General features: G+C 40.2%; 1 non-coding gene across 1 annotated transcript; it reads right to left on the bottom strand.

The window, feature by feature from the left end:
* Positions 1–34,383: 34,383 nt before the first annotated feature.
* Positions 34,384–34,487, bottom strand: LOC112700513 (small nucleolar RNA R71). Its single transcript, XR_003153421.1, has one exon. It is a non-coding gene; the product is annotated as a small nucleolar RNA R71 (small nucleolar RNA).
* Positions 34,488–69,906: the final 35,419 nt, after the last annotated feature.

Genomic DNA, 69,906 nt, shown 5'->3' with positions numbered 1-69,906 from the left:
GCATACGAAGCTAGATTATGGCACGAAGCTTGCCAACCACTTTCATTGGCGTGTTCTAAGGCAACGCCAGGAATGGTTGCTGGTAGGCACCAGTCTTGGATGCAACCAAGTTGCCACGCCAGGAAGGGTGCCAACCACGTTGCCACGCCAGGAAGCATAGGCGTGTTCAAGGACAACGCAAGCAACAAGCATAGAGCCTTGAGGAAGGCTCGAGCACGTGCCAACGCCAGCTTCCAAAGGGTGTTGAGGGCAACGTGACAAGCAAAACTGAAGGCTAGAGATGAGCCTGGAGGGGCACGGGCAGTTGCCAACGTGCTAGCAAGGAGGCGTGTTTGGCAACAATGCCAGCCTCATGTCTTGCTTGGGAGCTAGGCACGGGCACGTTGAACTTGGGAGGAAAGGGGCGTTTCAGCAACAACTTGGCGCTTGACCTTACCTTCTTTGAGGAAGCATAATTGAGCTAGGAAGTCCAATGAGGTGATTCCAGTGGCATTGGAAAGAAGACATCAAGAGCTTTCCAATGATGTATAATAGTCCATATGAAGCAGAGGATTGACACTCAAATTCTGGCAACATTAGACATGAGAGAGAGTCAAGAAGAAGAAAAGCAAGTTGTTGGCAATAACTTGGGCCAGCAACGCCCAAGTTCAACCTCATTCCAGGAAAAACCATGCACGTCGAAGTGCATTAAGCCTAGAGTTGTTGCCAATAACACCCTCAATGGGCCAGAATTGTTGCAACTTGCTCTGCTTCCTCTATTCTCACAAAGGCCAGCACTTCTTGAATTGAACCAGAAATTCAACAAGAGAAAGCCCACATTGCTAGCCCAATTGAAGATCTTTGAAGGAGTTTTAGGACTAATATAAATAGAGATTGAGTTTGTACTTGGGAGGATTTTGACACTTAGACTTTTTAGACTCTTAGATTTTATTTTGAGAACTCTCTAGCACTTCCGGGAGGATACCGGAGAGCTATTTTGAGTTCTTCTTGGAACTTCTCTTCTTCACTTTTAAGCTTTAAGCATTTTCTTATTCTTTTCCTCTTTCTTTACACTTAGTTTAATTTTGGTTTATGGCAATTGTTGTTGAAATTGGAGCTATGATTCACTAAACCCACTTTCATTAGGGGAAGAGCTCTGCTTGTTTGAATGCATTGATGAACTCCTCTTTTCCTCCTCAATTCTAGTGGTTAATCTAAAGAGGAAACTCTTGTTCTTCAAAGATTCAACCACCATCGAGAGAGGGGTTAATCTATATGAATTATGTGGTGAATTTGAGGAATGAGCCATATAATTCAGTTTAGAGTTCATCCTTTCATGATTTCTTTAATCAATACACTTGGTTAGTATGTGAGATGTAACTTTCCTTGGTTGAGATTATGGGAGTTGTGTGGCTGGATTAGAATTGAGCTTCATCTCTTCTCATGAACAATTAGATCACGAGAGTGGCAATTGGTTATGTTGAGAGAAATTGGGTCACCAAGAGATTGGATTCAATTACCCACTTGCCATGGATCTATACCCATGATTGAGAAGGATTGACTAACATCAATTCATGAAAACTTGCATCTCTGATCCCTGATGATCCTCTCCACCATTAATTCTTATTTCTTTAGCTTCTAGTTGCTTGACTACCCATAACCCAATTCCCTTCTACATCCTGTCAATTTACTATTCTTGTTATCTACATTTTGTTCCTTTAGTTCTTGCTATTTACTCTTATGTTCTTTAAATTCTTTGCCATTTAAATTCTTGCAATTATGTTCAAAAATCACAAACCTCATGAAATTAAAACCATGTTTGCTTGACTAAATTTACCATTAACTAAAGTTGCTTAATCTACCAATCTCCGTGGGATCGACCTCACTCTTAGTGAGTTTTATTACTTGATGCGACCCAGTATACTTGCCGGTTGTACGTGAAATCTCATTTTTACGTATCAAGTTTTTGGCGCCGTTGCCGGGGATTGGAAAAGATTGACAATGATTAAGTGAAGGTGGTTTAGATTAAGCATTTTTTAATGTTTTTGTTAAGCCCACTAACTGTTTGATACTTTGTTTCACTAACCCCAATTCACTCTAGTTTTAGAGTGTCTCACTTGTGATTTTGGTTTTGTTTGTGTATGTCAGGAACTAATAGACGTGATTATTGAGGACGAGAGAACTCTCCGAAGGATAAGGAGAGCAGAAAGAGGAAAGGGAATAGTGGTGAAGAGGAGTCAGAGGGAGAAGATCAAGCCATGGAGGATGAGATGCAAATCCTCTGGAGGGTAACAACATGATGGACCACTAGAAGGTGTTATCTTCATATACTATCCTGATCCAAGACATTGTGGGAGCAGTATTGCTACACCAAATGTCCATGCCATAACTTTGAGTTGAAACCTCAGCTTATCACTTTGGTACAGAACAACTGCTCTTATGGGGGGGGGACCTCTTGAAGACCCAAATCAACATCTATCTATTTTTCTGAGGATATGCAATACAGTGAAGACAAATGGAGTGCATCCAGATGTCTACAAACTGCTACTATTTCCATTCTCTTTGAGGGACAAAGCCACTCAATGGCTAGAGTCATTCCCCAAGGAAAGCCTCAACAATTGGAATGATGTGATGGGCAGATTTCTAGCAAAGTTTTACCCACCTCAAAGAATCATCAAGTTAAAGACAGAGGTTCAAACTTTCAGGCAAATGGAGGGGGAATCATTGTATGAAGCATGGGAAAGATATAAGGCACTAATGAGAAGATGTCCACCTGACATGTTTAGTGATTGGGTTAAGCTCCAAAACTTCTATGAAGGCTTAAGCTTAGAAGCAAGGAAGGGACTAGACTACTCATCAGGAGGATCACTCAACATGATGAAAACTGCCGAGGAGGCTCAAGACCTCATTGAGATTGTGGCAAACAATCAATATTATTACTCATCAGAGAGGCAGCATAATCCGACCCCAAAGAAAGGTGTAATGGAGGTGTTGATGCTATCTTGGCACAAAATAAGTTAATGCACCAACAAATTCAGCAACAAATGGAGATGATAACAAAAAGAATGGATGGTTTGCAACTTGCAGCAGTGAACACAACAAATCAATCATTACTTGAATGGAACCAAGGTGAAGGGACCACTGTTGAACAACCACAAGAACAAGTTCAATACATGCAGAATACTTGAAATTCTCAGGATGAATTTCATGGTGATATATACAACCCATCTTGGAAAAATCATCCCAATCTAAAGTGGGGTGAAAACCATTGGCAAAAGAATAACAACCACAATCACACCCGTAACACAAATAACCAAAATCACCATGCCAACAACACTAACCAATATAGAAAAACACAAAACACATATCAACCACCCCATCATAATTCACAAACTCACCAAAATAACTTCTCTGCACCATCATCCAACTCACAAAATTTCCACACTAATCCGCCCAACAACTTCCAACAACAATCAACTCCCATCATACCCCAATTGACCATCATGAGACCAGAATCTCAAGTATTGAAGCAACCTTGCAAGCACTTGCTCAAACCACTCAAGCCTTAGCTAAGGGACACAAGGAACATGAGATCACCATGAAGAATATTGAGAGACAGGTGGGACAATTAGCCAAACAAGCCGAGCGACCAACCAATGTTCTCCCAAGTGACACAATACCCAACCCAAGAGAAGAATGTAAAGCTCTGCAGTTAAGGAGTGGCAAGGTAGTTGGTGAAAGTTCGAATAAAGAAGCAATAAAACCCAAAGAGCAAGACACAGTGGAAATACATGTGGAAAGGAAAGATGAAGAAAAGGCTTCAACATCTAACAAAGGCAAAGAAGCTGTCAAGCCACAGGCAACCCACCCAGACAAAGAAGCAACCATGATAGCAATGAGAGTGTGAATCCACAACAAGAAAACAAAAATGAAGGAGTAAAAGCTTATGTACCCAAGCTTCCGTACCCAACTAGGATACACAAAGGAGCAAAGGACCAACAATTCCCAAGGTTCTTAGAAATCTTCAAGAAACTTGAAATCAACATTCCATTGGCAGAAGCTCTGGAACAGATGCCATTATATGCAAAGTTTCTTAAGGAATTGATCACCAAGAAGAGAAGTTGGCAAGAAAAAGAAACGGTGATTCTCAATCAAGAGTGTAGTGCCATCATTCAAAAAGGGCTACCTCCAAAACTCAAAGACCCTGGCAGCTTCCTCATACCCTGCACGATTGGGAGCATGGCCGTTGACAAATCACTTTGTGACCTGGGAGCAAGCATTAACCTAATGCCCCTTACCATGATGAAGAAAATGATGATTGAAGAGCTTAAACCCACAAGGATGTCACTCCAACTTGCTGACAGATCCATCAAAATACCAAATGGAGTAGTTGAGAACCTCTTGGTGAAGGTGGGAAACTTCATATTCCTAGCTGATTTTGTGGTCCTAGACATGGATGAAGAGGGAAACAATTCAGTCATTCTTGGTAGACCCTTTTTGGCTACAGCTAGAACAATCATTGATGTGGAAAAGGGAGAGATGATTTTCAGAGTGCATGATGAGCAAATGACCATAAATGTCTTCAAAGCAATGCAACACCCTGTTGAGAAAGAAAATTGCATGAGGATTGATGTAGTAGATTCTTTGGTTGAAGAAGTGCTTGACACAAACCATCAAGTGAAACAAGCGGAAGTCCATAACATCAAGGGACAAGAAGAGAACAAATTGGAAGCATCAGAGGAACCAAGTGAAGCTACCAAAGAAGAGGCACCACAACAAGAGTTGAAACCACTACCCCCTCATCTTAAATATGCATTCCTTGGTGAGAAGGACAGCTTCCCAGTGATCATCAATTCCACATTGAATGCAGAGGAAGAAGAAAAGCTCCTTGTGGTTTTGAAAGCTCACAAAGAGGCGTTGGGATGGACCATTGATGACTTGAAAGGCATAAGCCCTGCCGTATGCATGCACAAGATACTTTTAGAGGAGAATTCCAAACCAGTGGTACAACCCCAAAGAAGATTGAATCCCACAATGAAGGAGGTTGTTCAAAAGGAAGTCCTGAAGTTGTGTAAAGCTGGGATTATCTACCCTATATCTGACAGCCCGTGGGTCAGTCCAGTACAAGTAGTACCTAAGAAAGGGGGGATGACTATCATTGTTAATGAGAAGAATGAGCTTATTCCAACACGAACAGTGACAGGGTGGAGGATGTGCATAGACTATAGGAGGCTGAATGATGCTACACGAAAAGATCACTTTCCTCTACCTTTCATTGACTAGATGCTTGAAAGGTTGGCTGGCCATGCCTATTACTATTTTCTTGATGGATATTCTGGGTATAACCAGATAGTGGTTGACCCCATGGATCAAGAGAAGACTTCCTTTACTTGTCCCTTTGGAGTCTTTGCATACAGGAGAATGCCATTTGGACTGTGTAATGCTCCAGCTACCTTTCAAAGATGCATGCTATCAATCTTCTCAGACATGGTAGAAAAATTTATTGAAGTATTCATGGATGATTTTTCTGTTTTTGGTGATTCTTTCAATACTTGCTTGCACCATCTTACCCTGGTCTTGAAAAGGTGCCAAGAAACAAATTTAGTTTTGAATTGGGAGAAATGCCATTTCATGGTACCCGAAGGCATTGTTCTTGGTCACAAAATCTCAAGAAAGGGTATAGAGGTTGACAAGGCAAAAGTAGAAATTATAGAAAAACTTCCTTTGCCAACTAGTGTGAAAGCCGTTAGAAGTTTCTTAGGGCATGCTGGATTCTATAGGAGATTCATCAAAGATTTTTCCAAAATAGCAAAGCCACTAAGCAATTTGCTGGTGGTAGACAATCCTTTTATCTTTGATGATGAATGCAAACATGCTTTTGAAACTCTAAAGGCTAAGCTCACCACAGCACCAATCATCACACCCCCAAGTTGGGGACTACCTTTTGAACTCATGTGTGATGCAAGTAACCTTGCAATCGGTGCTGTGTTGGGGCAGAGGAAGGAAAAGAAGCTTCATGTTATCTACTATGCAAGTAAGGTATTGAATGAAGCTCAAAAAAACTACACCACAACAGAGAAAGAGCTACTAGCTGTGGTATATGCTTTTGATAAGTTTAGACAATATTTGATTGGATCTAAAGTCTTAGTGTATACTGACCATGCTGCTCTTAAGTATCTTATGTCAAAACAGGATGCCAAACCAAGGCTAATCAGATGGGTGCTACTCCTACAAGAGTTTGATATTGAGATAAAAGATAGAAAGGGCAATGAAAATCAAGTTGCTGACCACTTATCAAGGCTACCACAAGATACATGCCAAGACAACCTTCCATCAATAAATGAAGAATTTCCAGATGAGCACCTCTTGCAAATTCAACATGTCCCTTGGTTTGCAGACATGGCCAACTACAAGGCGGGAAGAATCATTCCACAAGAGTACACAAAACAACAAGTTAAGAAGCTGTTGCATGAGGCTAGGTTCTTCTTCTGGGATGAACCATTCTTGTTCAAAAGATGCCCAGATGGAATGATAAGAAGATGTGTGTCAGAGGGTGAGATGAAGAACATACTATGGCATTGTCACAACTCTAGTTATGGTGGTCATTTTGGAGCTGAAAGAACGGCTGCAAAAGTCCTTCAAAGTGGTTTCTACTGGCCCTCAATCTTCAAGGATGCTAGAGAGTTCGTGAGCCATTGCAATGAATGTCAAAGAACAGGGGTTTGACAAAGAAAAATGAGATGCCTCAGAAGTTCATTTTAGAAGTGGAACTCTTTGATCTGTGGGGGATAGATTTCATGGGACCTTTTCCTCCATCCTACACATTCAAATACATCTTGGTAGCAGTAGAGTATGTCTCCAAATGGGTAGAAGCAATAGCCACCACCACATGTGATACCAACGTGGTCTTGCAATTCCTCAAGAAGAACATCTTCACTAGATTTGGAGTGCCCAAAGGACTTATAAGTGATGGGGGAAGCCACTTCTGCAACAAGCAACTAAATTCTTTACTCCACAAATATGGTGTTACTCACAAAGTGGCCACACCATATCACCCACAAACCAATGGGCAAGCTGAACTTGCCAACAGAGAGCTAAAAAGGATTTTGGAGAAAACTGTGGGAACAACAAGAAAGGATTGGGTTAGGAAGCTGGATGATGCACTTTGGGCATATAGGACAGCCTTCAAGACACCCATAGGAAAATCTCCATTTCAGCTGGTGTATGGAAAGGCATGCCACCTCCCTGTGGAGCTTGAACATAAGGCCTTTTGGGCCACCAAACTTCTGAATTTAGATGCTCAAGCAGCAGGAGAGAAGAGGTTGCTACAACTCAATGAATTAGAAGAGTTCAGATTGGAGGCATATGAAAATGCCAGAATATACAAAGAGAGAGCAAAGAGATGGCATGATAAGAGGATTTCTCAAAGAACATTCGAACCGGGCCAAAAGGTGTTGTTATTCAACTCAAGATTGAAGATTTTCCCTGGGAAGCTGAGGTCTAGATGGACTGGTCCATACACCATCATCAAAGTATCACCTTATGGCTATGTCGAATTACTTGATGAAGCCTCAAAACAAACCTTCACAGCTAATGGACATAGGGTGAAGCACTATTTTGGTGGCCCCTGGAGCAAGGAAGAAAGTGTGCAAATGCTAACATAAGCAAGGAAGTTGCATTGTCAAGCTAAGGACAATAAACAAGCGCTTCATGGGAGGCAACCCATGCAGAGGAGTTCTCTTTTATTTGCTTTAGTAGTCAATAAGAAAGTTTATTCAAAAAAAAAAAGTTGAAATAGCATATAATGTAGGTAAAATACTAAGTTTGGTGTGGCTATCTTTGGAATTAATTCCATAGAACACTTAGTCACAAACTAAGTTTGGTGTCTTTACTTACATTAATAATGCTAGAAAAAATAGAGTAGGGAATCAATTCATAAATTTTAATTTTAGTTTAGTAAACTTTACATAGGAATATCATCATGAGTTGTTAGCTAGTAATGTCACTTTAAGAATCTCAAGATTTTGGAATTTTGTTGCAGGAAAGAAAGAAAGAAGTGATGGGGAATCTTGGAGGGAGGTCACGGATACACAAGGAAGGGAAAGTCACATGAGTCTTGAACTTTGTGCATGGGAAAAACAACTCAACATGCATTGGGCACAAGGAAGCATGCTCCCCATGCTATGACCGAACCCTTAGAACCATGCATCTCACCACGGAAATTACTAGAACCATGCATCCCCACCAAAGTTCACTTTAAATACTTCAACCATATTCATCAAACCTCACTTTTCCTCACTCATCCTTCTACCCCTCATAACCCCATTTCATCACCCGAAGTCACACTCCACCTCCAACTCATTCCATGTTTCCCATATTCTCACCTTAGGCCTAATCTTTACCCAACAAAACTCTTGAAGCATTACATCTCTCCACATAACCGAAACACTCCACCCCCCCTTCACCATCATTTTCTATCTTCTCTAAGTCACCTTGCTCGTCATATACCTCTCCCTTTCACAATTATCTTCTTTATGCTTGAGGACAAGCATTCACCTAAGTTTGGTGTTGGGGAGATTCAACCCTTGCAAGTGAATCTCAATGGCCTCATCATCAAGGGATAGGAGAGAAGATGAAGGACAAGACACCTTTGATCAAAGAAGATTCAAATCCAAACACAACGAGCGTATCTTTAGCTGGATGTCAAGCAAAGATGTTGTTCCGGAGTTACCCTTCAAGCTAAGAAAAGATGAATACCCTGAAATACAAAAATAATCAGGAAAAGGGGATGGGAGCTTCTCTGTAACCAACCTCAAGAAGTGAGCATGCTTCTCATCCATGAGTTCTACACTAATGTGATAAGAGAATATGATGATGAAGAACCATACATGAGTTATGTAAGAGGTGTGACTGTTGATTTTAGCCCGGACACCATCAACAGGGTGCTAAAGGTCAAGCCAAAACAGTTCAAACGAGCTAGCTATGAAGAAAGGGTTGAAAATGACCCAAGATATATGGATGTGGTAAGTGACTTATGCAGAGTAGGCACGGATTGGGTGTTGGATTCACATGGACAACCACTCAAACTTCGGAGAGGTGATCTCATACCTCAAGCAAAAGGATGGCATGACATAGTGAGGAGATCATTGATCTCCACTTCAAATAATTCTGAGGTAACGGTGAATAGAGCAATAATGATCCATTGTATAATGAAAGGAGGGAAAATCAATGTTGGAGACATTATAGCCAAGAACATCATTGACATAGCTCAAAAGGTCAAACAGGACAGCTGGCTAGGATATCCTAGTACTATTCTGCGCCTATGTGAAGAAGCTGGAGTGCCTCTGGAAGAATTTGAAGAAACTGATGTGGTCTCTGTTGGAAAACCTCTTACCCGAGAAAGGTTGGAATTTATCACCACAACCCAATTGGAAAGGCAACCTTTAGCAAGAAGGAAGAAAAGGAAAGAAGCAAGACAAGAGGAGGAGCCTCAAGAAATGGAAGAACCTCATACCTTGAACATGAATCAACTCCAAGCCGCTTTGGAAGGAATCTCTGGGCAATATTCACAAATTCAAAGAAGCCAAGAGGAACAAGCTCAGCAACAAAGGGACCTTTGGCAGTTGATGGACCAACAAAGAGGGGTTCAAGTTCAATGGATGAACCAACAAAATGAATACCAAACACACATGATGGAACTACAACAAGAACAATATGCCAAGATGCATGAAGCCATCAACAATTCAACTGTTGAATATGGAAAAGCCATGGAGAAAGTAATACAAGAACAAGCTCAACTAAGGAAAGAGCAAGCTCAGCAAAGGGAGCTTCTCCATAGGTTGGATGCTAGACATGATACATTTCACAAAGAGTTCAATGAAAGCAGAATGTTCAGGGAAGCCAGGCATAAGGACAGACTTGACTATGATATATGCACCCAAGAAAAGCTCAGTTACCTTTGTGGAGCACCCCCATTACTCAACCCACAAATTAAAAGTTTTAATGAAGCTCGCAAAATATTTGAAGAGCAGGAACTTGCAAGGGTGAGATTTAATGCTCAGAGGCTAAAGGAGACAATGATAAGCTCAGGAGTATGGCAAAGAGAAGAGGGGGATGCAACAACAAAACAACAAGGAGAACTAAGAAAGAAAAAGAAAGAAGATCCAAAGGGGGATTCAACAACAAAACAACAAGGAGAGTTGAGAAAGAAAAAGAAAGAAGATCCAAAGGGCAAAGGAAAGCAAGGAGAATCAAGCAAGGAAAAAGGGACATGAAGACTAAAGGTGGTGAAGTTCCTTTGTTTTTCTTTATGCTTTATTAATAAAGAAGATGTATGTCTGAAATATGGTATACCTTCTAAGATGCATTTTTTTCTTTTTTTGAAGCATTTTCTTTTATGTTGCCCATTCCATGCATCAGTACTCACAGGTTTGGAATGGTTGCTTGTCTTAAGTACTTTTGCTTGTCAATGGAATAAAAGATGTAGTTTGAACAAGAACAGAGAGAAGTCTAGCTTAAAAAGAATCATGTTGTCCCATAAGAAAAGTGCTAGTATATATACATTTATTGTGAAAGAATCAAGGCTCAATAAGTTCAAAAGAATGCTTGCTTATACAAGACTAGTTTGGTTAAAGGTCACAAAGACTTTATCAGTAATAGCACAAATAACCTTGACAATAAAGAAAACAGAAGACGAAGAATGAAAGGCTAGGCATCAATGACAAAATTTGGATATGTGTCTGTGGTGATTGATGTTAGGAGACATACTTGGGCTAGTAAATCCGAGGGGTGCTTCATCACCCGATAACTTGAGTTAACTAACTCGGGATTATCGATTGAAAACTCACAATCAAGAGTAGCTCTATAACAGAACATTTAGCAACCCAAAGAGGTGCTGGACACCACTATCCAAATAAAATTTCAATGTTATATGCCTGTGATTGAATGTGTTAAGGAGAGAGGCTTGAGTTAGTAAATCTTTAAGAGTGTCTCAACACTTAACAACTTGAACCAACTGGTTTGGGATTGTTGATTGAAAGCTTATGCTAAAGAGCCGCCTTAAGACAAGATTTCGAGCTCAATTGAAATAAAAAAAAAGGGGAATATAAAAAAAAAGAAAGAAAAGCATCAAGTAAAGAATGGTTCAAGGGTCATGTGCTACGGTATAGAAAAAAGTCTAGTGAAGTTAACCAATGTAGTATTGAAGCAAGCATTTTAATTGAAAAAGTTGAATAGCCGTGATCAATTACAATAAATTAATGACCACACAAGTGAGGATGACATGCTCAATGAAAAATTACTCTCTGGTAGAACATTCAAGTCTTACATCTTAGATTCTTGTGACAAAGTTTTTATATTTTGCTTGAGGACAAGCAACACTTTAAGTTTGGTGTTGTGATGCAATTGCATATTTGTTATATTAGCTAGTTAGTTTAGTTGGTTTTAGCTTAATTTCACTCATTTTCTCTAAATAAACAAGTCCTTTTATGAGTTTTGTCTTCATGCATGAGAATACCAAGGAACATGTTGATTCTAGCCAAATTCATGCAAATGATTTAAGGAATACATACATGAATGAGTATGAATGAATCTCATGAAATTTATTGCATGAATTGGTAAGACTTTGAAGCTATTTCCCTTGTTGATGATAGGTGATGAAACAAGAAAGCATGGAAGCAAGAATGATGCAAGCTGGGCAAGAAGAAGAAAAGTTGTTGGCGTTGCCAACTTGGAGAAAGGGTGCGTGTTTGAAGGCAACGCCAGGCAGCCCTGGAGAAGCACATTTGGGCATTGCCAACTTGAAGAAAAGGGTGAGTTATTGAAGGCAACGCCAAGGCAGCCCTGGAGAGCAAATGTTGGCGTTGCCAACTTGGAGAAAGGAGTGAGTGTTTGATGGCAACGCAGGCAAGCAAAGAGCTGAGCCAAGGAGAGCTCGAGGGCGTTGCCAACGTGGGAATGAAGAAGCGTTATTCAAGGCAACGCACACAAGCAAGGCTTGGCCCAGGAGGAGATTAAGCTGGCGTTGCCAACGCCAGGAACAAGGGAAGTGTTCCTTGACAACGCCCACGAGCAAACGTGGCCCAAGAGGAGGAGAAGCTAGCGTTGCCAACGCCAGGAACCATAGGCGTTATTCAAGGCAACGCCAAGCAATCTTGGGGAGCTAGTTTTGAGCCTCGAGCACGTTGCCAGCCTAGAGATGAGGGGCGTGTTTGAGGACAACGCAGGCAAACAACGCTGAATGGAAAACTTGGCCCAGGAAAAGGAGATGCACGTTGCCAACGCCAAGTTATGAAGGCGTGTTCCTTGGCAACGTAGCAAGCAACTTTGGCACCAAAGGGGAGCTCGAGCACGTTGTTGAGCTAGGAACCATGGGCGTGTTCCTTGGCAACGCATACAAGCTAGGATTATGGGCACATGAGAGCGTTGCCAACGCCACTTTCATTGGCGTGTTCTAAGGCAACGCCAGGAATGGTTGCTTGGCTAGGCACCAAGTCTTGGATGCCAACCAAGTTGCCAACGCCAGGAAGGGTGCCAACCAAGTTGCCAACGCCAGGAAGGGTGCCAACCACGTTGCCAACGCCAGGAAGCATAGGCGTGTTCAAGGACAACGCCAAGCAACAAGCATAGAGCCTTGAGGAAGGCTCGAGCACGTTGCCAACGCCAGCTTCCAAAGGCGTGTTTGAGGGCAACGTGACAAGCAAAACTGAAGGCTAGAGATGAGCCCTGGAGGGGGCACGGGCACGTTGCCAACATGCTATCAAGGAGGCGTATTTGGCAACAACGCCAGCCTCATGTCTCTGCTTTGGGAGGCTAGGCACGGGCACGTTGCCAACTTGGGAGGAAAGGGGCGTTTTCAGCAACAACTTGGCAGCTTGACCTTACCTTCTTTGAGGAAGCATAACTTGAGCTAGGAAAGTCGAAATGAGGTGATTCCAGTGGCATTGGAAAGAAGAAATCAAGAGCTTTCCAATGATGTATAATAGTTCATATTGAAGCAGAGGATTGACACTCAAATTCTGGGCAACATTAGACATGAGAGAAGAGTCAAGAAGAAGAAAAGCAAGTTGTTGGCAATAACTTGGGCCAGCAACGCCCAAGTCTCAAACCTCACTTCCAGGAAAACACCATGCACGTTGCCAACGTGCATTAAGCCTAGAGTTGTTGCCAATAACGCCCCTCAATGGGCCAGAATTGTTGCCAACTTGCTCTGCTTCCTCTATTCCTCACAAAGGCCAGCAACTTCTTGAATTGAACCAGAAATTCAACAAAGAGAAAGCCCACATTGCTAGCCCAATTGAAGATCTTTGAAGGAGTTTTAGGACTAATATAAATAGAGATTGAGTTTGTACTTGGGGAGGACTTTTGACACTTAGACTTTTTAGACTCTTAGCACTTTTATTTTGAGAACTCTCTAGCACTTCCGGGAGGATACCCGGAGAGCTATTTTGAGTTCTTCTTGGAACTTCTCTTCTTCACTTTTAAGCTTTAAGCATTTCCTTATTCTTCTTCCTCTTTCTTTACACTTAGTTTAATTTTGGTTTATGGCAATTGTTGTTGAAATTGGAGCTATGATTCACTAAACCCCACTTTCATTAGGGGAAGAGCTCTGCTTGTTTGAATGCATTGATGAACTCCTCTTTTCCTCCTCAATTATAGTGGTTAATCTAAAGAGGAAACTCTTGTTATTCAAAGATTCAACCACCATCGAGAGAGGGGATAATCTATATGAATTATGTGGTGAATTTGAGGAATGAGCCATATAATTCAGTTTAGAGTTCATCCTTTCATGATTTCTTTAATCAATACACCTTGGTTAGTATGTGAGATGTAACTTTCCTTGGTTGAGATTATGGGAGTTGTGTGGCTGGATTAGAATTGAGCTTCATCTCTTCTCATGAACAATTAGATCACGAGAGTGGCAATTGGTTATGTTGAGAGAAATTGGGTCACCAAGAGATTGGGATTCAATTACCCACTTGCCATGGATCTATACCCATGATTGAGAAGGATTTGACTAACATCAATTCATGAAAACTTGCATCTCTGATCCCTGATGATCCTCTCCACCATTAATTCTTATTTCTTTAGCTTCTAGTTGCTTGACTACCCATAACCCAATTCCCTTCTACATCCTGTCAATTTACTATTCTTGTTATCTACATTTTGTTCCTTTAGTTCTTGCTATTTACTCTTATGTTCTTTAAATTCTTTGCCATTTAAATTCTTGCAATTATGTTCAAAAATCACAAACCTCATGAAATTAAAACAATGTTTGCTTGACTAAATTTACCATTAACTAAAGTTTCTTAATCTACCAATCTCCGTGGGATCGACCTCACTCTTAGTGAGTTTTATTACTTGATGCGACCCGGTATACTTGCCGGTTGTAAGTGAAATCTCATTTTTACGTATCAGGTTCCTTAATCAGAATCTTCGTGGTATAAGCTAGAATTGATGGCGGCATTCAAGAGAATTCGGAAGGTCTAAACCTTGTCTGTGGTATTCTGATTAGGATTCAAGGATTGAATGACTGTGACGAGCTTCAAACTCGCGATTGTGGGGCGTTAGTGACAGACGCAAAAGAATCACTGGATTCTATTCCGACATGATCGAGAACTGACAGCTGAATTGTTGTGCTGTGATAGAGCGCATTGAACATTTTCACTGAGAGGACGGGACTGTAGCCATTGACAACGGTGATGCCCAACATACAGCTTGCCATGGAAAGGAGTAAGAAGGATTGGATGAAGACAGTAGGAAAGTAGAGAGACAGAAGGGACAAAGCATCTCCATACGCTTATATGAAATTCTCACCAATGAATTACATAAGTATCTCTATCTTTATCTTCATGTTTTATTCATCATTCATAACCATTTGAGTCTGCCTGACTGAGATTTACAAGATGACCATAGCTTGCTTCATACCAACAATCTCCGTGGGATCGACGTAAAAAGGGTGTATGGCCGAAAGTTGAGCTAGAATTGGGCTGGACTCGTGCTAGAAGCACAAGCCCTGCCACGCGTACGTGTGCCCCACGCGTCCACGCCGTTTTCAAATTTAGGCCATCCATTCGATTGCGTCAACCACGCGACCGCGTCACCCCAGATTTTTGGCAAAAATGCATTTAAACAGAGAGTTGTGCGTACGCGAGGCTACACTCGCGCCACTAGCACATATCGAGTCACGCATCCGTGTGTCACACGCGTTAGCGTCACTTCATCAAAGCGCGACCCACGCGACCGCGTGCCCCATGCGCTCGCGTCGCCTGCGCCGCACAACTTATCCAAATCAGCCAAATGTCTTATCTTTTCTTCCCCAAATCTAAATCTTTTCTTTCCCTTCTTATTTCTTTCTTCCTTCCTTTCTTTTTCTTTCTTTTTTCCTTTCAATTGGTGTTAGAAATTTATTTGGGTCATTATTTTGCTTGTGGATTGTTAAGAAATTGCTTCACAATTATATATTATTTTTTAAGGGTGCTTGCATGTTCAATTTAATAATTTCCATACCTTATTTATTATGCATGCTTTGTGTTTGTGAAAAAGCCTGTATGGCATTGTGCATTCTTAATTATTCTATCCTTCTACTCTAATGCCTGTTTTTCACAAAACCCTTCTCAATATTTAATTAATTAAATATAATTGTCAATACAAACGTTATTGTTAGTTTCTCACGACTAATAATACATTATGGCTTTTAATGCTTGATTTACGCTACTCATGCCTTTGCCAGCATGCCAATAAACATCTTGCATTTAATTGCCTCAATTTATCATGCCCTGTTTCCATTGTTGTCCTAATTTCATGGAGTCGCGACCATGTGTTAACAACATTCTTCTTTATTTTGGCATGATTATTACTCGTAATGCCCTCTCCTTTGCTCTATACCTTTGACTTCATGTCCCTTTCTCTTCTCCCTTTTCAGGATGGCCACCATGAAGGGTAAAAAGAAAGACTCTACAACGAGCACCGGCTGAGGAACCACAAACCCCACCCACCTGCACATCGTTGCATGCACCGAGGACGGTGCAATCTTTAAGTGTAGGGTGGTTGATACCGATCTCCACGGGTTAGTTAGTCCATTCTCAACACCAATTTTTGTTTTTCATTGTTGCATTTGCATGTTTGATTGCATGTTTGTTTGATTTTGTGCATATTTTACCACTTGGTTGAAATAATATTTTCTTTTTCAAGAAACTTTTTATAGTATTTCACTAATTTAAATTAAAAACTTTTTGAAAAAAACTTGTATGAAGAAATATTATTTTGGAACATAGTTTAGAGCTCGAACACACAAAACCAGCGAGATTTTGAGCCTATTTGATTGGTTGCATTTTATCAACCAATATATTTTATTTTTGTGTGTTATTCTCTCTAAAATTGTAATCTTTATCTTGCTTAATTCTATATTTCCATTGTTTGATGTATTCAAGCACTTATATGATTGAGGCCTTGTTTCACTAAGCTTACATACCCATATGACCTTACCCTTTCGTTATCCTTTGCAAACCAATTTGAGCCTATTTTACCCATTTGTTCTTTACTTTAGCTCATTACTAACTCTAAACAGAAAACAATAATGTCCTTAATTTGAATCCTTGATAAGCTTAAACTAGTGAGAATGCTCATGAATTAAGTGTGGGGAAAAGTGGGTTTGGAAACGTTTGGTTTTGTGAATTGAGTATGTTAGACTTTGTGTGAAAATGCGAAAAATGTAAAGAACATGTTTATGCATTCAAAACCTTAATCATATGCATTAAAAAAATATATTAAGATAAGAAAAATAAAAAGAAAAAGAAAAGAAAAAAAGAGCAGTAAAATAAAAAGGGGACAAAATGCCCCAAAGTAAGTGTTGGTATCAATGCATATGTACTGAACTCAAATTTAGGATGCATGAATATGTGGAAAACACAGTGGTGCATGAAATTGTGATCAATACTTTTCACAACTCAAATAATCCCCGGTAATGAATCCAAAAACTTGGTGTTCAATACCATGGCATAAACACAACTTCGCACAACTAACCAGCAAGTGTACTGGGTCGTCCAAGTAATAAACCTTACGCGAGTAAGGGTCGATCCCACAGAGATTGTTGGTATGAAGCAAGCTATGGTCACCTTGTAAATCTTAGTCAGGCAAACTCAAATGGATATGGGTGATATACGAATAAAACATAAAGATAAAGATAGAGATACTTATGTAATTCATTGGTGGGAATTTCAGATAAGCGTATGAAGATGCTTGGTCCCTTCTGTCTCTCTGCTTTCCTACTGTCTTCATCCAATCCTTCTTACTCCTTTCCATGGCAAGCTTATGCAAGGGTTTCACCGTTGTCAGTGGCTACCTCCCATCCTCTCAGTGGAAATGTTCAACGCACCCTGTCACGGCACGGCTATCCATCTGTCGGTTCTCAATCAGGCCGGAATAGAATCCAGTGATTCTTTTGTGTCTGTCACTAACGCCCCGCCCTCAGGAGTTTGAAGCACGTCACAGTCATTCAATCATTGAATCCTACTCAGAATACCACAGACAAGGTTAGACCTTCCGGATTCTCTTGAATGCCGCCATCAGTTCTAGCCTATACCACGAAGACTCTGATCTCACGGAATGGCTGGCTCGGTTGTCAGGCGAGCACTCGGTTGTCAGGCGATCAACCATGCATCGTGTATCAGGAATCCAAGAGATATTCACCCAATCTAAGGTAGAACAGAGGTGGTTGTCAGGCACACGTTCATAGGTGAGAATGATGATGAGTGTCACGGATCATCACATTCATCAAGTTGAAGAACAAGTGATATCTTAGAACAAGAACAAGCGGAATTGGATAGAAGAACAATAGTAATTGCATTAATACTCGAGGTACAGCAGAGCTCCACACCTTAATCTATGGTGTGTAGAAACTCCACCGTTGAAAATACATAAGAACAAGGTCTAGGCATGGCCGAATGGCCAGCCTCCCAAAGAGGGTTCAATCATAAAAACATGATCAAAAGCTCTTAAGATTGAAAGATTTAAAATACAATAGTAAAAGGTCCTATATATAGAGAACTAGTAGCCTAGGGTTTACAGAGATGAGTAAATGACATAAAAATCCACTTCCGGGCCCACTTGGTGTGTGCTTGGGCTGAGCATTGAAGCATTTTCGTGTAGAGACTCTTCTTGGAGTTAAACGCCAGCTTTGGTGCCAGTTTGGGCGTTTAACTCCCATTCTTGTGCCAGCTCCGGCGTTTAACGCTGGGAATTCTAAAGGTGACTTTGAACGCCGGTTTGGGCCATCAAATCTTGGGCAAAGTATGGATTATCATATATTGCTGGAAAGCCCAGGATGTCTATTTTTCAACGCCGTTGAGAGCGCGCCAATTGGGCTTCTGTAGCTGCAGAAAATCCACTTCGAGTGCAGGGAGGTCAGAATCCAACAGCATCTGCAGTCCTTTTTAGTCTCTGAATCAGATTTTTGCTCAGGTCCCTCAATTTCAGCCAGAAAGTACCTGAAATCACAGAAAAACACACAAACTCATAGTAAAGTCCAGAAAAGTGAATTTTAACTAAAAACTAATAAAAATATACTAAAAACTAACTAGATCATACCAAAAACATACTAAAAACAATGCCAAAAAGTGTACAAATTATCCGCTCATCACAACACCAAACTTAAATTGTTGCTTGTCCTCAAGCAACTGAAAGTCAAATGAGATAAAAAGAAGAGAATATGCAATGAATTCCAAAAACATCTATAAAGATCAGTATTAATTAGATGAGCGGGGCTTTTAGCTTTTTGCCTCTGAATAGTTTTGGCATCTCACTCTATCCTTTGAAATTCAGAATGATTGGCTTCTTTAGGAACTCAGAATCCAGATAGTGTTATTGATTCTCCTAGTTAAGTATGATGATTCTTGAACACAGCTACTTATTGAGTCTTGGCTGTGGCCCAAAGCACTCTGTCTTCCAGTATTACCACCGGATACATACATGCCACAGACACATAATTGGGTGAACCTTTTCAGATTGTGACTCAGCTTTGCTAGAGTCCCCAATTAGAGGTGTCCAGGGTTCTTAAGCACACTCTTTTTGCCTTGGATCACAACTTTATTTCTTTCTTTTTCTCTCTCTTTTTTTTTCGTTTTTTTTGTTTTTTTTTTGTTTTTTTTGTTCTTTTTTTGAATCACTACATTTTCTTGCTTCAAGAATCAATCTGATGATTTTTCAGATCCTCAGTAACATGTCTCCTTTTTCATCATTCTTTCAAGAGCCAACATTCATGAACCACAAATTCAAAAGACATATGCACTGTTTAAGCATACATTCAGAAAATAAAAGCATTGCCACCACATCAAAATAATTAAACTGTTATAAAATTCAAAATTCATGCAATTCTTTTCTTTTTCAATTAAGCACATTTTTTCATTTAAGAGAGGTGATGGATTCATAGGACATTCATAACTTTTAGGCATAGACACTAAGACACTAATGATCACAAGACACAAACATAGATAAACATAAGCACTAAAATTCGAAAAACAGGAAATTAAAGAACAAGGAAATTAAAGAACGGGTCCACCTTAGTGATGGCGGCTTGTTCTTCCTCTTGAAGATCCTATGGAGTGCTTGAGCTCCTCAATGTCTCTTCCTTGTCTTTGTTGCTCCTCTCTCATGATTCTTTGATCTTCTCTAATTTCATGGAGGAGAATGGAATGTTCTTGGTGCTGCACCCTTAGTTGTCCCATGTTGGAACTCAATTCTCCTAGGGAGGTGTTTAGTTGCTCCCAATAGTTTTGTGGAGGAAAGTGCATCCCTTGAGGAATCTCAGGGATCTCATGATGAGTGGGATCTATTGTGTGCTCCATCCTCTTCTTAGTGATGGGCTTGTCCTCATCAATGGGGATGTCTCCCTCTATGTCAACTCCAACTGAATAACAGAGGTGACAAATGAGATGAGGAAAGGCTAACCTTGCCAAGGTAGAGGACTTGTCCGCCACCTTATAAAGTTCTTGGGATATCACCTCATGAACTTCTATTTCTTCTCCAATCATAATGCTATGAATCATGATAGCCCGGTCTATAGTAACTTCGGACCGGTTGCTAGTGGGAATGATTGAGCGTTGTATAAACTCTAACCATCCTCTAGCCACGGGTTTGAGGTCATGCCTTCTCAATTGAACCGGCTTTCCTCTTGAATCTCTCTTCCATTGGGCGCCCTCTTCACAATGTCTATGAGGACTTGGTCCAACCTTTGATCAAAGTTGACCCTTTTTGAGTTTGAAAGGGCCCTCGGGGGTCACCTTCTTCAAGGCCACAACTTCATAGAAGTGGTCTTGATGCACCCTTGAGATGAATCTCTCCATCTCCCATGACTCGGAGGTAGAAGCTTTTGCCTTCCCTTTCCTCTTTCTAGAGGTTTCTCCGGCCTTAGATGCCATAAATGGTTATGGAAAAACAAAAAGCAATGCTTTTACCACACCAAACTTAAAAGGTTTGCTCGTCCTCGAGCAAAAGAAGAAAGAAGAGAGTAGAAGAAGAAGAAATGAGAAAGAAGGGAATGGCTTTTGTGTTCGGCCAAAAAGGGGAAGAAGTGGTGTTTAGGTTGTGTGAAAATGAAGGAGTGAAGATGGGTTTATATAGGAGTGGGGGGGCTCATGGTTCGGTCATGTATGGGTGGGTTTGGGAGGGAAAGTGGTTTGAATTTGAAGGGTGAGGTAGGTGGGGTTTTATGAAGGATGGATGTGAGTGGGGAAGAGAAAGATGGGATTTGATAGGTGAAGGGTTTTTGGGGAAGAGGTGTTGAGGTGATTGGTGAATGGGTGAAGAAGAGAGAGAGTGGTGGGGTAGGTGGGGATCCTGTGGGGTCCACAGATCCTGAGGTGTCAAGGAAAAGTCATCCCTGCACCAAATGTCATGCAAAAATGCGTTTTGAGCCAATTCTGGCGTTAAACGCCGGGCTGGTGCCCATTTCTGGCGTTTAACGCCAAGTACTTGCCCTTTTCTGGCGTTTAACGCCAGTCTGGTGCCCCTTTCTGGCGTTAAACGCCCAGAATGGTGCCAGACTGGGCGTTAAACGCCCATCTGCTAGCCTCACTGGCATTTAAACGCCAGCAGGTTCTTCCTCCAGGGTGTGCTGTTTTTCTTTCTGTTTTTCATTCTGTTTTTGCTTTTTCCATTGATTTTGTGACTTCTCATGATCATCAACCTACAGAAAACATAAAATAACAAAGAAAAATATATAAAATATAACATTGGGTTGCCTCCCAACGAGCGCTTCTTTAATGTCAGTAGCTTGACAGAGGGCTCTCATGGAGCCTCAGAGATGCTCAGAGCAATGTTGGAACCTCCCAACACCAAACTTAGAGTTTGAATGTGGGGGTTCAACACCAAACTTAGAAGTTGGTTGTGGCCTCCCAACACCAAACTTAGAGTTTGACTGTGGGGGCTCTGTTTGACTCTGTTTTGAGAGAAGCTCTTCATGCTTCCTCTCCATGATGACAGGGGGATATCCTTGAGCCTTAAACACAAAGGATTCTTCATTCACTTGAATGATCAATTCTCCTCTGTCAACATCAATCACAGCCTTTGCTGTGGCTAGGAAGGGTCTGCCAAGGATGATGGATTCATCCATGCACTTCCCAGTCTTTAGGACTATGAAATCAGCAGGGATGTATTGGTCTTTAATTTTTACCAGAACATCCTCTACAAGTCCATAAGCTTGTTTTCTTGAGTTGTCTGCCATCTCTAGTGAGATTTTTGCAGCTTACACCTCAAAGATCCCTAGCTTCTCCATTACAGAGAGAGGCATGAGGTTTACACTTGACCCTAAGTCACACAGAGCCTTCTTGAAGGTCATGGTACCTATGGTACAAGGTATTGAAAACTTCCCAGGATCTTGCCTCTTTTGAGGTAATTTCTGCCTAGACAAGTCATCCAGTTCTTTGGTGAGCAAAGGGGGTTCATCCTCCCAAGTCTCATTTCCAAATAACTTGTCATTTAGCTTCATGATTGCTCCAAGGTATTTAGCAACTTGCTCTTCAGTGACATACTCATCCTCTTCAGAGGAAGAATACTCATCAGAGCTCATGAATGGCAGAAGTAAGTCCAATGGAATCTCTATGGTCTCATTTTGAGCCTCAAATTCCCATGGTTCCTCATTGGGGAACTCATTGGAGGCCAGTGGACGTCCATTGAGGTCTTCCTCAGTGGCGTTTACTGCCTCTTTCTTCTCTCCAAATTTGGCCATGTTGATGGCCTTGCACTCTCCTTTTGGATTTTCTTCTGTATTGCTTGGAAGAGTACTAGGAGGGAGTTCAGTAATTTTCTTGCTCAGCTGACCCACTTGTCCCTCCAAGTTTTTAATGGAGGACCTTGTTTCAGTCATGAAACTTTGAGTGGTTTTGATTAGATCAGAGACCATGGTTGCTAAGTCAGAGGTATTCTGCTTAGAACTCTCTGTCTGTTGCTGAGAAGATGATGGAAAAGGCTTGCCATTGCTAAACCTGTTTCTTCCACCATTATTGTTGTTGAAACCTTGTTGAGGTCTCTGTTGGTCCTTTCATGAGAGATTTGGATGATTTCTCCATGAAGGATTATAGGTGTTTCCATAGGGTTCTCCCATGTAATTCACCTCTTCCATTGAAGGGTTCTCAGGATCATAAGCTTCTTCTTCAGATGAAGCTTCCTTAGTACTGCTTGGTGCATTTTGCATTCCAGACAGACTTTGAGAAATCAAATTGACTTGCTGAGTCAATATCTTGTTCTGAGCCAATATGGCATTCAGAGTGTCAATCTCAAGAACTCCTTTCTTCTGATTAGTCCCATTGTTCACAGGATTCCTTTCAGAAGTGTACATGAATTGGTTATTTGCAACCATTTCAATCAGCTCTTGAGCTTCTGTAGGCGTCTTCTTCAGATGAAGAGATCCTCCAGCAGAGCTATCCAAAGACATCTTGGACAGTTCAGAAAGACTATCATAGAAAATTCCTATGATGCTCCATTCAGAAAGCATGTTAGAGGGACACTTTCTGATTAATTGTTTGTATCTTTCCCAAGCTTCATAGAGGGATTCTCCTTCCTTCTGTCTGAAGGTTTGGACTTCCACTCTAAGCTTACTCAATTTTTGAGGTGGAAAGAACTTTGCCAAGAAGGCATTGACTAGCTTTTCCCAAGAGTTCAGGCTTTCTTTAGGTTGAGAGTCCAACCATGTCCTAGCTCTGTCTCTTACAGCAAAAGGGAATAGCATAAGTCTGTAGACCTCAGGGTCAACCCCATTAGTCTTGACAGTATCACAGATTTGCAAGAATTCAGCTAAAAACTGATGAGGATCTTCCAATGGAAGTCCATGGAACTTGCAATTCTGTTGCATTAGAGAAACTAATTGAGGCTTAAGCTCAAAGTTGTTTGCTCTAATGGCAGGGATAGAGATGCTTCTCCCATAGAAGTCGGAGTAGGTGCAGTAAAGTCACCCAGCACCTTCCTTGCATTGTTGGCATTGTTGTTGTTTTCGGCTGCCATGTCTTCTTCTTCTTTGAAGATTTTTGTTAGGTCCTCTACAGAGAGTTGTGCCTTAGCTTCTCTTAGCTTTCGCTTCAAGGTCCTTTCAGGTTCAGGATCAGCCTCAACAAGAATGCTTTTGTCTTTGCTCCTGCTCATATGAAAGAGAAGAAAACAGGGAAATATGGAATTCTCTAAGCTACAGTATAGAGATTCCTTGAGGAGTCAGAGGAAAAGAAAAATGGAAGACAGAGGTAGAAAATTCGAACTTATCAAGAAAGATGGAGTTCGAATTGTGTATTAAGGAATAGTGTTAGTCAATAAATAGAAGGATGTGAGAAGAGGGGAAGAAATTTTCGAAAATTAAGTAAAAGATTTTGAAAACATTTTGAAAAACATTAATTGATTTTCGAAAACCATGATTGAGAAGGAAGTAAAGTGATTTTTGAAAAAGATTTTGAAATTGGAAATCAAAAAGATTTGATTGGAAACTATTTTGAAAAAGATGTGGTTAAGAAGATATGATTGATTTTAAGAAAATGTGATTGAGAAGATATGACTTGAAAAACATTTTAAAAAGATTTGATTTTGAAATTAATAACTTGGCTAACAAGAAAAGATATGATTCAAATATTAAACCTTTCTCAACAGAAAAGGCAACATACTTGAAATGTTGAATCAAATCATTAATTGATAGCAAGTATCTTTGAAAATAGAAAGAAATTGATTTTGAAAAAGATTTGATTGAAAAGATTTGATTTGAAAAAGATTTGATTTTGAAAAGATTTTGAAAACTTTGAAAAAAATTGATTTGAAAACAAAATCTTCCCTCTTGTGCCATCCTGGCGTTAAACGCCCAGAATGGTGCACATTCTGGCGTTTAACGCCCAAAATACTACCCTTTTGGGCGTTAAACGCCCAGCCAGGCACCCTGGCTGGCGTTTAAACGCCAGTCTGTCTTCTTCACTGGGCATTTTGATCGCCCAGCTTTTTCTGTGTGATTCCTCTGCAGTATGTTTTGAATCTTCAATTTTCTGTATTATTGACTTGAAAAGACACAAATTAAAAATATTTTTGGATTTTTGATAATAAGGAATAATCAAAATGCAACTAAAATCAAATAACAATGCATGCAAGACACCAAACTTAGCAGTTTGTATACTACTGACACTAACAAAATGAGAATGCATATGAGGCACATAAAAACACTCAAGTCAAGAGAATTTAAAGATTAGCGCAAGAAAATCATCAAGAACAACTTGAAGATTAATGAAGACACATGCATGAATGCAAAAACATGCAATTGACACCAAACTTAACATGAGACACTAGACTCAAACAAGAAATATGCAATATTTTTGGTTTTTATGATTTTGTAATTTTTTTTTGGATTTTTCGAAAATTAAGTGAGAAAAAGAAAACAAAGATATCAAAATTCTTAATGAGAATTCCAGGAATCAGTGCAATGCTAGTCTAAGACTCCGGTCCAGGAATTAGACATGGCTTCACAGCCAGCCAAGCTTGCAAAGAAAGCTTCGGTCCAAAACACTAGACATGGCCAATGGCCAGCCAAGCCTTAGCAGATCACTGCTCCAACAGCAAGATTGATAGAAATCAACAAGCTCTTGTGATGATAAGTTGAAACCTCGGTCCAATAGAATTAGACATGGCTTCACAGCCAGCCAGACTTCAACCGATCATCATGAAACACTAGAATTCATTCTTAAGAACTCTGAAAAAAAAATACCTAATCTAAGCAACAAGATGAACCGTCAGTTGTCCAAACTCAACAATCTCCGGCAACGGCGCCAAAAACTTGGTGCTGTTGACGGATCAGAATTTTGGCACTGATGTTACCGGACCAAAAGCTTGCCGAAAACTCGAACAGTCCCCAGCAATGGCGCCAAAAACTTGGTGCATGAAATTGTGATCAATACTTTTCACAACTCAAATAATCCCCGGTAATGAATCCAAAAACTTGGTGTTCAATACCATGGCATAAACACAACTTCGCACAACTAACCAGCAAGTGTACTGGGTCGTCCAAGTAATAAACCTTACGCGAGTAAGGGTCGATCCCACAGAGATTGTTGGTATGAAGCAAGCTATGGTCACCTTGTAAATCTTAGTCAGGCAAACTCAAATGGATATGGGTGATATACGAATAAAACATAAAGATAAAGATAGAGATACTTATGTAATTCATTGGTGGGAATTTCAGATAAGCGTATGAAGATGCTTGGTGCCTTCCGTCTCTCTGCTTTCCTACTGTCTTCATCCAATCCTTCTTCCTCCTATCCATGGCAAGCTTATGCAAGGGTTTCACCGTTGTCAGTGGCTACCTCCCATCCTCTCAGTGGAAATGTTCAACGCACCCTGTCATGGCACGGCTATCCATCTGTCGGTTCTCAATCAGGCCAGAATAGAATCCAGTGATTCTTTTGCGTCTGTCACTAACGCCCCGCCCTCAGGAGTTTGAAGCACGTCACAGTCATTCAATCATTGAATCCTACTCAGAATACCACAAACAAGGTTAGACCTTCCGGATTCTCTTGAATGTCGCCATCAGTTCTAGCCTATACCACGAAGACTCTGATCTCACGGAATGGCTGGCTCGGTTGTCAGGCGATCAACCATGCATCGTGTATCAGGAATCCAAGAGATATTCACCCAATCTAAGGTAGAACGGAGGTGGTTGTCAGGCACACGTTCATAGGTGAGAATGATGATGAGTGTCACGGATCATCACATTCATCAAGTTGAAGAACAAGTGATATCTTAGAACAAGAACAAGCGGAATTGAATAGAAGAACAATAGTAATTGCATTAATACTCGAGGTACAGCAGAGCTCCACACCTTAATCTATGGTGTGTAGAAACTCCACCGTTGAAAATACATAAGAACAAGGTCTAGGCATGGACGAATGGCCAGCCTCCCAAAGAGGGTTCAATCATAAAAACATGATCAAAAGCTCTTAAGATTGAAAGATTTAAAATACAATAGTAAAAGGTCCTATATATAGAGAACTAGTAGCCTAGGGTTTACAGAGATGAGTAAATGACATAAAAATCCACTTCCGGGCCCACTTGGTGTGTGCTTGGGCTGAGCATTGAAGCATTTTCGTGTAGAGACTCTTCTTGGAGTTAAACGCCAGCTTTGGTGCCAGTTTGGGCGTTTAACTCCCATTCTTGTGCCAGTTCCGGCGTTTAACGCTGGGAATTCTGAAGGTGACTTTGAACTCCGGTTTGGGCCATCAAATCTTGGGCAAAGTATGGATTATCATATATTGCTGGAAAGCCCAGGATGTCTATTTTCCAACGCCGTTGAGAGCGCGCCAATTGGGCTTCTGTAGCTCCAGAAAATCCACTTCGAGTGGAGGGAGGTCAGAATCCAACAGCATCTGCAGTCCTTTTTAGTCTCTGAATCAGATTTTTGCTCAGGTCCCTCAATTTCAGCCAAAAAGTACCTGAAATCACAGAAAAACACACAAAATCATAGTAAAGTCCAGAAAAGTGAATTTTAACTAAAAACTAATAAAAATATACTAAAAACTAACTAGATCATACCAAAAACATACTAAAAACAATGCCAAAAAGCGTACAAATTATCCGCTCATCACAACAGAGGGTAGTGTTGTGTGAAAATGAAGAAGGATGAAGGGGTTTATATAGTGGATGGAGAGGGGTTTGGGTTCGTTCATTTAGGGTGGGTCTGGGTGGGAAAGAGATTTTGAATTTGAAGGTAGGTGGGGTTTTTGGGGAAGAGTGGATGGATGTGATTGATGAAGGGGTAATGGGGAAGAGAGATTGAGGTGATTGGTGAAGGATATAGTGTTATTGGATTGTGTGAAGAAGAGAGAAGTGGGGTAGGTGGGGATCTTGTTGGGTCCACAGATTCTGAGGTGATCCTGTGGGGTCCACAGATTTTGAGGTGTCAAGGATTTCTCATTCCTACACCTTTTAGGCCTGTAAAACGCCCTCTGTATACAATCCTGGCGTTTAACTCCAGGCTGCATCTTGTTTATGGCATTAAACGCCCAAATGTAGCCTGTTTTTGGCATTTAACGCCAGCCTAATGCTTGTTTCAGGCGTTGAAGGCCAGCTTGGTGCTTGTTTCTGGCGTTTAAACGCCAGACAGCTCTTCCTCTAGGGTGTGATTTTTCTTCTGTTGTTTTTGATTATGTTTTTAATTTTTGCAATTTTTTTGTGACTCCACATGATCATAAACCTAATAAAACATAAAAGAACAATAGAAGTATAGATAAATAAATAAAAAAATTGGGTTGCCTCCCAATAAGCACTTTTTTAATGTCAATAGCTTGACAGTGAGCTCTCATGGAGCTTCACAGATGTTCAGAGCATGATGAGGGCCTCCCAACACCAAACTTAGAGTTTTAATGTGGGGGCTTCTCAACACCAAACTTGGAGTTTAGTTGCGGCCTCCCAACACCAAACTTAGTGTTTGATTGTGGGGGCTTTGTTTGACTCTGTATTGAGAAAAGCTTTTCATGCTTCCTCTCCATGGTTGCAGAGGAAGATCATTGAGCTTTAAACACAAGGTAGTTCCTATTCAATTGAAGGACTAGCTCTCCTCTGTCAACATCAATCACAGCTCTTGCTGTGGCTAGAGAGGGTCTTCCAAGGATGATGCATTCATCCTCATCCTTCCCAGTTTCTAGGATTATAAAATCAGGAGGGATGTAAAGGCCTTTAACCTTCACTAACATGTCCTCTACCAATCCATAAGCTTGTTTTATTGACTTGTCTTCCATCTCTAATGAGATTCTTGCAGCTTGTACCTCAAAGATCCATTACAGAGAGTGGCATAAGATTTATACCTGACCCCAGGTCACACAGAGCCTTCTCAAAAGTCATGGTGCCTATGGTACAGGGTATTAAGAATTTACCAAGGTCTTGTTTCTTTTGAGGTAGAGTTTGCTGAACCATGTATTTAGTTCACTAATGAGCAAGGGAAGTTCATCTTCCTAAGTCTCATTACAAAATAACTTGGCATTTAGCTTCATGATGGCTCTTAGATATTGAGCAACTTGCTCTTCAGTTACATCTTCATCCTCTTCAGAGGAAGAATAGTTCTCAGAGCTCATGAATGGCAGAAGAAAGTTTAATGGAATCTCTATGGTCTCTATATGAGCCTCAGATTCCTTTAAGTCTTCAATAGGAAACTCCTTTCTGTCTGGAGAACGTCCCTGGAGGTCTTCCTCATTGGGATTCACGTCCTCCCTTTCCTCTTTGTATTCGGCCATTTTGATTATATCAATGGTCTTGCACTCTCTTTTTGGATTCTCTTCTGTATTGCTTGGGAGAGTACTAGGAGGAGTTTCGGTGATTTTCTTACTCAGCTGACCCACTTGTGCCTCCAAGTTTCTAATGGAGGACCTTGTTTCATTCATGAAACTTAAAGTGGCCTTAGATTGATCAGAGACTATGTTTGCTAAGCTAGAGGGGCTTTGCTCAGAATTTTCTGTCTGTTGTTGAGAAGATGATGGAAAAGGCTTGCTATTGCTAAACCTGTTTCTTCCACCATTATTAAAGCCTTGTTGAGGCTTTTGTTGATCATTCTATGAGAAATTCGGATGAATTCTGATAAACCACTATTTTATGGTTTACAATGTGTTTAATTGTGTGGTTTTATCATGGTCTTTACCCACTTATTCATATAATTAGCATGCATTTATATTTCCTTCCTAAAATTATTACATGATTGAAAACTTACTTCCTGGAGACCCTTTAATTAGGTATTTTAATCCCCCTTTACTCCATTCGATGTCGTGATCTGTGTGTTAAGTGTTTCAAGCTTTATAGGGCATGAATGAATGAGAGATTGGGAAGGAAGCTTGCAAAAATGGAAGGAATACAAGAAATTGAGGAGATGACTAGCGAGAAGTGACGCGTACGCGTTAGCGACGCGACCACGCGGAAGAGAGGAATTCGCAGTGACGCGGCCACATGAGTGACGCAGACGCCCGGATTGGAAAAGCAGAAGCGATGCGGAGGCATGGACGACGTGCCCGCATGGAAAAGAAAAACGCCGAATGACGCGTCCGCGTGAATGACGCGTCCGCGTGACGTGCGTGATCTGCAAAATTTCAAAAGTCGCTGGCAGAGTTTCTGGACCGGATTTCAACCCAGTTTTCGGCCCAGAATTACAGACTAGAGTCAGGGAATATGCAGAAACGAGGGACACAATTCATTCTGCATAACTTTTAGTTTTAAATCTGGATTTACTCCTCCCCTAGGTTTTTCACTCACTTGAGCATTTGGTGCACGAAATCACAATCACACTTTTGCAATTCCGCACAACTAACCAGCAAGTGCACTGGGTCGTCCAAGTAATACCTTACGTGAGTAAGGGTCGATCCCACGGAGATTGTCGGCTTGAAGCAAGCTATGGTTATCTTGTAACTCTTAGTCAGGATATCAATAATTTTCAGGTTTAATTGTGAAAAGTAAAAGAACATGAAATAGATACTTGTTTTGCAGTAATGGAGAACAGGTTGAGGTTTTGGAGATGCTCTATCTTCTGAACCTCTGCTTTCCCACTGTCTTCTTCTTCATGCACGCAAGGCTCCTTCCATGGCAAGCTGTATGTAGGGTTTCACCGTTGTCAATGGCTACCTCCCATCCTCTCAATGAAAATGTTCAACGCGCTCTGTTACAGCACGGCTAATCATCTGTCGGTTCTCAATCAGGTTGGAATAGAATCCAGTGATTCTTTTGCGTCTGTCACTAACGTCCAACCCTCAGGAGTTTGAAGCTTGTCACAGTCATTCAATCCTTGAATCCTACTCAGAATACCACAGACAAGGTTTGGACCTTCCGGATTCTCAAGAATGCCGCCATCAATTCTAGCTTATACCACGAAGATTCCGATTAAGGGATCCAAGAGATATCCACTCAATCTAAGGTAGAACGGAGGTGGTTGTCAGGCACACGTTCATAGGTGAGAATGATGATGAGCGTCACGGATCATCACATTCATCAAGTTGAGGAACAAGTGATATCTTAGAATGGAAGCAAGCGTGATTGAATGAAAAACAGTAGTAATTGCATTAATCCATCAAGACACAGCAGAGCTCCTCACCCCCAACCATGGGGTTTAGAGACTCATGCCGTAGAAGATACAATAAGAAACGTGTAATGTGTCATGAGGTATAGATACAATGTCAAAATGTCCTATTTATAGTGAACTAGTAACCTAGGATATACAGAAATGATAAATGAAGTAAAAATCCACTTCCGGGGTCCACTTGGTGTGTGCTTGGGCTGAGCATTGAAGCTTTCATGTGTAGAGACTTTTTTTGGAGTTAAACGCCAGCTTTTGTGCCAGTTTGGGCGTTTAACTCCAATTTTTGTGCCAGTTCCGGCGTTAAACGCCGGGAATTCTGAAGCTGATTTGCAACGCCGGTTTGGGCCATCAAATCTCGGGAAAATTGATGCCAAGGCATCTTAGGCTATTTTCACTAGCATTTTTCTGTTAGTTTTAGTTGTTTTATGCATTTTCTTGAGCTTAAAGCAACCAAGAATGGTTAAATGAACAACAAAGTAATGAATCATCCAAACAGTGTAATTTTGATGCAAATTCCATGAGTTTTTAGTTATATTACTTGAATACTATGAATGGAAGAATTCTCATGAAATTTTGCAAGACTTTGATGCAATTGTGTGGATGATTTCAGGGAAGAAGAGGCTAGGCAAGGAAGCAACAAAATCAATAAAGGAAGCTTGAAGATCACATGTGCCATATAATGCTGAAAGTGGCGTTTAACCTCCAGTTTAACCTTAAACTGGAAGTTAAACGCCAGAATAAGAAATGCACCAAAGCTGAAAGTGGCGTTTAACCTTTAGTTTAAGGTTAAACTGAAGGTTAAACGCCAGAATCATGAAAGCTGAGAAAAGAGGAAACTGGCGTTTAACCTCCAGTTTAACCTTAAACTGAAGGTTAAACGCCAGAATGAGAATGGCACCAAGGGAGTATTCCCACGTTTAACCTCCAGTTTGACCTTAAACTGGAGGTTAAACGTGTTCGAACCATTTTGTGCACCAGGAAGCCATTTCCACGTTTAAGCTCCAGTTTAAGCTTAAACTGGAGCTTAAACGTGTTATATGGAACAGCTTGACCATGTCTTCTTCAAACATAAATAACTTGAGTTACAAAACTCTAAATGAGGTGATTCAAAATGCATTGGAAAGAAGACATCTAGAGCTTTCCAAGCATATATGGCATGCATGGTGGATACTAAAAATTGAGGGAGAAAACAGCCCCGTAATGTGCATAGAAGAGCATAGTACCAACATGCAATCAGGCCAGCTGACCTCTTCACCTTCCATGGAGTATAACTCGAGTTGTAGAACTCCAAATGATGTGCTTCCAGTTGCATTGGAAAGTAGACATCCAGAGCTTTCCAACGATGTATAGAAGTATGGGGTGGACAATGCAACTGAGCTCCCAAAATAGGCATTTTCGAGCACGTTTAAGTGACTTAAACTGGAGCTTAAACGTGTTCGACACAATTTCTCACCAGGGAGCAATTCTACGTTTAACCTCCAGTTTAACCTTAAACTGGAGGTTAAACGCCAGAAGTAAGAGAGGCACCAGGAGCAATTCCACGTTTAAGCTCCAGTTTAACCTTAAACTGGAGCTTAAACGTGTTCGACTATTTCTCTCCTCCAGGGTTGCTTTCTCATTTCCACGTTTAAGTTTCAGTTTAACCTTAAACTGAAACTTAAACTTCAACTTAAACGCCACTTTTTGAAAGGGTTTCTGGGCCAAATATATTGAAGTTTAAGTTAGCATTTGAGCACAAACATTAACTTAAACATATTACGGTATGAAACCCAATTGAATATCATGGTTTATGGGATTGGGCCTGAAGAATTGATGAGTCTGGAACTTCAATTTGTTGAGTCTTGTGTCATTACGTGTTTATCACTAAGTTTGCTCAATGAATGTTACAGAATTGGATCACAGCCTCATCAGGATTATGGACCATAAACCTAAAGCAAAAGGAAATCAGGGAAAGGCCTCAAAGCCCAAGAAACACAACAGAAGCTCAATTTAGAAAGTGTATAAATAGGATAGAATTTAAGTTAGTTAGCACTTTTTACACTGGAAACTTTTTTGACACTTTAGCACTTTTCATACTTTGTAATTGAATTCTGAGCTATGAATCACTAAACCCCTTTCATTGGGTTAGGGAGCTCTATTGTAATTCAATGAATCAATAATAGTTTTATCTTCTTCTTCAATCTTTTCTCTTGAATTTTGTTAGAAAGCTTCTCGATCTAATTCCATTGGTTAGTTGTCTTGGGAAAGAAACTAGCCATAATTGGAATCCTTCAGAACCTTGGGAAAGGAATGGAGGATTCATGCTAGAGAAGCTTTCTCACAGTGAATTGAATTGGGGTTTGGATGGATATTGTGACATGTAATCCTACCAAATTGTGGTTCATGAAACTGTGTGGTATAATCAGTGATCGAGCTTAATCTCTTCTTATGAACATTTAAACCAAGGGATTGGGAATTTGTTTGTTTTTAGAGAGAATTGGTGAGCCAAGGGATTGGGATCCAATCATATAAGATTGCCAAGCAAAATTCAATGAATGCATTGGTTGAGGAAGAGATAAGATGTTTTGATTCGGAGATCTCAATATCTCCTAATACCCAATGAACTCCCCATCTCTGATTTACCTTTTCTATTTACATTCTGCAATTTCAATTCATGCAATCACCCTCATCCCCTTTTAATTTCAGCAATTTACCTTCTCGCACTTTAATTCTCGCAATTTAAGTTTATGCAATTTCAATTCCTTGCAATTTACGTTTCCTGCCACATTTACTTTATGCAATTAACATCCAAAAGTTGATTCCGCTCAACTAATCAAACTTCTAATTCGAATTGCTCATTCAACCAATCCTTGTGGGATTCGACCTCACTCTATTGTGAGTTTTTACTTGACGATAACCGGTGCACTTGCCGGAAGGAATTTGGAAGGAATTTTGCCGATTGTGCAATTTCCAAAAAGCATAGCATCAAGGTTATGCTACATCAAGTTTATGGCGCCGTTGCCGGGGATTGGTTTTCGATTGACAATTCTCAAATTGGAAGTTAACTAGATTGAGCATTTTTCTTGTTTTGTTAATTCAGTTACTTGTTGAATTTTAATTTCTGCACTCTGTTATTTGCTTTTTCTTTCTTATGCCTTTCATTTCAAGCAACTAACTCACTGACCCACTAACTATTTGAATTAATTCCTCAACTGTTCTAACCATACTCTTCCATTAACCAAGAGTATTCCACTTGTTTGTTGCTTGTGGTGTGTTCTTGTATGACAGGTAGGAGAGGAGAGACGTCAACTCCTCCATATACCGAACCAGAGAGGACCCTTCATAGACTTAGAAGGGAAGCAAGAAGGAAGAGGGTACTGGGAGAAGAAGAATCTGAAGGAGAATCTGAGGACAACTTTGAGGAAGCTCTAGATCTCAACAAGGATAGAGAAGTTCACAACCATGAGAGGGATGATGGAAACAATGCCATTCCTGGGAGGAGGGTTCTTGGTTCATACATAAACCCAACCTCTGGGAATTGTGGTAGTAGCATTCAGAAACCACCCATTCAGGCCAACAATTTTGAACTCAAACCACAGCTAATATCATTGGTGGAGAATCATTGCTCATTTGGTGGGAGTGCTAATGAAGATCCAAACCAACATCTCACAAAATTCTTGAGAATTTACGACACTGTGAAGTCCAATGGAGTCTAGGATGATGCCTATAAACTGCTCTTGTTCCCATTTTCACTTAGGGACAAGGCAGCTAAGTGGCTGGAATCATTCCCAAGGGACAGCCTAACAACCTGTGATAAGGTGGAAAGCAAGTTTCTGGCACGTTTCTACCCTCCACAAAAGGTCAATAGGCTTCGATCCGAGGTTCAGACTTTTAGACAACAGGATGGTGAGACGCTCTACGAGGCATGGGAGAGGTTCAAAGAGTTGACAAGGAAATGCCCACCAAACATGTTCCCTGACTGGGTGCAATTGCATATTTTCTATGATGGGCTTTCCTATGAATCAAGAAAGGCTGTAGACCATTCATCAGGAGGATCATTGAACAGGAAAAAGACTGTGGAAGAAGCCATTGAAGTGATTGAGACAGTGGCTGAGAATGAGTATTACTATGCCTCAGAGAGGCACAACACTAAGGGAGTCATGGAGCTGAACCATGTTGATGCAATTCTAGCCCAAAACAAGGTGTTTGCCAAGCAACTAGCAGAGCTCACCAGGAAATTAGACACAAAGCAAGTGGCTGCAATACACACACAAGATCAAGAGGAAGTAAGCATTGAAGGAAATGATTGGGAAGAGGCCAACTATGTGGGAAATCAACAAAGGCAATCATATGATCCACACTCCAACACTTACAACCCAGCATGGAAAAACCACCCAAACTTTGGGTGGGGAAACCAACAAAGCCAACCACAAAACCACAAACCTTACAACCACAACCAACATAACAATTCCACATACCAAAACTCCAACCAAAGATCATACCAAGCCACACAAAACACTTACTCCCAACCACCATATGATGGCCAAAATACCCAATCTGCCCAACCTAATCCAAACCAACAATTCCAAGATCAATTAAACAGGATAGAAAGAATGATTGCAACCATGAGTCAAGACATAACCGAATTGAAAGCTTTTAAGGAAGAAGTAAAATCTAACTTGCAAAACCAAGGAGCTGCCATCCAAAAGCTAGAAAATCAAATTGTGTATTTGTCTAAGCAAGCCCCTGGGCCGAGCATTTCTCATGCTGCCAAGGCTATTGCAAGGGAAGAATGTAAAGCCATAACACTCAGAAGTGGAAAGAAGCTAAGGGAGATCTCAAAGGAAACCACAGAGGATGAAACAAAGGAAGATGTGGGAGACAAGGAACAAGGACAATCTTTTACACCATCTGCAACAAAAGAAAAAGAAAAAGAGGTCCTGAAGCCTTATACACCCAAAGTACCATATCCTCAACGTTTGATGAAAAGTGAAAAGGATGGCCAATTCTCCAGATTCTTGGAGATTTTCAAGAAGCTTCAAATCAACATCCCTTTTGCTGAGGCAATAGAGCAAATGCCACTCTATGCAAAATTCTTGAAGGAATTAATGACCAAGAAGAGGAGCTGGAGAAATGAGGAAACTGTGTTGTTAACTGAAGAATGCAGTGCCATCATTCAACACAAATTGCCTCAGAAATTGAAGGATCCAGGCAGTTTCCAAATCCCCTGCATCATAGGAGAAGTCATGGTGGAGAAGGCCTTGTGTGACTTAGGGGCCAGTATCAATTTGATGTCTCTAACAATGATGAAAAGAATGAAGATTGAGGAAGCCAAACCAACAAGAATGGCCCTCCAATTGGCAGATCGAACTTTTAAGTTCCCTCATGGGATAGTTGAGGATTTGTTGGTGAAAGTGGGAGATTTTATATTTCCGGCCGATTTTGTGGTGCTAGATATGGAGGAAGAAGCCAAAGCCTCCATAATTCTGGGAAGACCTTTCCTGGCTACTGCTGGAGCCATCATAGATGTCCAAAAGGGTGAACTCACTCTTAGATTACATGATGAGAAATTGGTGTATAACGTATTCAAGGCAATGAGCTATCCATCAGAATCACTAAAGGAATGCATGAGGGTAGATGTAGTGGATATTGCAATACAAGAAACCTTTGAGGAAACAACAAAGGAAGTGGCAGAGGAGGAGTTCACCAAGGAGATTGAAGTTAGTGACATGAAGGCTGTTGAGACAACCATGCCAAGCATGCCTGAGAGAGTGAAAGAAGAGAAGGAAGCACCGAAACCTGAGCTCAAAGCATTGCCCCCTAATCTCAAATATGCATACTTGGGTAGTGATGAGAGCCATCCTGTTATCATTAGCTCTGCCTTGAGCCAAGAACAGGAAGAAGAATTGATCAAGGTGCTACAAACTCATCAAGAGGCCATTGGGTGGACCCTAGCTGATTTGAAGGGGATAAGTTCATCCATATGCATGCACAAAATTTTGTTAGAAGAGGATGCTAGACCCTCCATTCAAGCTCAGAGAAGATTGAATCCCACCATGAAAGAAGTGGTACAAAAGGAGGTCATGAAGTTATGGCAGGCAGGAGTAATATACCCCATTTCTGATAGCCCGTGGGTTAGTCCCATACATGTAGTTCCCAAGAAAGGTGGCATAACTGTGGTGCCAAATGAGAGGAACGAACTCATACCCACAAGAACTGTCACTGGGTGGAGGATGTGCATAGACTATAGGAAGCTCAATGAAGCCACCAGAAAAGATCATTTCCCACTCCCATTCATGGATCAGATGCTTAAAAGGCTTGCAGGACATGCGTACTATTGCTTTTTGGATGGATACTCAGGCTATAATCAGATAGTAGTTGATCCAAGAGATCAAGAGAAAACATCATTTGTTTGTCCATATGGAGTTTTTGCTTATAGACGCATGCCCTTTGGATTGTGTAATGCACCTGCCACTTTCCAAAGGTGCATGCTGTCCATCTTTTCGGACATGATCGAAAAGTTTATTGAAGTTTTCATGGATGATTTTTCTGTGTTTGGAGATTCTTTTCCTAGCTGCCTACACCACCTTGCCTTGGTGCTTAAGAGATGCCAAGAGACCAACCTAGTATTAAACTGGGAAAAGTGTCATTTCATGGTCACAGAAGGAATAGTCTTTGGCCACAAAATCTCAAAGAGAGGCATTGAGGTGGACAGAGCTAAGGTGGAACTCATTGAAAAACTACCTCCACCAAGTAATGTCAAGGCAGTTAGGAGTTTTTTGGGACACGCTGGCTTTTACAGAAGGTTTATTAGAGACTTTTCTAAAATAGCCAAACCTTTGAGTAACTTGCTTGTCTCTGATACACCCTTTGTATTTGATAAAAATTGCATGCTAGCCTATGAACTTTTGAAGCAAAAACTTTCCTCTGCACATATCATTGCCCCACCTGATTGGAACTTACCTTTTGAACTGATGTGTGATGCATCAGACCTTGCTATTGGGGCAGTGTTAGGACAAAGGAAAAACAATTTGGTACATGTGATTTATTATGCCAGTAAAGTCTTGAATGATAACCAAAGGAATTACACAACCACTGAAAAAGAACTCTTGGCAATAGTCTTTGCATTTGACAAATTTAGATCCTATCTCATTGGGTCTAAAGTCATTGTCTTCACTGATCACTCAGCTTTAAAATACTTACTTGCTAAACAAGAATCCAAACCAAGACTTATTAGATGGGTTCTTTTGTTGCAGGAATTTGACATTGAAATCAAAGACAAGAAGGGTGTAGAGAACAAAGTGGCAGACCATTTATCAAGGATACCATGTGAAGAAGGAAGCACACAAAGCACACATATAAATGAGTGCTTCCCTGATTAACAACTCATGGTGATTCACAAAGCACCATGGTTTGCAGACATAGCAAACTTCAAGGCCACTGGGAGTTTTCCGTTGGAATTTAACAAGCATCAAAGGAAGAAATTGGTAAACGATGCCAAATACTTCATCTGGGACGAACCTTACTTGTTCAAAAAATGTTCGGATGGCATACTAAGAAGATGCATATCAGAGGAAGAAGGAAGGGAAGCCTTATGGGACTGCCATGGCTCCACTTATGGAGGACATTTTGCAGGAGAGAGAACAGCAGCCTGATGACAAGTCATCATATACCCATTTTTCAAGCTAATTTCACTTGTTTTGTTAGCATTTATGCACTTTCTTGCATCCTAAGTAAGTGATTTGGAATGAAAATGCACAACTTCTCTAAATCAAGTAACCACCATGAATTTAATGTTAAATCATGAGGTTTAAGCTAATTTTAATTTCATTTTAATTGATTTATAAGCCTCTTGAATTTAGTGATACTTTGAGTGGTTGTTTGGTTTATTATAGGTGAAGAAAAGAAAAGAAAATGAAAAGCGTGGCCTAAGAAGCGTGACACAAGAAAAGGAAAGCGTGGCCAAAGAGGAGAGAAGCGTGCCGCATCACAATGGAGAAGCAACATTGCCCTCCACAAGGGCAGAATGCCCTCTAGGAGGGCAGCATTAAGTGACCAAGCAAGCTTAGGCAACTCTGCCCTGCCCACTCCAAGGGCAGAGCACAAAGTGGTGCTTTGGAACCAAGAGAAGCAAACTCTGCCCTGCCCTTGTGGAGAGCAGAATCGGGCTCCATGAGGAAGAAAATCAAGAAGAAAATATCAACTATGCATGCTACAAGGCTCGAGCAAGGGACCATGAGGAAGCCAAAGACTAAGGGTGACTAGCGTGCCAAAAAGCCAAGAGAAAAAGAAGCGTGTTTGCATCGGCCCAGGTTCGAACACGGGCGTGCAATATGGCAACCCTGCCCTGCCCTTGGCGCGGGCAGGGCAGCATTTGAATTGGCGCATCACACACAAGATCTTGGCGCACCATTTCTCAACCTGGCGCACCAATTTCCTCGTCCTGGCAGCATTGGCGCGCGCGTTCCTTCCCTGGCGCACCAACCCATTCCTGCCCTGCCCTTGGCGCGGGCAGGGCAGCGTCCAGCACCATCCGCACGCCCAAACGCCCCCTGGCAGCACCATGCGCACGCCCAAACGCCCCCTGGCGCACCACACTTTCCCGCCCTGCCCTTGGCACGGGCAGGGCAGCCTCTGGCGCACCAAGACGCGGACCACGCAGCACCAAAATGCAACATGGCCGCACCAACTCCAAGCACCAAGCATCAATTTTCTGCCCTGCCCTCCACAAGGGCAGGGCAGCCTCCTGGGAGTGGTTTTTGGGCCAAAATTCAAATTAAAAATTATTTTGAATTCATTTCTTCACCAATCCAAAAGCCCATCCAAATCCCTTTATCCAAGAATAGAAAGTGTATAAATAGGACTTAGTTTGATGTAATTAAAAACTTTTGAGCTATCTTTACTTTGAGCTTTGAATTTTGACTCTTATTTTTTGAGAGCTTTTGAATTTCCTTTGTCTTTGAGCTTTCTTGAGAGACTTGTCCGAGAACTAAGAGGATCAAGGGAGAATTGATTGATCTCCTTCCTCCATTCTCTTGGGCAATTCTATTCTTCTGTTTTCTGAGTACTGGGTGTGTGAAATTGGGGAAATTCTGTCCCAATTCCCATTCAAGCTCTTTGCACTTTATTCTCTGCTTAATTGAATTCCAAATTTGTTCTTCTACTGCTTCATCTTTAATTTTCTGTTAATTGCTTAGTTAATTCAGATCTGGGAAGGAAATTGGGTTTTAGGCTCTGCTACCTAAGCCCTTGGGATCCTGAGATCACACTTCATTTTGGGTTCTTCTGTGAACCTCTGCTGCATTTTATTTCAATTCCGTTTGAATGCTTATTGCTTCTGATTTACTTTCTGCTCAACCATTTACTGCAATTTACATCTTCTTTGATTAGATCCTGCAATCCCATTCCTCAATTCCCTTTTACTTTCTAGCAATTTATCTTTCTTGCCATTTAAGTTACTGCAATTTAAGTTTCTTGCACTTTAAGTTTCAGTCATTTACTTTCTTGCTCTTTAAGATTCTGCACATTTACAATTCTGTTCTTCAATTTACTTCACTTCTCACTTTCCCCTTTACATTTACTGTCATTTACTTTCTGTTAAACACAAATCACTCAACCAAAACTTGATTCGCTTGACTAAATCACCCACTAAACTAAAATTGCTCAATCCTTCAATCCCTGTGGGATCGACCTCACTCTCGTGAGTTATTATTACTTGATGCGACCCGGTACACTTGCCGGTGAGTTTTGTGTTGGATCGTTTTCCACACATCAAGTTTTTGGCGCCGTTGCCGGGGATTGAAATAGATTGACAATGATTAAGTGAAGTGGAGGTCTAGATTAAGCATTTTTCTTTTCTGTTGTTCTAACTCTCACTAACACACTAACTGTTTGAATTTTTGCTTAAACTAACTAAACGTTCATTCTAACCACAGATTGAAGTTCCATAGTATTTCTGGGTTTGTGTGTTTATTGTTGTGTGTTTGTATGTCAGGTATAGGGAGATCCTCTCCTATCATCTCTGAAATTGATCCAAGGACTCTTAGGAGAATAAGAAGAGCTGAAAGAGGGAAGTACATTGTTGGAGAAGAAGAAGAATCTGAGGAGGAATTCCAAGATATGGAAGGAGATACCAATCAACCAGGAGGAGAAGGAGCCAACAATAATCAACAACAGAGAAGAGTCTTAGCTTCATACACATTTGCAAATGCCAAGCATTGTGGGAGTAGCATTCTTCCTCCCAATGTCAATGCAAACAACTTTGAACTCAAGCCACAACTCATAACTCTGGTTCAAAACAATTGTTCTTTTGGAGGAGGCCCTTTGGAGGATCCAAACCAACATTTGTCTACTTTCCTAAGAATCTGTGACACAGTGAAAACAAATGGTGTGCCCCCTGATAGCTACAAGTTGCTACTCTTCCCATTCTCTCTCAGGGATAAAGCAACTCAATGGCTAGAGACTTTTCCAAAAGAAAGCATCAACACTTGGGATGACTTAGTGAGCAAGTTTCTTGCCAAATTCTACCCCCCTCAAAGAGTCCTAAGGTTGAAGACAGAGGTTCAAACATTCACTCAAATGGAAGCCGAGAACTTATATGAAGCATGGGAGAGATATAAGGCTCTATTGAGGAAGTGTCCACCAGAGATGTTCACTGAGTGGGATAAGTTGCAAAACTTCTATGAGGGACTCACTCTTAAAGCTCAAGAAGCTCTTGATCACTCTGCCGGAGGCTCTTTACAACTCATGAAGACCACAGAGGAAGCTCAAAACCTTATTGAGATGGTGGCCAACAACCAATATTTCTTTGCTCATCAAAGACAACGCCAACCATCACAGAGAAGAGGAGTCATGGAGTTGGAAGGAGTTGATTCAATCTTAGCCCAAAACAAGATGATGCAGCAGCAGATTCAACAACAATTTGAACAAATGGCTAAGAGAATTGATGGCTTGCAAGTGGCAGCAGTGAGCACCACAAGCCAATCTCCAACCACTTGGGTGCAAAATGAAGAAACTCAAGAGGAGCAACAACAAGAGCAAGTTCAATACATGCACAACCAAAATCCTGGAACAAATGAGGTTTATGGTGATACCTATAATCCATCTTGGAAGAACCATCCCAACCTTAGATGGGGAGACAACCATACCCAAAACCAACAACCATGGCAAAGAAACACAGGCCAAAACAATTGGAAAAACACAAACCACAACCCCCAGCCAAACACTAACCAAAACTCATACAGAAAACCACAAAACAACTACCCAAATTCTAACCAATACCCACCCAATAACCACCCAACTAACCAAAACACTTATATTCATCCAGCAACACCCCAAAATCAAACCATCTCCCAAGACTCACAGAGAATCACCAATCTAGAGCTACTCTTGGAGAAACTAATGAAGAGCCAAGAATTGACAAACAAGAATCAAGAAGCCTCCATGAAGAACCTAGAGAGGCAGATTGGACAAATCTCTAAGAAGATCTCTGTTGAGAAGCCATCAAGTTCACTACCTAGTGATACCATTCCCAACCCAAAGGAAGAATGCAAGGTGGTGCAACTGAGAAGTGGAAGAGTGTTAACAGATGGTAACCAAGGAGCAACAAAGAAGCTTATGGAGAATGACACTGAGCCAACAAAGAAGGATGAAACCATCAACCAAGACAAGACAAGCAAGAGTGCTTTAGAAAAGCTCACAGAGGAAGACAACAAACCACAGGATTTAAAGAAAGGCAAGCAAATCATGGAGGAACCAATTCCAAAGCAGCATCAAGTGGTGAAGAGCTCAACACCACCACTACCTTATCCACAAAGATTTCACAAGGAAACAAAGGACCAGCACTTCCACAAATTTCTTGAGACTTTCAAGAAGTTAGAGATCAACATACCTTTGGCAGAGGCTTTGGAGCAAATGCCCCTGTATGCTAAGTTTCTAAAAGAGCTTATCAACAAGAAAAGGGATTGGAATGAGAAGGAAACAGTGATGCTTAATGAGGAATGCAGTGCACTCATTAAAAAGGGACTCCCTCCCAAGCTTGAGGACCCTGGAGGTTTCTTCTTACCATGTACTATTGGGAACCTGCTCATTAACAAAGGGATGTGCGATCTAGGAGCAAGCATAAATCTAATCCCATATTCTCTAGTGAAAAAGCTTGGCATAGAAGAGGTGAAACCAACAGAGATGACTTTGGAATTGGTGGATCAATCAATAATCTATCCTAAGGGGCTGATTGAGAACCTTTTAGTTAAGGTTGGCAAGTTCATCTATCCGGCAGACTTTGTGATCCTAGATTCTTCAGAGAATGGAAATGACTCCATAATACTTGGTCGACCATTTTTGGCCACTGCTAGAGCCATTGTGGACATAGAGCAAGGAGAGCTAACCCTTAGGATGCATGAGGAGAGCATCATCCTGAGAGTCTTCCCAGAATCACAAAGGAATGAAGAAACAAGCAGAATGAGTGATGACCTTCTTTCAAAGCAATCAACTGAAAAGGAAGTGGAACAGATAAACAAACAAATACAAGAAGAAAAGGGGATTCACAAGGAAGCAGGGGTGATCAGCAAGAAGGAAGGCATCATAACTCAAGTAACCGTCAAGAAAGGAAGATCAACAAGCAAGAAAAAGGTAAAGAGCAAGAAAAAGGCTCACAAAGGGTGGAAGAATAAGAAAATCCCAACTGAAGGATTTTCTAAGGGTGATAAGGTGCAATTAATATACCAACAGCAGGGAGCAGAAGATTATTACACTGTCAACCAAATTCTTTCTCTTGAGCATATGGAAATTGAGCATCAAAGCACACAGAGAAAGCTGACAGTGAGAGGCGACAAGCTGAGACATCACCAACATCAACCACCTTAAAGGGAGGTCAATGTCAAGCTAATGACAATAAAAGAGCGCTTGTTGGGAGGCAACCCAACCTGAGGTAGTTTCTTTTCATAGCTTTTCAATAAAAATGTTGAGTAATTGTTGTGCATAGCAAGGAGCTAAGTTTGGTGTTGCACACCAAAAACAATTTGAGGGAGAATGAAAACTTCTAAGTTTGGTGTTCCACAAAAAAATATCAATTGAAAACACATTCTCACCTCCTGCATGACTCTAGCTCCAAGCAATCAAACACATTATTCAACTGTTGAATTGTTTTCTAGCTTTTATTTCATTCAACTTTTAGCAAGGATACATGGTTTCAAATATGGTTAACTTGGTACATCCGAGACAGTGGCAAAACAATTAAGTTTGGTGTTCACACACCAAAACAAATCCTAAAGCCACACTCAATTTATGCTTACTAACCATATAATCAAGGGCTTGAGAAGCAAGCAACTTTGAGGATTATGCAGGACATGAATCAACAATTGAAGACACTATGCATTTTGACTCAAAGAGGACATAGCAGAAAGAAAAATCAAAGGGCTGCAACTTCAAAGGTTGTACCTAAATTTAATCCTTGCTGCTGTGTATTATTTCGAACATGAAAATCATTGTATTTCTTGCTAAAGTGTTTATTTAACTACAAGTAAAATTGTTTGTGAAAATGCCAAGTCTGCATAATGCTTGTATCCATCACTTAGCTTTAAATATTGCTTTGTTTCCCAATTGCTTAAATAAAAGAATTTGATTTGAATTGAAAAGTAAAATGTCCAATGTTGCATGAGTATGAATGGAAGTTGGTGGTGGCATATGTGTTTGATTAAATGCATAACTCATGAAATAAATGTTGCATAATATCATTTTCATCCAATTGTGAGTTAGCTTGCTGTTATGAAAACTCATATCAAGAATGAAATACCCTTGGTAACAAAAACAGAAAGAAAAGGGAAAGAAAAAGCCAAAACGGCAAGAAAAACAAAGAATAAAGGTTGGACACCAATGGCTTGAACCTTAGGACAAATTCCTGTGGTGTTCTTGTACTGAGATCTGCTTGGATGAGTAAATTCTAAGGGGTATTTTGAAATCCGGTCACTTAGATCAACTGATTTGGGATGGCCAATTGAAAATCCACAATAAAGAGCAACTCAGATACAAGGCACTTAGTGATCCAAAGAGATGCTGGGCATCAATGATCCTAGGAAGAATTAATGAGCTAAGTGTCTGTGGTGGAAAGATGTTGAGCAAAAGAAAAGAAAATAAAGCCAAAGGCTATGCTGCAGCATTTGACACCCAACCTATAAGAAAGTAATAAGCTTGTTAAAGCATTATAAGCCAAGAAGAGTTACCAAGGGAGTGATCAAAAAAAGAAGAGTCTTATAACAGCAAGTTTAGCAAACCTTTGATGCAAAATGTGTATTATGCAGCAGCAACAATAAATGAGTGTCATTGTCTGCATAAATGCCCCATAGATCAAGTTCTGCTATCTGCATAATAAGGATATATACACTTGTCTTATTCATTCCATTTTCTCTTAGTTTTGATGCTTGCTTGGGGACAAGCAAGGTTTAAGTTTGGTGTTGTGATGACAAGTCATCATATACCCATTTTTCAAGCTAATTTCACTTGTTTTGTTAGCATTTATGCACTTTCTTGCATCCTAAGTAAGTGATTTGGAATGAAAATGCACAACTTCTCTAAATCAAGTAACCACCATGAATTTAATGTTAAATCATGAGGTTTAAGCTAATTTTAATTGCATTTTAATTGATTTATAAGCCTCTTGAATTTAGTGATACTTTGAGTGGTTGTTTGGTTTATTATAGGTGAAGAAAAGAAAAGAAAATGAAAAGCGTGGCCTAAGAAGCGTGACACAAGAAAAGGAAAGCGTGGCCAAAGAGGAGAGAAGCGTGCCGCATCACAATGGAGAAGCAACATTGCCCTCCACAAGGGCAGAATGCCCTCTAGGAGGGCAGCATTAAGTGACCAAGCAAGCTTAGGCAACTCTGCCCTGCCCACTCCAAGGGCAGAGCACAAAGTGGTGCTTTGGAACCAAGAGAAGCAAACTCTGCCCTGCCCTTGTGGAGAGCAGAATCGGGCTCCATGAGGAAGAAATCAAGAAGAAAATATCAACTATGCATGCTACAAGGCTCGAGCAAGGGACCATGAGGAAGCCAAAGACTAAGGGTGACTAGCGTGCCAAAAAGCCAAGAGAAAAAGAAGCGTGTTTGCATCGGCCCAGGTTCGAACACGGGCGTGCAATATGGCAACCCTGCCCTGCCCTTGGCGCGGGCAGGGCAGCATTTGAATTGGCGCATCACACACAAGATCTTGGCGCACCATTTCTCAACCTGGCGCACCAATTTCCTCATCCTGGCAGCATTGGCGCGCGCGTTCCTTCCCTGGCGCACCAACCCGTTCCTGCCCTGCCCTTGGCGCGGGCAGGGCAGCGTCGAGCACCATCCGCACGCCCAAACGCCCCCTGGCAGCACCATGCGCACGCCCAAACGCCCCCTGGCGCACCACACTTTCCCGCCCTGCCCTTGGCACGGGCAGGGCAGCCTCTGGCGCACCAAGACGCGCACCACGCAGCACCAAAACACAACATGGCCGCACCAAATCCAAGCACCAAGCATCAATTTTCTGCCCTGCCCTCCACAAGGGCAGGGCAACCTCCTGGGAGTGGTTTTTGGGCCAAAATTCAAATTAAAAATTATTTTGAATTCATTTCTTCACCAATCCAAAAGCCCATCCAAATCCCTTTATCCAAGAATATAAAGTGTATAAATAGGACTTAGTTTGATGTAATTAAAAACTTTTGAGCTATCTTTACTTTGAGCTTTGAATTTTGACTCTTATTTTTTGAGAGCTTTTGAATTTCCTTTGTATTTGAGCTTTCTTGAGAGACTTGTCCGAGAACTAAGAGGATCAAGGGAGAATTGATTGATCTCCTTCCTCCATTCTCTTGGGCAATTCTACTCTTCTGTTTTCTGAGTACTGGGTGTGTGAAATTGGGGAAATTCTGTCCCAATTCCCATTCAAGCTCTTTGCACTTTATTCTCTGCTTAATTGAATTCCAAATTTGTTCTTCTACTGCTTCATCTTTAATTTTCTGTTAATTGCTTAGTTAATTCAGATCTGGGAAGGAAATTGGGTTTTAGGCTCTGCTACCTAAGCCCTTGGGATCCTGAGATCACACTTCATTTTGGGTTCTTCTGTGAACCTCTGCTGCATTTTATTTCAATTCCGTTTGAATGCTTATTGCTTCTGATTTACTTTCTGCTCAACCATTTACTGCAATTTACATCTTCTTTGATTAGATCCTGCAATCCCATTCCTCAATTCCCTTTTACTTTCTAGCAATTTATCTTTCTTGCCATTTAAGTTACTGCAATTTAAGTTTCTTGCACTTTAAGTTTCAGTCATTTACTTTCTTGCTCTTTAAGATTCTGCACATTTACAATTCTGTTCTTCAATTTACTTCACTTCTCACTTTCCCCTTTACATTTACTGTCATTTACTTTCTGTTAAACACAAATCACTCAACCAAAACTTGATTCGCTTGACTAAATCACCCACTAAACTAAAATTGCTCAATCCTTCAATCCCTGTGGGATCGACCTCACTCTCGTGAGTTATTATTACTTGATGCGACCCGGTACACTTGCCGGTGAGTTTTGTGTTGGATCGTTTTCCACACATCACAGCCAAGGTTTTGCAGTGTGGTTTTTATTGGCCTACTATCTTCAAAGATGCAAAGGAACTAGTGAAGCATTGCCATGAATGCCAGAAAGCGGGGAACCTGCCAAAAAGAAATGAGATGCCACAACAATTTATTCTGGAACTTGAATTGTTTGATGTATGGGGGATGGATTTCATGGGACCCTTTCCCACCTCATACTCAAATAATTACATTCTTGTGGCCGTAGACTATGTCTTCAAATGGGTTGAAGCAATAGCAACTCCAACCAATGATAATAAGGTAGTCATTAACTTCCTCAGAAAACACATTTTTTGTCGTTTTGGGGTTCCAAGAGCAATCATCAGTGATGGAGGAAGCCACTTCTGCAACAAACCATTAGAGGCATTGCTTCTAAAATATGGAGTCAAACATAAAGTAGTCACACCATACCATCCACAGACAAGTGGGCAAGCCGAAATATCTAATAGGGAACTCAAAAGAATCTTGGAAAAGACTGTGGGAGCTTCAAGGAAGGACTGGTCGATTAAGCTAGATGATGCTCTTTGGGCATATAGGACAGCTTTCAAAACACCAATTGGAATGTCTCCTTACCAACTAGTATATGGAAAGGCTTGCCATTTGCCACTGGAGTTGGAGCACAAGGCATTCTGGGCCTTGAAACTCTTAAACTTGGACAGCAAAGCCGCTGGAGAAAGAAGGATGTTACAAATTCAAGAGTTAGAAGAATTCAGAGCTGAAGCTTATGAGAATGCCAAAATTTACAAAGAAAGTGCAAAGAAGAAGCATGACAGCAACATAGCCCCAAGGAAATTCGAAGCGAGACAAAAAGTATTGCTCTACAATTCTAGGCTGAAGCTATTTCCAGGGAAGCTAAAATCAAGGTGGTCTGGACCATTCCTTGTCACCAAGGTCTCCCAATATGGACAAGTAGAAATCATGGAAGAAAAGTCACAAAGAACCTTCACTGTGAATGGTCAAAGACTCAAATATTACTTGGGAGATGTAGAGGAGAAGGACAAGGTTAAATATCACCTCAACTAAGGAAACTGACCGTCAAGCTAATGACGTTAAAAGAGCGCTTGTTGGGAGGCAACCCAACCTGAGGTAACACTCTTTTGCTGTGTTTTTTTTATTTGTTTCAATAAAGGGTGAAGTAGTTTCTGTGCATTGCAAAGAATTAAGTTTGGTGTTTCACACCAAACAATGAATTTGTGGATCAATAATTCAAAGGGGAATGTGTAACTCTAAGTTTGGTGTTCCACCATAAAGATCAATTGAACACAACAACCTTTGAATTATATGAAAAGAATAACCATTCTAAGCAATCACAGAAATGCTTAAAATCCTTAGCAGCAACTTCACGCCAAGGAGAATTCAAGAATTCAAAGAACAGAGGAGTAAGTAGGAGATTAAGTTTGGTGTTCACACACCAACTTAAGACTCAGACACTTGCCCATACATAGTTGAGCTAACCACTCAAGTGCTTGAGAAGCAAGCAACTTCATCACTCTTTGCAGGAAAGGAAACAAGGATCTTAGAAAGAACATGAAGCAACAACTGGGAGAAGAAAGAGAAATCAAATTGTTTCCTGGCAACAAGGAGAAAACAAGAAATTTCACAAGGTGGTGTTGTTCCTTGACTATTCTTTAAAAAGGCAAACAAAAGCATGCTTGTTCTGGTTTAAACTGTAATTGTTGAATCTTTCTGGAATGTGAAGTTTTTAGTATGTTTGTTGATTTACTGCTTTGAATAAAGTGAATTGCCTAGATTGTTTGGATATAACTTCACCTACTTAAACAAATGCTTGCCATGCTTGTTCTGTTTCCAAAAATAAAAGAAAAGTGTGAACAAAGGTAACTTGGCTCATTTAGTGACAAATCAAGTAGAATTATGTGGTGGTATGCATGCTTGATTGTTTAGTTAGCTCACTGGAAATTTAGTGTAGAATCATCATTTTTGTGTAGAAGTTGAATACTGTCTATGGATCTTGATGAATAAATGTCTTTGGCCATGAGAAAGAAAGAAAAAGAAGAAGAAAAAGCCACTGAAAAGGGCAATCAAAAAGCAAAAAGCAAAAAATTGAGAAAATAAGCTAGGCACCAATGGTTTGAACTTCTGAGACATATGCCTGTGGTGTTTATGTACTAGGATCTGCTTGGATGAATAGGTTCTGTGGAGTGTTTCAACACTTGGTAACTTGGGTTAACTAACCCGGGATTATCAACCAAAAGTCCATTATCAAGAGCAACCTAGCTACAAAACATTTAGTTACACAAAGAGGTGCTGGGCACCAATGTCTCAAGAAGAAATGTGAACTAAAATGCCTGTAGTGGATATGTGTAATGCACTGATAAGAAAAAGAAAATTGCCAAAGGCTTGTGCTACACATGACACTGAGCAAACAAGGAGCAAAGAGCTCTAAGAAAAAGAAAAACAAAGAAAGGAAAAAGTGCCAAAGACATAAGAATAACAAGAGGCCATAGCAGTGCTTGATGGATGCAATGAAAAAGTGGTAATCCTACTTGATAAGTATGAAAAAGTGATGCTGCAACTTTCTGCATAAAACCCTTCTGATGAGCTTCAAATGCTTGCTAATATAGCCAATGTAATTGCCTTTTGTTTCATACTTTCTTCTCAAATAACTCAGGACTTGCTTAGGGACAAGCAAGTATTAAATTTGGTGTTGTGATGCCAAGGCATCTTAGGCTATTTTCACTAGCATTTTTCTGTTAGTTTTAGTTGTTTTATGCATTTTCTTGAGCTTAAAGCAACCAAGAATGGTTAAATGAACAACAAAGTAATGAATCATCCAAACAGTGTAATTTTGATGCAAATTCCATGAGTTTTTAGTTATATTACTTGAATACTATGAATGGAAGAATTCTCATGAAATTTTGCAAGACTTTGATGCAATTGTGTGGATGATTTCAGGGAAGAAGAGGCTAGGCAAGGAAGCAACAAAATCAATAAAGGAAGCTTGAAATGCACCAAAGCTGAAAGTGGCGTTTAACCTTCAGTTTAAGGTTAAACTGAAGGTTAAACGCCAGAATCATGAAAGCTGAGAAAAGAGGAAACTGGCGTTTAACCTCCAGTTTAACCTTAAACTGAAGGTTAAACGCCAGAATGAGAATGGCACCAAGGGAGTATTCCCACGTTTAACCTCCAGTTTGACCTTAAACTGGAGGTTAAACGTGTTCGAACCATTTTGTGCACCAGGAAGCCATTTCCACGTTTAAGCTCCAGTTTAAGCTTAAACTGGAGCTTAAACGTGTTATATGGAACAGCTTGACCATGTCTTCTTCAAACATAAATAACTTGAGTTACAAAACTCTAAATGAGGTGATTCAAAATGCATTGGAAAGAAGACATCTAGAGCTTTCCAAGCATATATGGCATGCATGGTGGATACTAAAAATTGAGGGAGAAAACAGCCCCGTAATGTGCATAGAAGAGCATAGTACCAACATGCAATCAGGCCAGCTGACCTCTTCACCTTCCATGGAGTATAACTCGAGTTGTAGAACTCCAAATGATGTGCTTCCAGTTGCATTGAAAAGTAGACATCCAGAGCTTTCCAACGATGTATAGAAGTATGGGGTGGACAATGCAACTGAGCTCCCAAAATAGGCATTTTCGAGCACGTTTAAGTGACTTAAACTGGAGCTTAAACGTGTTCGACACAATTTCTCACCAGGGAGCAATTCTACGTTTAACCTCCAGTTTAACCTTAAACTGGAGGTTAAACGCCAGAAGTAAGAGAGGCACCAGGAGCAATTCCACGTTTAAGCTCCAGTTTAACCTTAAACTGGAGCTTAAACGTGTTCGACTATTTCTCTCCTCCAGGGTTGCTTTCTCATTTCCACGTTTAAGTTTCAGTTTAACCTTAAACTGAAACTTAAACTTCAACTTAAACGCCACTTTTTGAAAGGGTTTCTGGGCCAAATATATTGAAGTTTAAGTTAGCATTTGAGCACAAACATTAACTTAAACATATTACGGTATGAAACCCAATTGAATATCATGGTTTATGGGATTGGGCCTGAAGAATTGATGAGTCTGGAACTTCAATTTGTTGAGTCTTGTGTCATTACGTGTTTATCACTAAGTTTGCTCAATGAATGTTACAGAATTGGATCACAGCCTCATCAGGATTATGGACCATAAACCTAAAGCAAAAGGAAATCAGGGAAAGGCCTCAAAGCCCAAGAAACACAACAGAAGCTCAATTTAGAAAGTGTATAAATATGATAGAATTTAAGTTAGTTAGCACTTTTTACACTGGAAACTTTTTTGACACTTTAGCACTTTTCATACTTTGTAATTGAATTCTGAGCTATGAATCACTAAACCCCTTTCATTGGGTTAGGGAGCTCTATTGTAATTCAATGAATCAATAATAGTTTTATCTTCTTCTTCAATCTTTTCTCTTGAATTTTGTTAGAAAGCTTCTCGATCTAATTCCATTGGTTAGTTGTCTTGGGAAAGAAACTAGCCATAATTGGAATCCTTCGGAACCTTGGGAAAGGAATGGAGGATTCATGCTAGAGAAGCTTTCTCACAGTGAATTGGATTGGGGTTTGGATGGATATTGTGACATGTAATCCTACCAAATTGTGGTTCATGAAACTGTGTGGTATAATCAGTGATCGAGCTTAATCTCTTCTTATGAACATTTAAACCAAGGGATTGGGAATTTGTTTGTTTTTAGAGAGAATTGGTGAGCCAAGGGATTGGGATCCAATCATATAAGATTGCCAAGCAAAATTCAATGAATGCATTGGTTGAGGAAGAGATAAGATGTTTTGATTCGGAGATCTCAATATCTCCTAATACCCAATGAACTCCCCATCTCTGATTTACCTTTTCTATTTACATTCTGCAATTTCAATTCATGCAATCACCCTCATCCCCTTTTAATTTCAGCAATTTACCTTCTCGCACTTTAATTCTCGCAATTTAAGTTTATGCAATTTCAATTCCTTGCAATTTACGTTTCCTGCCACATTTACTTTATGCAATTCACATCCAAAAGTTGATTCCGCTCAACTAATCAAACTTCTAATTCGAATTGCTCATTCAACCAATCCTTGTGGGATTCGACCTCACTCTATTGTGAGTTTTTACTTGACGATAACCGGTGCACTTGCCGGAAGGAATTTGGAAGGAATTTTGCCGATTGTGCAATTTCCAAAAAGCATAGCATCAAGGTTATGCTACATCAAAAAGTATGGGCTATTATACATTGCTGGAAAGCCCAGGATGTCTACTTTCCAACGCAATTGAGAGCGTGCTAATTGGGCTTCTGTAGCTTTAGAAAATCCACTTCGAGTGCAGGGAGGTCAGAATCCAACAGCATCTGGAGTCATTTTTCATCCTCTGAATCAGATTTTTACTCAGGTCCCTCAATTTCAGCCAGAAATTACCTGAAATCACAGAAAAACACACAAACTCATAGTAAAGCCCAAAAAGGTGAATTTTAAATAAAAACTAATAAAAACATACTAAAAACTAACTAAAATGTACTAAAAATATACTAAAAACAGTGCCAAAAAGCGTATATATTATCCGCTCATCACAACACCAAACTTAAATTGTTGCTTGTCCCCAAGTAACTGAAAATCAAATAGGATAAAAAGAAGAGAACATACTATAGACTCCAAAATATCAATGAAACTTAACTCCAATTAGATGAGTGGGACTCGTAGCTTTTTGCTTCTGAACAGTTTTGGCATCTCACTTTATCCTTTGAAGATTAGAATGATTGGCATCTATAGAAACTCATAATTCAGATAGTGTTATTGATTCTCCTAGTTAAGTGTGATGATTCTTGAACATAGCTACTTTATGAGTCTCGCCTGTGGCCCAAAGCACTCTGTCTTCCAGTATTACCACTGGATACATACATGCCACAGACACATAACTGGGTGAACCTTTTTAGATTGTGACTCAGCTTTGCTAAAGTCCCCAATTAGAGGTGTCCAGGGTTCTTAAGCACACTCTTTTTGCCTTGGATCACTTTTTATCTCTCTCTCTTTCTTTTTTTTTCTTTTTCGTTTTTTTTAATACACTGCTTTTTTTTTGCTTCAAGAATCAATTTGATGATTTTTCAGATCCTCAATAATATTTCTCCTTTTCCATCATTCTTTCAAGAGCCAACAAGTTTAACATTCTTCAATCAACAAATTCAAAAGACATATGCACTGTTCAAGCATTCATTCAGAAAACAAAAAGTATTGTCACCACATCAAACTAATTCAACTAGTTTCAAAGATGAATTTGAAATCCTGTACTTCTTGTTCTTTTGTGATTAAAAACATTTTTCATCTATGAAAGGTGATGGATTCATAGGACATTTATAACTTTAAGGCATAGACACTAAGATATTAATGATCATGTAATAAAGACACAAACATAGATAAACATAAAGCATAAAAATTTGAAAAACAGAAAATAAAGAACAAGGAAATTAAAGAACGGGTCCACCTTAGTGATGGCGGCTTGTTCTTCCTCTTGAAGATCATATGGTGTGCTTTTGAGCTCGTCTAGGTCTCTTCCTTGTCTTTGTTGCTCTTCTCTCATAGCTTTTTGATCTTTTCTAATCTCATGGTGGATGATGGAATGCTCTTGGTGCTCCATCCTTAGTTGTCCCATGTTAGAGCTTAATTTTCCTAGGAAGGTATTGATTTGCTCCCAATAGTTTTATGGAGGGAAGTACATCCCTTGAGGCATCTCAGGGATTTCATGATGAGAAATTTGCTCAAGCTCTTGTTTGCTCTATCTTTTTCTTAGTGATGAGCTTTTGAGATGAATCTCTCCATCTCCCAGACTTAGAGGTGGAAGCTTTTGCCTTCCCTTTCCTCTTTATAGAGGTTTTTCTGGCCTTAAGTGTCATACATGGTTATGGAAAAACAAAAAGTAACGCTTTTACCACACCAAACTTAGAAGTTTTGCTCGTCCTCGAGCAAAAGAAGAGAAAAGGGAGTAGAAGAAGAAGAAAATAGATGAGATGGAGAGATGTGAGTGGTTTGGCCAAGGGGTACTGGGGGTGATTGGGTGAGGTTATTTTGGGGAAGAGTGTTATAAGAGGATGTGAAGAGGAGAGAAGAAGAGGTGAGGTAGGTGGGATCCTGTGGGGTCCACAGATCCAGAGGTGTCAAGGAAAATTCATCCCTGCACCAAGTGGCGAGCAAAAATGCTCTTTATGCCAATTCTGGCGTTAAACACCGGGCTGGTGCCCATTTCTGGCGTTTAACGCCAGCTTCTTGCCCCTTCCTGGCGTTTAACGCCAGTCTGGTGCCCCTTTCTGGCGTTAAACGCCCAGAATGGTGCCAGACTGGGCGTTAAACGCCCATTTGTTGCCCTTACTGGCGTTTAAACGCCAGCAGTTTTCCTCCAGGGTGTGCTATTTCTCTTTCTGTTTTTCATTCTGTTTTTGCTTTTTCAATTGTTTTGTGACTTTACATGATCATCAACCTACAGAAAACATGAAATAACAATGGAAAATAAATAGATAAAATTGGGTTGCCTCCCAACAAGCGCTTCTTTAATGTCAGTAGCTTGACAGTGGGCTCTCATTGAGCCTCACAGACACTCAGAGCATGATTGGGGCCTTTCAACACCAAACTTAGAGTTTGGTTGTGGCCTCTCAACACCAAACTTGCAGTTTGGTTATGGCCTCCCTCACCAAACTTAGAGTTTGAATGTGGGGGTTTTGTTTGACTCTGTATTGAGAGAAGCCTTTCATGCTTCTTCCCTTTCCTGTCTGCAAACCATGGTACTTCCTGAATGGCGAAGTAGAAGGGTGGGGCGCTCCTGCTACTGGTTCTATCCGGGACAGGTGATCAGCTACTGATGCAGGTGGAGACTATCTCTCAACAAATTTCCTTCGGCAAGTGTACCGAATTTGTTGTCAAGTAAAAACTCACAATAGAGTGAGGTCAAATTCCACAGAGATTAACGGATTAAGCAATCAATGGTTAATTGATTATCCTAGTTAGACAAATCATATTGGAGTGATAGGTAACAAGGAAATGTAAATGGCAGAAAAGTAAAGAAAGCAATAAAGTGCAGAGGAGTAAAATGGCAAGAAAAGTAAATGTAAGAACTAAAAATAAAATGAACATTGGGATCAAGAGATATTGCAATCCTCCGGATTAAGTTCATTCTCCTCTCTTCCTCAATCATTCATTGATCTCCTTGGCAATCTTATGTGATCGAATTACAATTACTTGTAATTCAATCTCTCAAATCTTGATCAATAGCCAATTCCTTGGTCAATTGCTCATGAGAAGAGATGAAGTATGGTCATTGATTATACCACATGCATTCCCAAATCAAGTGTTGGAGGATTATAGTCACATATCCTTCCAAACCTAATTTGGTACAACATGAGAAAGCATTTCTAGCATGATCTCTTCATTCTTCTTCCAAGGTTCAGAAGAGATCCAAGTATGAATAGCTTCTTTTCCAAGATAACTACCCAATTGGATGAAGATCTAAAGCTTTCAAGCAAAATCAAGAGAAAAGATAGAAGAAGAAGAATAAGAACTACACTTAATCTGTTGAATCACAATAGAGCTCTCTAACCCAATGAAAAGAGTTAGTTGGTCATTGCTCTAACAAAATAGAAAAGAAAGAAAGTGTATAAAAGTAAAGATGAAGATTAAAACTGAAATTGAAACTTCAAAATTCATAAAAATGAAAAGTACAAAGAAAAGAAAGAGAAAGAAAAGTGTGTGAGGGGAGGGAGTCCGAAGACCCCTCGTCAATCCCCCATTCCAGAATTACTTGAATGTAAAAACTAAGGCCTTTATATAGGCTCTCCTAAATTACAAAATGAAATTAAAAGCAAATTACACTTAAATGAAAATTCCTATTCTAGATGCTTCTTGTGGCCTTGATTGTTTGACATTTGTGGGCTTGCTTGCTTGAGCTTTGAAGTAGTTCTCTTCTTCATTTGGGCTTGGTTTTACTTGCAGATAGAAAGTGTGAAGTGGGCCGAGACTTTAGCTCAGGACGTTAGGGGTGTTAACGATTTAGTGAAAGTATGAGTTCGAGAACGTCAGTGACACTCAACATTGTCACTAACGTTCCAATGTACCCCTTTGCCTCACGTTAGAACCCACGTTAACTAGGTTAACGTGGCTTCTGACGTGGCCTTGCCAACCTTCGAGAACGTTAGTGACACTTAACATTGTCACTAACATTCCAGTGTGTCCCTATGTCTCACGTTAGAGTCCCACGTCAACTAGGTTAACGTGGCTTTTAACGTGGCTATTCTTAGCCATCCCCAACATTAGTGACAATGTTGAGTGTCACTAACGTTGGCTCATCTTTCACTCATCAACGTTAGCTTTCCACGTTAACTAAGTTAACGTGGCTCCTTGGGGTTTTGTGGTTGCTTCCAACGTTAGTGACAATGTTGGGTGTCTCTAACGTTGTTGACCACCCTTGCCTCTTACGTTAGCTCCCACGTTAACCAAGTTAACGTGGGAGTTAACGTGGTACATTGCACCTTAGGCCAACGTTAGTGACAATGTTGAATGTCACTAACGTTTGCTTCCTTCCCCCTTTTAACGTTAGAGGCCACGTTAACTAAGTTAATGTGGACTCTAACGTGGCCACTTATGATCATTGGCCAACGTTAGTGATAATGTTAAGTGTCACTAATGTTGGCTCAAAGTTCCCTTCTTCACGTTAGAGTTCATGTTAACTTAGTTAACGTGACTCTTAACGTGGGCAATGATGGCTTCGGGAGCGTTATTGGCAATCACTTTTCTCATTAACTTTGCAAGTTACCTCCCATTCCACGTTAGTGGCCACGTTAATTAGATTAACGTGACTTCTAAGTGGTTCTTCCTTGCTTCCTTTGGTCCTGAAATCAAGCAATAGAGTGCATCAAAGTTCTAGTCCAAGTCATGGGTAATGCAACATACAATTTGTCACTAAACTCATGCAAAATCCTCATGAAATCATGTAAAATTCACAATGTATGCTTATATCAAGGTGTAAGTGAATATCTACCCAAACTAGCTTATTTCCTAAGGAAATGCATGAAACTACCTTAAAAATAGTAAAGAAAAGGTCAGTGAAACTGGCCAAGATGCCCTGGCATCACAACACCAAACTTAAAGCTTGCTTGTCCCTAAGCAAGTACTGGAACAAGAGAATGATAAATGGAATGCCAAGAGAAATGAGTCATTCTTGTGGAAGTCATGTCACTGATTTTATGGTGGTTTCATGCATAGCAACTTAGGTTCATTCCTGGCTTTCAGACCTTTATCATGTCCTAGAATACTCACTGTGATTGCATCCCATGAGACTTTTATTCATTGCTCCTTTTGTTGTCATTTCAGGGCTTATTTGTGTTCTTAGGCTAAGTGCTCTGTAAGGGGGCAACTCTTTAAAATAAGCTTTCAGCCAACACTCCCGAACCAGTTGGTTCAAGGTGCTAGGTGTTGAAAGCTTCTGATTGCCTTAACATTGGCAGGTGGTGGTAATTTTTCAATTACCTCCACCTTAGCTTGATCCACCTCTATTCCTTTGTTCGAAATTTTGTGCCCAAGGACAATTCCTTCAGTCACCATAAAGTGACATTTTTCCCAGTTTAAGACCAGGTTAGTCTCTTGGCACCTTTTCAGGACAAGTGCTAAATGATCAAGACAGGAGCTGAATGAGTCTCCAAATACTGAGAAGTCATCCATGAAGACTTCCAGGAACTTCTCTACCATATCAGAGAAGATAGAGAGCATGCACCTCTGAAAGGTTGCAGGTGCATTGTATAGACCAAAGGGCATCCTTCTGTAGGCAAATACTCCAGAAGGACATGTGAATGCTGTTTTCTCTTGGTCCTGAGGATCTACTGCAATTTGGTTGTAACCTGAATAGCCATCCAAATAGTAGTAGTATTCATGACCTTCTAGTCTCTCTAGCATCTGGTCTATGAATGGTAAAGGAAAATGATCCTTTCTGGTGGCTGTATTAAGCCTTCTGTAGTCAATACACATACGCCACCCTGTAACTGTTCTTGTAGGAACCAGTTTATTCTTTTCATTATGAACCACTGTCATGCCTCCCTTTTTGGGGACAACGTGGACAGGGCTCACCTAGGGGCTATCAGAAATAGGATAAATAATCCCAGCCTCTAGTAACTTAGTGACCTCTTTCTGCACCACCTCCTTCATGGCTGGATTTAGCCGCCTCTGTGGTTGAACCACTGGCTTAGCATCTTCCTCCAATAAGATCTTGTGCATGCATCTTGTTGGGCTAATGCCCTTAAGATCACTTATGGACCACCCAAGAGCTGTCTTGTGTGTCCTTAGCTCTTGAATTAGTGCTTCCTCTTCCTGTGGATTTAAAGCAGAGCTTATGATCACTAGAAAAGTGTCACCTTCTCCCAGAAATGCATATTTTAGGGATGGTGGTAGTGGTTTGAGCTCGGGTTTAGGAGGTTTCTCCTCTTCCTGTGGAATTTTCAGAATTTCTTTTATTTCCTTTAGTTCCTCCAGATCAGGCTGAACATCTTTAAAGATGTCCTCTAGCTCTGATTCGAGACTTTAAGTCATATTGACCTCCTCTACCAAAGAGTCAATAATATCAGTGCTCATGCAGTCATTTGATGTGTCTGGATGCTGCATAGTTTTGACAACATTCAACTTGAACTCATCCTCATTGATTCTCAGGGTTAATTCCCCTTTTTGGACGTCAATGAGGGTTCGTCCAGTTGCTAGGAAAAGTCTTCCTAGAATGAGAGTTGCACTCTTGTGCTCCTCCATTTCCAGCACTACAAAGTCAGTGGGAAAGGCAAATGGCCCAACTTTGACAATCATGTCCTCAATTATGCCTGATGGATATTTAATGGAGCCATCAGCAAGTTGGAGGCATAGTCGGGTTGGTTTGACTTCTTCAGTCAAGCCAAGTTTTCTGATAGTGGATGCAGGTATTAGGTTGATACTTGCCCCAAGATCACATAGAGCTTTCTTGGTACAAGTACCCTCTAATGTGCATGGTATCATAAAGCTTCGAAGATCTTTAAGCTTCTCTGGTAAGCTCTTTAAAATGATTGCACTGCATTCTTCAGTGAGAAAAACTTTTTCAGTTTCTCTCCAATCCTTCTTATAACTTAAGATCTCTTTCATGAACTTAGCATAAGAGGGTATTTGCTCAAGTGCCTCTGCAAACGGAATCTTTATTTCAAGAGTCCTGAGATAGTCTGCAAAGCGGGCAAATTGCTTATGCTGTTCTGCTTGGCGAAGTTTTTGAGGATAAGGCATCTTGGCTTTATACTCTTCAACCTTAGTTGCTACAGGTTTATTTCCTACAGAAGTGGTTGGAGAAGCCTGCTTAAGGGGGTTATTATCAGCACTTGCAAGTGTCTGACCCCTTTGTGGCGTTTGAACGCCAGGATTGGGTGCTTTTTGGGCGTTTAACGCCAGATTGCAACCCTTTTCTGGCGTTTGAATGCCAGAATTTGCTACCCATTGGGCGTTTAACGCCACTTTCTTACCCTTTTCTGGCGTTTGAACGCTAGAATCATTCCTCTCTGGGCTCTTACTGTCCTCAGAGAGATTTTGGGTAGTTGGTGTGTCATCCTCTGTCAGTTGTTCCTTTCTTAGCTTTCTACTGCTTTGAGTTGATACATTCAATGTTTTCCCATTCTTTAATTTAACAGCTTGGCATTCTTCTGTTATCTGTTTAGATAGTTGCTGTCTTGTCTGATTTAATTGTGCTTCCATATTCTTGTTAGCAATTTTAGTTTCTTGGAGCATCTCTTTAAATTCTGCTAACTGTTTTGTCATCATGAGTAATTGATGATTAAGCTCAACCATCTATTCTTGAGGGTTAGGATCAGTAGTTACTGCCATAGCTTCTTCTTTTATAGAGGACTCACTGCTTGAGTATAAATGTTAATTTTTAGCAACTGTATCTATGAGCTCTTGAGCCTCTTCAATCGTCTTTTGCATGTGTATAGATCTACCAGCTGAGTGGTCTAAAGACATCTGAGCTTTTTCTGTGAGCCCATAATAGAAGATGTTTAACTGTACCCACTCTGAAAATATTTCAGAGGGGCATTTTCTTAGCATACCTATGTATCTCTCCCAGGCATTATAAAGGGATTCATTATCCTCTTGTTTAAAGCCCTGGAGGTCCAGCCTTAGCTGTGTTATCCTTTTTGGAGGGTAAAATTGATTCAGGAATTTGTCTGATAACTGTCTCCATGTTTTTATGCTTGCTGTGGGTTGGTTATTCAACCACCTCTTAGCTTGATCTTTTACAACAAATGAAAACAGTAACAATCTGTAGACATCCTGATCCACCTCTTTATCACGTACTGTGTCAGCAATTTGTAAGAACTGTGCCAGAAACTCAGTGGGTTCTTCCTGTGGATGACCGGAATACTAGCAATTTTGCTGCACCATGATAATGAGTTGAGGATTTAGCTCAAAGCTGCTTGCTTTAATGGGAGGTATACAGATACTACTCCCATATCCAGCTGTAATGGGGTTAGCATATGAACCCAGAGTCCTTCTGGACTGCTCAATTCCCCTTAGGTCCATGATGGAGAAAGGGAGATGATGTGGATATCAATATATTTATTATTTTTTTATTTTATTTAATTAAAAGTGACCGAAAATAATAAAATAAAATAAATAGAAAATAAAATAAAAATTTCAAAAACTAAAAGAAAATAAAATCAAAGCAAATTGAAAACTAAATTAATTTATTAATTAAAAAGATTTTGGAATTAGCAATTAAAAAGATATGATTGAAAAGATATGATTGCAAAAAAAAAATTGATTGAAAAGATATGATTGAAGAAATTAAAAAGATTTGATTTTTGAAAAAGATTTGAAAAGATCAATTTTTGAAATTAGAATTTTGACTTGACTGAAAAAAGATATGATTTTGAAAATCTTTGACTAATTTAATGCAAAATTTCGAAAATTATGAGTAAAATAAGGAAAGGATATTTTTTTTATTTTTGAATTTTAGTGAGGAAAGAGAAAAACAACAAAATGACACTAAACTTAGAAATTTTAGATCAAAACAAAGGGAACATGCAAATTCGAAAAATTAAAAGAAAATAAAAGCATGCAATTGACACCAAACTTAAAATATGAAACTAAATTCAAATAAAAGACTCTAAACCAACAAAAATAAAATATTCCTAATCCAAGCAACAAGATAGACCGTTAGTTATCCAAACTCGAACAATCCCCGGCAACGGCACCAAAAACTTGGTGGACGAAATCACAATCACACTTTTGCAATTCCGCACAACTAACCAGCAAGTGCACTGGGTCGTCCAAGTAATACCTTACGTGAGTAAGGGTCGATCCCACGGAGATTGTCGGCTTGAAGCAAGCTATGGTTATCTTGTAACTCTTAGTCAGGATATCAATAATTCTCAGGTTTAATTGTGAAAAGTAAAAGAACATGAAATAGATACTTGTTTTGCAGTAATGGAGAACATGTTGAGGTTTTGGAGATGCTCTATCTTCTAAACCTCTGCTTTCCCACTGTCTTCTTCTTCATGCACGCAAGGCTCCTTCCATGGCAAGCTGTATATAGGGTTTCACTGTTGTCAATGGCTACCTCCCATCATCTCAGTGAAAATGTTCAACGCGCTCTGTCACAGCACGGCTAATCATCTGTCGGTTCTCAATCAGGTTGGAATAGAATCCAGTGATTCTTTTGCATCTATCACAAACGCCCAGCCCTCAGGAATTTGAAGCTCGTCACAGTCATTCAATCCTTGAATCCTACTCAGAATACCACAGACAAGGTTTAGACCTTCCGGATTCTAAAGAATACCGCCATCAATTCTAGCTTATACCACGAAGATTCCGATTAAGGGATCCAAGAGATATCCACTCAATCTAAGGTAGAATGGAGGTGGTTGTCAAGCACACGTTCATAGGTGAGAATGATGATGAGTGTCACGGATCATCACATTCATCAAGTTGAGGAACAAGTGATATCTTAGAATGGAAGCAAGCGTGATTGAATGAAAAACAGTAGTAATTGCATTAATCCATTAAGACACAGCAGAGCTCCTCACCCCCAACCATGGGGTTTAGAGACTCATGCCGTAGAAGATACAATAAGAAACGTGTAATGTGTCATGAGGTATAGATACAATGTCAAAATGTCCTATTTATAGTGAACTAGTAACCTAGGATATACAGAAATGAGTAAATGACGTAAAAATCCACTTCTGGGGTCCACTTGGTGTGTGCTTGGGCTGAGCATTGAAGCTTTCATGTGTAGAGACTTTTTCTGGAGTTAAACGCCAGCTTTTGTGCCAGTTTGGGCATTTAACTTCAATTTTTGTGCCAGTTCCGGCGTTAAACGCCAGGAATTCTAAAGCTGATTTGTAATGCCAGTTTAGGCCATCAAATCTCGGACAAAGTATGGACTATTATACATTGCTGGAAAGCACAGGATGGCTACTTTCCAACGCAATTAAGAGCGCGCTAATTGGGCTTCTGTAGCTCCAGAAAATCCACTTGGAGTGCAGGGAGGTCAGAATCCAATAGCATCTGCAGTCCTGTTTCAGCCTTTGAATCAGATTTTTGCTCAGGTCCCTCAATTTCAGCCAGAAATTACCTGAAATCACAGAAAAACACACAAACTCATAGTAAAGCCCAAAAAGGTGAATTTAAAATAAAAACTAATAAAAACATACTAAAAACTAACTAAAATGTACTAAAAATATACTAAAAATAGTGCCAAAAAGCGTATAAATTATCCGCTCATCATCATTCATAATTAGCATTGGAAGATTTTGGCTTTAGCTTTTGAGAAGAGTCTACCTCCGGTACTAGTCATCTTATTTTGTTATTTACTTTTTATACTTATTCTTCCATATTCTTAATCCCTCTAGAGTTGACTTTGGCTTATTTTTACAAGTTATTAATATAGACTATTTTTATTTTCAATTAATCCTTTTATTATTGTTTATCATGTCTTCTTTTATTTTCACCATTAATTCTGTGAATTTTATAATTATGATGAGTAAGTAGTTCCATGACTTGATTGGGGATGATTGAAAGGAACCCTTGAGTTGAACTACTCAAGAGAGAAATTATAATTGGGTTTATTGTTGAATCACCCTCTAATCATTAACTCTAGTCCTTCCCAAGGGAGAGGATTAGGACTTATGACTAGAAATAGATTTCCAACTTGCTTGACTTTCCTTTACCTAGTAGGGGTTAACTAAGCAGAGTAACTTCCAATTATTAATTAATCTTGAGAGTATTTCAACAAGAACAGGGCTTCCAACTAATCTACCCCTAGTCAAGGCTTTTATTTAGAATTAATTAAATTCTCTAATTTAAATTTTTATTTATCAACTCAACCATTTTTAAAAACACCCAATTGATGAAATAGCACATCTCTCTGCAACTTGTTGGGAGACGACCTGGGATTCATACTCCTAGTATTTTAATTTTCAATATTGTGACAACTCCTTTTAAATTGATAAGCGGATTTTTGGTTGGTTATCCAAAATCAAAAGAAAAGGAGATTCATGGCCAAGGGTAAAGATATCCGAGTAAGGGTTATTTTGGAATGTACCTGTTGTGCTCAAAAGAGTGTTAATAAGGATGAACTTTTTGTAAGGCGTATGCCTACTTTTTTTGAGACATTTCCAGTTGTTTTGATAGACGAAGACGGAATTGTTAGAGCTGATGTTCCTTTTCAAAGAGCAGAATCGAAGTATAGTGTTGAACAAGTAGGTGTAACTGTTGTGTTCTATGGTGGCGAACTCAACGGAGTCAGTTATAGTGATCCCGCTACTGTGAAAAAATATGCTAGACGTGCTCAATTGGGTGAAATTTTTGGAATAAATGAGATAGTATCTCCATTTATTCATCAAAAAAGGCTCTTGCACCGAAGATGAACGGGGCTAAGCAATCTGCCGAAGCTGTGGGATGTAAAAATGAATCGGTAGGGGAGCATTCCGCCTTAGAGGAAAGGACCCACGCGAGCAGTGGTGGACAAAGCGGAAGCGAGAATGTCGGCTTGAGTAACGCAAACGTTGGTGAGAATCCAATGCCTCGAAAACCTAAGGGTTCCTCCGCAAGGTTCGTCCACTATTTTTGGTTTTGGATCTTCCAAATTATTTCCGCAAGAGGTCCGGACCCATTTTTTTATGAGCCTTTGATAAAAAGATTCATTCTCTTAAAATCGGTCTATTTCCAGCATCATATCCATAGTTAGCGCATTCATCATAGTTAGAAGCTCCAGCTCCGTATCAAGGTCACGGTCGATATCGTCACTATCATCAAAATGAAAGCATAAGAATTTCTATGCTGTACGCTGATAAATCCCATTTGTAGGGCTTATCTTATGCTTGATTTAGGGGATTTTATAACCTTTTTCCCACATTTATTCAATGAAATAGCATGGTTTTATAACTTCTCCTTTAATTGTGCTTAAGAGTGAAAACATGCTTTTTAGGTCTTAAAATAGCTAAATCGAATTCTCCTTGATTCCATTAGATGCCTTGATATGATTTTTAAGTGATTTAAGGTTTAGGAGGCAAAGATTGGATCAAGGGAATGAAGAAAGAAAGCATGAAAAGTTGGAGAACTCATGAAGAAATGAAAGAACCGGAAAGCTGTCAAGCCGACCTCTTCGCACTTAAATGACCATAACTTGAGCTACAGAGATCCAAATGATGCGGTTCTAGTTGGGTTGGAAAGCTAACATCTGGGGCTTCAAAACGATATAAGTTTTGCCATAGTTGCTACACATATAGTGGTGCGCACGCGCCGTTGCTGCCACCTGGTTCACTTAAAGCAAAACGTGGCCAGCGAATTCTAAAGCCTTGTGGGCCCAATCCAACTCATTTCTGATGCTATTTAACCCAAGGAATGAAGAGGGAAACACAAGTTAGTTACCATTAGTCATAGTTTAGTTTTAGAAGTAGTTTCTAGAGAGAGAAGCTCTCACTTCTCTCTAGAATTAGGATTAGGATTAGGATTAGTTCTTAGATCTAGGTTTTAATCTTTGCTTTCTTCTACTTCTACCTTTCAATTCTTTGTTGTTACATTCATCTTCCTCTATTCTTTTGTTGTAACTTTCTTTATGTTGTTCTTATACTTTGATTGTAGATCCACTTTTGTTTCTTCCTTTCTTTTTCAATTCAATTCAAGGTAAATCATAATAATTGTGTTCCTTTTGATTTGTGTTGTTAATTCCTTTCAATAATTGTTGTTAGATTTTGTTCTTGTTGTTGATTTACTATGTTTTCCTTTTATGCCTTCCAAGTGTTTGATGAAATGCTTGGTTGGATTTTAGAGTAGGATTTTATACTCTTGGCTTGGAAAGGTAACTTAGGTCCTCTTAAGTTACTAATGTCCAAGTGATTGATGATTGGGAGCCATTGACTCTAGTTCTCACTAAATGAATTAGTGGAGAGTTAGGACTTATGGACTAGGATTGATATAGCTCATTTGACTTTCCTTTACTACTAGTTAGAGGATGATTTAATGAGATTAATCCTTGCCAATTCTCATATTGTGGTTAGTGATTAGGATAGAGATCCTTGACCACTGACCCTTGCCAAGACCTTTTTAGCCATTAGCTTACTTTCTTGCCATTTATCTTCCATGCCTCTTATCAAAACCCCAAAATAACTCACAACCAATAACAAAACACTTTATTGTAATTCCTAGGGAGAACGACCCGAGGTTTGAATACTTCGGTTTATAAATTTTAGGGGTTTGTTTTAGTGACAAACAACTTTTTGTATGAAAGGATTAGTGATTGGTTTAGAAACTATACTTGCAACGAGAATCCATTTGTGAAATTCTAAGCCGTCAAAAATCCAATCATCAAAATGGCGCCGTTGCCGGGGAATTGCAATGGTGTTGTGTTATTGGTTATTGTATATACGTGAATATTGTGAATATGTTTGCTTTTTGCTTCTTTGTTAGTTTTTAGTTTGTTCTCTTTATTTGTTCCTATTTTTTTTGTTTTTGCCCTCTCTTATTATAATGAATTCTCACTTTGGCTATGAGTGTGATTACAATTATGTTGTAGGTGATGAGAGCTACAAAGAGGATGTGTATCAAGGATGGGACAATCAAAGGTGGGAGGAGCCATATGCATATGATTAATCCTCATGGCAACAACCCCCACCAATGCACTATGAAGAAGAGCCATTCTATGATGCATACCAATCCAATGGCTTTGGTGAATCTCCTTGTGACTTTCAAGAACCACCACCATATGCCTATGATCCATACCCTCAACATACCTCCCAACCATACTCACAAGCCCCTTCTTACCAACCACCTTCATATGACCCTAATCCATATCCATCCTACCAACAACCATATGAGCAATATGAACCACACATAGAGCCACCACTACTCCAACATCAACATTTTCAAGAGCCACCTCCCCCACATTATTACCAAGATGAACCACCTCCAATATGTGAAAATTTTCAACCACAAGATGAATTCTACCTTTCACCACAACCTCACATGGAAGAATACTCATGTCCATCGATCCAAGATCTATATGATCCCTATCATGATATCCAAGAGGAACAAGAGTCAAGGGATCACCTCAAGGAAGCATTGGATCAATTTCAAGCAACCATAGAGTGTGTTGTGCAACAAGTGGAAAGAGTGGAGAATATTGAACCACCACAACTCTACCAAGAAGAACCATCTTCCTACTATGAACCCTTCCCCCAAAATGATGAACCCTTCCACCCACCCCAATCTCTAATGGATGAAACCCTTGGTGTTCTTGTTCAAGGGCAAGAAGAGATGAAAAGGGATGTGCAAAATTTCATGGTCGCCTTGGATGCGGTAACAAATCAATTAGCCTCCCAATGCTTGGACACTCAAAGAACTCCCATGGCTACATGTGGAGAATCAAATGAAGAACATAGCATGAAGGAGAGATTGGAAACTCCGGTGGGAAATGAAGGAAGTTGCTTTGTATTGGAACAATTGCAGGAAGCTTTAATTGTTGAAGACAAGGAAGAAGTGGTAGAAGACTTAGGAGATGCGGAGCCTCCATGGGAACATAGAGTTGAAGAAAACCCCTCCAAGATGATTGAAATTGATGCTAAGGAGTAAAGTGCACACCTTCCAAGGCATACTCCATATGAAGACTTGGATGGGATAGAGCAAGGATTGAGTTCCCTTGGTGATGAAGATCAAGCATCAAATCTTAGTGGTGAAGAATCCTTTGAGCATGAAGAACCTTCTCCCGTTGGATTTGAAAGCGTTGAGGAGGTAAATTTTTCTCACCCTCCCTATTATGATTTGAGTAAGGGAAAGGGTTTTGATAAAATTGTTGAACAAAGGATTAAGATTAAGAGATCTTGTGAAGAGGTGGAAATCCTTAGAGATACAAGAACGAGGATTGATTATGCTTTGTCAAGATCTTTGGAAGCATCTTTGCCTAGGTTGCCATCTACACCTTCATTTGAGTGGGTGAAATTCATTTCTATTAGCTTTATTATTCCACTTGAATATGGTTTGCTTGAAACGGATGGCCAACTTAGGGAAGTTTGTGGGATGAAGCGTAAGCAGAAAAGGTTTTGTGGTGGGCGTTGCAAATCAAGGCTTATTATGGTTGATGCATCAAACATGAGATATAAAGGTTGGAGTAGTGCTCAAATAGATGGGTCTAGGAGGATTGTTGGCCAGTATATAGAGAATTCACCTTACTCACCACCCGGTTGGACTAATAATGATGATCAACCTCAAGACGGGTGTGAAAACAAAGTGTAGGATCCCGGATTACAAGAAGAGGACCAACTTTGGGAGCCCCAAGCTTGTGAAAAATTCCATCAAGACTTGGCTCAATCCATGAAGAATCTTGGGGCACAATGGAGAACCAAGCATTGGTGGGAGTTCCAAGATGAATACAAGCACAAGCCACCTTGATAAGAAGCTCCCCATAAGTCCAACTTAAGGACAATAAATAAAAGTGCTAGGTGGGAGACACCCCACCATGGTAAACTCTTTCCATACTCTTTTAGTTTGTTAATAAGTGAATTGAGTTGCCATTGTAGGTAGATTCTCATTTTCTTTTTTATATTTTGTGAATATTGGTAGAATTAGTTTCATTTCATGTTTTTATTGGTTTGTTAAGTTTAGTTAGAAGTATAATATGATAAATAAGGTTTTAGGGTGTTTTGGTAGCTTTTTGGAGGATTGAAAGGCTTGGATTGGTGTAAGAACTTAGAAAAAAATTTTGAAAAACAGAACACCATCCACGCGTGTGCGCACATAACGCGTACGCGCACCTGAGCATTTTTCGACCATCCACGCGGACGCGCACTGTACGCGTACGCGTGGATGCAAAAATTCTACCCCAGCCAAAAACCCGAGAGTTAGGCCTGCACTGTGCGAACATTGGGCCTAAGGCACAAGTCTATGCACGCGTGCGCGCACTTGGCGCGTACGCGCACACGATCTTAAATTCGCAATGCACGCGCACGCACGCTGTGCGCGCGCGCGTCGATTGCACAATCTGCACCCCCGGTGCTTTTACCCGAGAGTTGTGCCACTTTTGGGCCAACATTATGCCTCCAGCCTAACTCGACGCACGCGTGCGCGCACCTGGCGCGTACGCGTCCTTCAACCAATATGCCCATTGACGCGTAAACGTGCATGATGCGCACGCGTCAGTAAAAAAAAGAGTTTTTTTTCTCATCTTCCATTTTCTTTTGTTCATTACATTCGCATACTTATACTCTTTCCATTTTCATTTTGTTTCTATAGCATATTTTCAGTTTTTTTTCTAAGTGTCATTTCAATAATGGTGTTGAATTCGTATACTCAATTATCGAGACTCTCTTGCTTTATCTTGGTGCTTTGTGACCTGTTTAACATTAATTGAAATGTTTGTTCCACACACAAGGTAGTGCTTTAGTCCTTCCTAACTCATTATCATTTGTTTTTGTGCTTCATCATCATTGAGTTAGGTTGGGACCATATGCCCTCATGCTTATCGCTAATCTTGTTTGTGTCAATTCTTATTTGATCTTGATGCTCAATATGTTTTTCACGCTTTAACTTTACTCTTGCATCAGGTGTTAGTTGATATGCCGTGGCTTATATTGTTTTCTCTTTTACATGCTTTGCTACCATGTAGTAGGGAATCATACCTTTATTTGGCATTAGCCCCCGCCTATATTCTATTTGCTTTGATATCTTTGTTATAGGCTTAACTTTCTTTCTTTTTTCTTTCCTTTTAGGTTGGCCACCAAGAAGCGAGAAAGGAAAAGCTGTTAAATGGGGCAACAAACAAGTCATCCGCACAACCATTTGAGGAGCTCATCAATTGTAGCAACCCGTCCACCCTGCTCTTCTTTGCATGCACCGAGGACGGTGCAATCTTCAAGTGTGGGGAGGTCGTCGACCGATCTCCATGGGTAACAATTTTCTTTTTCAACACCAATGTTAGTTAGTTATTGCATTTGCATGCTAGGTTGCATGTTAGTTAGAATTCGTACATATTTTACTACCCTCTTCTTATTAGGACTACTTGGTTAGGGTGATGATTTCTTTCCCAAGAAACCGTTTTAGGGAAACCTACCAATTTGAAAATTTTTTGTTGAACTTTCTTGAAAGAATGTATTTTGGAACATGGTTTTTGAGCTAAGAACACAAGCTTGCGAGTTTTGAGCCTATTGGTGTGGTTACATCTTATAACCACTTATTTTTCCATTCTTGTGTGCATTATTCTCTTTCTATGATTGTAATCTTTGATTTGTTTGATTCTTTATGTCCATTATTTTGTGTATTCATGCATTTATATGATTGAGGCCATCATT

Source organism: Arachis hypogaea, chromosome 6, assembly GCF_003086295.3.
Source record: "Arachis hypogaea cultivar Tifrunner chromosome 6, arahy.Tifrunner.gnm2.J5K5, whole genome shotgun sequence".
Lineage (NCBI taxonomy): Eukaryota > Viridiplantae > Streptophyta > Magnoliopsida > Fabales > Fabaceae > Arachis > Arachis hypogaea.
Note: the sequence above shows the minus strand (reverse complement) of the source record. Positions and strands in the feature narration are given on the sequence as shown.